This window comes from Hibiscus syriacus, unplaced genomic scaffold, assembly GCF_006381635.1.
Source record: "Hibiscus syriacus cultivar Baekdansim isolate YM2019G1 unplaced genomic scaffold, ASM638163v2 tig00007204_pilon, whole genome shotgun sequence".
Lineage (NCBI taxonomy): Eukaryota > Viridiplantae > Streptophyta > Magnoliopsida > Malvales > Malvaceae > Hibiscus > Hibiscus syriacus.
In genome coordinates, this window is record NW_024062129.1 from 812,147 (window position 1) to 882,701 (window position 70,555).

General features: G+C 33.2%; 2 protein-coding genes and 1 pseudogene across 3 annotated transcripts; 1 reads left to right on the top strand and 2 right to left on the bottom strand.

Moving 5' to 3' along the window:
• The first annotated feature begins 29,072 nt into the window (after positions 1–29,072).
• LOC120201446 (phosphatidylinositol 3,4,5-trisphosphate 3-phosphatase and protein-tyrosine-phosphatase PTEN2A-like) lies at positions 29,073–36,790 on the top strand. Of its 2 annotated transcripts, none has more exons than XM_039202058.1 (13): positions 29,073–29,179; positions 30,135–30,549; positions 30,697–30,798; positions 30,872–30,928; positions 31,588–31,653; positions 32,184–32,360; positions 32,479–32,565; positions 32,673–32,737; positions 32,810–32,886; positions 35,170–35,216; positions 35,713–35,843; positions 35,931–36,000; positions 36,094–36,790. In XM_039202058.1, exons 2-13 carry the CDS (start codon positions 30,136–30,138, stop codon positions 36,613–36,615), a joined length of 1,815 nt encoding a protein of 604 aa, XP_039057989.1. In that variant the 5' UTR covers positions 29,073–29,179; position 30,135; the 3' UTR covers positions 36,616–36,790. The 2 variants fall into 2 exon arrangements, with proteins under 2 accessions (XP_039057989.1, XP_039057990.1); XM_039202059.1 differs by having other exon boundaries at positions 29,086–29,179; positions 30,120–30,549.
• Positions 36,791–37,853: 1,063 nt separating this feature from the next.
• On the bottom strand, positions 37,854–56,588 carry LOC120201417 (annotated as a pseudogene).
• Positions 56,589–57,828: 1,240 nt separating this feature from the next.
• LOC120201447 (D-3-phosphoglycerate dehydrogenase 1, chloroplastic-like) lies at positions 57,829–60,742 on the bottom strand. Its single transcript, XM_039202060.1, has 4 exons — positions 60,124–60,742; positions 58,931–59,418; positions 58,748–58,843; positions 57,829–58,612 (listed from the first exon to the last, which is right to left on the bottom strand). The coding sequence occupies exons 1-4, from the start codon at positions 60,674–60,676 to the stop codon at positions 57,941–57,943; spliced, it is 1,809 nt and encodes a 602-aa protein (XP_039057991.1). The 5' UTR covers positions 60,677–60,742; the 3' UTR covers positions 57,829–57,940.
• Positions 60,743–70,555: the final 9,813 nt, after the last annotated feature.

The window sequence follows — 70,555 nt, forward strand, 5'->3', positions numbered from 1 at the left end:
ACATCTCTGTCCCTTTTTGATGGTGCAAACTCGATGATGCACTCGATCTTTTCGATGTCTGAGCTCGAGAATCTCGAACCTTCATTCTGAGCTCTTTCCAGAGCTTTAGCACGATTCACCACTTCTTGAAATGAAGATAATTCAACACAATTAACATCTCTTTCAGACGCAATCCCTATGCAACATTCGCAAGCATCCTTTCGTATGAATTAACTCAGTAGCGAAGCGACTTAACTTGCTGAATTCACATTCGTACTCATACACTGTACGGTTCTATTGCTTCAGGTTCATGAAATCTTGCTTCATTTGTCAAATGAACTGATCTCTGATGTATTTATTCTTGAAATCTTCTAAAAACAAGGACCAAATTACTTGATCACCAGACATTCTCAATGTAACGTTGGTCCACCAAATTCTTGCTTGCCCTCGAAGCAAGGAGACGACTCCATCCAGCTTGTCAGCATCGGAACAATAAAGTCCCTCAAGCATGATTTTCATGTCATTAAACCAAAGGTCCGCAGCAACAAGACATTCTTTTGGTTCACCTTTAAATTCTGGTGCTCCTAAGCCCTTCAACTCTTTTGCAAAATTCATTTTTGGAGTTGAAGTAGCTGAAGGTTAGAAACGCGTCAATACCGCATCTAACGTCCTAAAACACACATCTTGATCATTCATAGGCACTCCAGAGGGTGTATGTTCTTCACTCTGCCTGGCCAGGACAGGTGAATTACTGCTTTCAACGGGTCGATCATCTCCCGTTTCATTTCTAGAACTACCTTGTCCAGACATCTATTAAGACACAATCATATCATTCTATTAGCAAAACATCATACTTACTATTCAATCAGATCAGAAGTTTTCAATATTTTATTGGTATGTATACATTATTAGACACTCTAGACTTCGATTTATGCCGAGAATCGACTAAACCTTAGCTCTGATACCATTAAATGTAACACCCCTAACTCGTATCCGACCCGAATATGAGTCCGAGGTGTCACATTGACTTTTCAAACTTTGAAACTTAAAGAAATACAGGGAAATTTTAAACTTTCATTAAAACAAAATACGTTAATTTACATAAAAAGACCACAAAATACAAAATTGATCAGAACATTCGTAATTAACAACTTATGCCAACACTATATACACAGCCAAAATACCTACTTTGTCAATTACTTCTGATCTGATCTTTTAGTAGTGATGCTATCCTTGCCACTTCTATTACTGCTCTTCTGTTTCTTGGTACCTACGTGTAAATCATTTACATGCTAAGTCATAGACTTAGTGAGACAATAAATGAACATGTAATAATAGATTCATGAATATGCATTCTTACCATTTGATCATGACATTTCAATATGCATGTATATATTTCACTATAACATATATAATCATGTCATGCACATATGAAACTTACCTTCTTGTATTACTTTCACTTTAATTTATCTTTCAATTGCCCATGTATATTATGAGAATAGAGGTATGTGAGTACATTGAGGTTGTGCACTAATGTTGTCACCACAGCTTATAAATTCCCACTAGGGGCAGCAATATTTGTCCTGAAGGACCACTATGTCCCGAATGACCATGGATACATCCCAAGGACCACTGGATACGTTCTTAAGGACCACTGGATATGTCCCGAAGGACTACTAAAACCCTCGACTCTTGGCATGCCAACTATACCTACAGCTCTCATATCATATAACATGGGCTTAAATAGAATACATTTCTCATTCATATCTTTTCATCACTTTTCATATAAACACATATATCGTTTCCATTATTCCACATACCTGGGATTATTTCTCTTGTAATGGCATTCGTTCACACAATATCATATTAAAGCATAATAAATTATGCATGATATCACTATAACATAATATGTATGCATGTACATGAGTATAAAATCATGAATGCAACTATCAGAGATAGACTTATCACAAGTCTTATCTCTATACACTTTAACTATAAAATGCACTCACCTTAGCCTTGCTTGTTTTGACTCGATCCTAATCCTTCGTTTGTTCCGGAACGAAATTACTTTATATACATAGTAATACATTTTATATCAATAATCCAATTGTATACTTTAATCTTCTAATTCTTACATTAAAGGAAAGACCAATTTCATTTCTTGTATAAAGTAGGTATCAATACATCGCTAACTGAGGTATAGATACCCTGTCTATGGTATAGATACCCTGCCTATGTTATAGATACCTTGCTAACATTATGGAAATTTTCATCTTTAGGGGGGTATCGATACCCCCTATAGGGTATCGATACCATACTGACATTCTGTAACTTTTCGTTCAAGAGGAGGTATCGATACCCCTACATATGGTATCGATACCCTATGACCAGAAATTATATTTTGAGCACGAAAATCACCTCAGTTATGCTCAAACACTTCCTATTTCACTCCTTTACATATACTTAACTCATCTACTCATACTTGAACTCATTAATACTCATTCAATACATCCTTAACTTCAAAATCCACTTCTCTTCCTAGAATTCAAAAATCATACTAAAATTTCAATATGTTCTAAATCAAATTCTAATACTTCATATTCTTTAATTAGGTTGATGACAAGTCAAATTTAACTTCAAATTCAACTTGTCAATCTTTTCCATAATTTCATATAAAAACCCATTTTCATTAATCTCTTATACTTCTTCATCTTTTGATTATAAGACAACTTAAGCTTCCTTAAGCTAGTTATCATCTAATATAAAACCCAACCTTTAATTCAACAAATAATCAACAAAATAGAAAACTCACCTTTGATGTGGCTCTCTCTCGTATGGAAGAACAAAGGAGAAGAAGATAACTCTGGCTTTTTTTCATCCCTTACACGTGGCTTCCTTATATTATATGGAAATAAAAATCTTTCCTGTCAAATTACCAGTTTACCCTTTAATTCCTTTGATAATTACTAATAAATTTCAGGAAATACTTCGAATAAATCACTAAACTATTCAAATATCCTACTTTAATCACCACATTATGAAGTTTTACAATTTAGTCACTAACCCGTAGTTTGGGATGTTACAATAAATGCACTCACCTGGGTTGCCTCGCTATATATCCAAAATGCAAAGTTGATTACTCAGGTACTTTGCCTTTTCCTTCGTTTTGCTTTTCTCAGGAGCTTGATTTCGATCTACTAAAGCATCTAATAAAGACATGTAATATCAATTGTTAGTATATTTCCAAACAATTATACTTAAACATTACTCAAGAGTACATTATTATATTTTCTATAACAATCTTAGCTTATTTTAATATTTTTGGCTCAATAGTATCGACCCCTACCATGGTCGATACTAATATACTATGGTACCGATACCCTATTATGGTACTGATACCATTTCTACATTCTGTTAACAATGGTATTGATACCATCTTCGTAGTATCGATACATGCCTCTTGGTATCGATACCACTGAATCGGTATCGATACTACTCAGTGAATTCTACTGATTTAAGCCTACAGTATCGGCACTGTCTATCATACCGATACCATTACCCAGATTTACATTTTCAGCCCGAAACTTACCCAAATTGGTCAAATTTCCTTATGCTTACCCCCACAATACTATTAAACTCTTTCTACCTATTCATATTGACTTTATTTAACTTCTTAAAACATCTAAAATGTTCCAAGAACATTCAATATAGAATCACACCACTTTCCAACATGTTTTTAAACCCATCCATTGCCTCTATCTCTTATTTACATATTGACAAGTCAATATACTAACAAACATCATTAAAACTCATATTAACATAACACTCAAAAACTCATTTTTTCATATCTATTATCTCATCCATAACTTAGTTTTGATCCCATTTAATTCTTCCTTAAGCTTTATTTATACTCAATGCTTTAAAAACCAACCAAAAACAAAGGAATAAACTAGTAAATTGAAAACTCACCTTAAGTTATGGAAGAGACTTTTCCACGGGAAAAGAAAGAAGAGAAAATGATAACTTTTGGTAACCTATTTTCCCTTTCCCTCTTTATTAATATCTTATTAAAAATAAATTTTAAACTTATTTTCCCTTAAAGTACCAAAATTCCCTCATATCATCCATTGCTACAATTTAATCTAAATCACCATTTCAAACCATTCTCATCTTTATCAATTTGTTAAATAAATCCTCAAATTTTAAATTCTTTCAATAAAGTTCCTGATTCGATATTTGGGGTATTACACTCAACCCTCTAGAATGAACATTGTTAATGGTGTCAACTAATTCACCAAAAACAATTTGGGAAAAATTAATCCTTTTATTATGTTGAAAGCAGTGAAGCCACCAAATGTTAACACTGTGGAGAAAGAGTATTTACCTTCGGATGGGTCGAAATCCCAAGAGATATCAAATGCAAGAATCTCTCATGAAATCAAAGACACTAGCATTTTCCTACTTCTAAGGTGGAAGGGACATAGTCTTTCTCATTGTCTATACCGGTGTTATATGCCAGGGAAGAGGCAATGGTGTCGGAATCAATAGTGACGTATCGCCCCAAAAATAGGAGTGAATACTCACATTATGAGTTCTAGCTTTATTTGCATACAAATCGCATTGGAATAGAAAATGCGGATGAGTTGGTGATAAACAATTGGTTTTACTTTGAATGTAATATCAAGTTCCATGCTTTAAGAAGGTGGATGTATTTAAACTTAATGGTGTCCATAGCGAGAACGGAAGGGATACGCTCACCCCTAATGACAAAAAATGGGTAGTACCTATAAAGGTTTTGATTATTGGATTCATGAAGCAAGAATTCAATATGGTTAGCTTATTAGGATATGGTTAGGATTTGGAGGAGGATTTGGAGGTGGGGTTAGCTCGAGAGGAGGAGGACTAGGGACGTTTATGAGACATTTTAATGAGGTCGGGATAAGTGAACTTGCAAATGTAAAGCAATATACATGTATGCAACCAATCAATCCTAAACTCAATATGAGTCCACAATTCAAGGCATTTAATAGACAAACTAAAGTTAAAAATAATGGGCTTAATATATATATAAATTAGTATATGTAAAAATATATTTTACAAAAGGAAATATATATTTAGATATAAACAATGTTATATGCTATACTATATGTATTATAGACACATATTATATTTTAAATTTCCAATTTAAATTTTTTTGAAAGAATTTAGTGTGATTTAGTTAAAAAGTAGATTCTAGTGTAAAAATGCAATTTAAGTAAAGCATATCACTGATTTAATCAAAACCTAACTAAATTAAACCTAAATTTAAAAATAAAGAGTTAGGGTTTTTAGAAAATTTTACCTTGAAAAGTTGGATTGAGATGGAATAGATAATTAATGCACGAGTTTGATGATGATAGCATGTTGGAAGGAAGAAAAATGGTGCAAAAACGAATCCAAAATGAAGGATTGAACAAATTTTCAAAGGGATTAGGGAGTTCCGGTTGCTTTGTTGTGGGAGTAGAAAAGAAAAAAATGGGATATTTATTTTAACTCAAAACCATACCAGGAGTATCAATAATCCAACGAGAATATCGACACTTCAAAGAAAAAAATAATAGTATCGATACCCTATCAAGGCTGCATAAACAATATCATTACTTGAAGAACAATATCAGTTAAATGAATAGTACCAATACTAGATGCCAAAATGGTCCAAAAATGCAGCAGATAAGTCCAAAAATGTAATTTTTAATAATTAAGAACATACTACATATATGACCATATGAGATAACATTTTGACCAAGATACAAGCATTCATTTATTCATACAAGGTTAAACAAAAAAACACCTATGAATGCTAAGTTGCATAAAAGATCTAGTAAGAAGAACCAAAAGGTCAAAAGTCATAATGCATACTTTAGGACATTAATAGTGGTATAGGCAACTCTAAATAGACAAGGCAAATATGTTCAAATAAATAAATACACATTTAAGCGTAATTTGAACATTTTTTTAATTTTCATGAAAATCCTAAGCTCCCCCTAACTAATTGAATATAAGGAATCAAAGATGTCATGTTGCATGCATTTTTTTTATAAAACATAAAAGTGCATAAATTAGATAAACACAAAGTCAAGGTAGGTGGTTAGACCTAATTCTCTCATAAGTTCCCAAAATCATTCTTTTTATAAAGGTTTTGTAAAAATGTCAGCTACTTGATACAAACTATCTACATACTCTATAACTATATATTTCTTTAAGACATGATCTCTAATGAAATGAAGTCTAATCTCTATGTACTTAGTTCTAGAATATGGATGGGATTTTTAGTGAAACAAATATCAATAGTATTGTCACACTTGATAGGAATGGTACCCACATCAATTCCATAGTCTAAAAGTTGTTGTTTCATCCATAAAACTTGTGCACAACAACTATCAGTAGAAATATATTCCTCTTCACTGGTAGATAATGTGACACTATTTTGTTTCTTTGAAAACCATGAAATTAGCATATTTCCTAGGAATTGACATGTACCGGAGGTGCTTTTCCTATCTAATTTGCAACCTTTATAATCCACATCCGAGGCAACATGCAAGCTAAAGCTAGAGTCTCTAGGATACCAAAGTCTTATGCTAGGAGTATCCTTAAGGTTGTATCTAAAGATTCTCTTAATGGCTTGTAAATGTGACTCCTTAGGACATAATTGAAATCTAGCACATAAGCAAACACTAAACATAATTTATGGTCTACTTGCGGTAAGATAAAACAATAATCCAATCACAGACCTATAAAGTTTAACATCTACACACTTACCTTCTTCATCATTGTCAAGCTTTGTAGATAAGCTCATAGGAGTGACTTGGGGTTTCTTATTTTGTAATCCAAACTTTTTGTGCATATTCTTGATGTACTTTGCTTGGTTGATGAAGATGTCATATTTTCTTTGCTTGATTTAGAGCCCAAGAAAAATGAAAGCTCCCCCATCATGCTTATCTCAAATTCACCTTGCATTAGCTTAGCAAATTCTTAGCAAATAATATCATAGAACAAAAAATATTAACATCAATATAAATTTAAACTAATAATAAATATTTACTTTTACTTTTTATAAATAACGTAGTGTCAACCTTTTTCAATAAGAAAATTTGACAATATTTCATACCAAGCTCTAAGAGCTTGTTATAAACCATATAAAGTTTTTGTCAATTTAAAAACATGATTTGGAAATTTTGAACCCTCAAAACTGGGATGTTGCTCCACATACATTTATTCTTTTATAAACCCATTTAAAAATCCACTTTTAACATCCATTTGATATAAGGGAAGCCATGATAACATGCAAATGAAAATATCATTCTAATAGCCTTCATCCTAGCTACTGGAGCATAAATTTCATCAAAATATGTTGAAAACATTTTGATATTTCGATATAACAAATTAAGTTAAATGAATTTTAAGATTTTCTAAGTATATTCGATATAATTTTCGAATATCAAAATATTACTCCAAATCTTTCAAATGTCATTTTTAATCCTTACTCAAGTGTAAAATTAAGTTTTAAACTTAAAATAATTTCAAAATAATTTTACAAAATATTTCGAACCATTTCAAAGGCCAAAATTCCAAATTGCTCAGAGGGAACTGATTCCCCCCATGGGGTGCCGATTCCCCCTGAATGGTTTGGCTCCGAGAAAAACAGAATGCTCGGAGGGAACCGATTCCCCCCAAGGGGGTACCGATTCCCCTGATCAACGGTCAAAATATTTGAATTTTACACTTAGGGAACCGATTCCCCATGTGGGGGGTACCAATTCCCCCCACGCTCCAAGATGTTTTATTAATTGATTTCACACTAAAATGACTCTATTAACTCCACTAATCATCCCTAACGTTCAGAATAATTTGAAGGTGTTATAAACAAGCTTAGAAGCCATTGATCAATAGCAAGAAACAAAAATCAACAAGAATCAAGAGAGAATCAAAGAGAAAGCATCAAACCTCAAGTTTGAGCATTTTCAAGCCTATTTCATTCAATATTCATTTTTTCTTTCAAGAATACTTATTGTGCTCAATTGTATTATTCTTTAGTGTTCTTTCTTTGTTCTAGAATTGTGCAAACATCTTGCCTTGTGAGGATTTTCTTGTAAGTTTGCAAAATTTGTATTGTTCTCTTTGGGAGAGAGTGTTCTCAAGAATTTGGGGTATAATTATTGAGGGATTTGTAAGGTTACTCTTTATCCTCAAAAGAAAGACAAATTACTGAATTTGTGGAAAATCCTTAGTGTGGATAGATAAGATAGTGGACGTAGACTTTGGTTGAGAAAGTCGAACCACTCTAAATCGCTGTGCAAATCTTTTCAATTTTCTGCAAAAGCTTCCACCGAAATTTTTTAATTGCCAATTCACCCCCTCTTGGTCGATTCCATCGATCGATTAACTCAATAATTGGCATCAGAGCCTAACTCATTTGAAGGTTTAATCACCTCTTGAGTCGATTCGGGAAGAGTTACATCGATAATCAAAGTCATTAATGGCCTCCACTTCAAACGTATACTCCGGTCTCGATTCGATGCCCGTCAACAAGCCTCATTTCTTCAATGGAGCTAACTATTCCTATTGGAAGAATATGATGATATATTTTCATTCAAGCGACTGACATGGGAGCATGGAATGTTGTAGAAGACGGATATATCAAGCCTCTCACTGATCCAAGATTGTGGAGTAAGGAGAGACAAGAATGTTCCAGCTCAACTCCAAAGCCATCCATATCATATTTTGTACTCTTGGACCAGATGAATATGGAAGAGTTTCATCTTGTACAACCTCCAAAGAAATATGGGATAAACTACAAGTCACTCATGAAGGCACCGACAAGGTAAAAGAATATAAAATTAGTCTTCTAACACATAGCTATGAAAATTTCAGGATGAAACCAAATGAAGATATCAAAGCTATGACGGATAGATTCTCAACGATTGTCAATGGTCTCAAATCATATGGAGGGATCATTCCAAACGAAAAGCTTGTGAGGAAGTTAGTTTACTCACTTCCAAAATCATGGCAATCCAAGAAGACGGCAATCATCGAGGCTAAGAACCTAAAGTCCTTAACTCTTGAAGAGCTAATTGGTTTTCTCCTCACTAAGATGAGAGTGATTCGGATGAAGATGACGATGACGAGGAAATGGCATTGTTTGCCAAACAGTTCAGAAAAATGATGAGACCTTGCCGAGGAAGAAAATTCAAATGAAATGAAGGTTTCAAAAATGAACCAAAAGAGAAGGACCCGATCATTTGCTATGAATGCAAAAAACTGGGGCATGTTAAATATGATTGCCCACAATTGAAGAGAAAGGGTCAATCAAAGAATAAGCACAAGGCTCATGTGGCTACATGGAGCGATGAAGAAGGTTCCGATGAAGAGGAATAAGAAGTAGTAAACTTGTGCTTAATGGCATTCTGGGAAGATTCTAAGGTAACCTCTAATTCATCTGATTTTGATGATTTATCTTATGATGAGCTATTAGAGGAATATAATGGGTTGGCTTCGGATTATGAGAAATTGTTTTTAAAATATAAAAATGATAAAAAATGAAAATAAACTCTTATCCAAAACCAATAACGATCTTGAAAGTAAAATCAAAGATTTACAAATCAAACTAGAAGAGTTTGAAAAGAAAAATTTGGATTTGCAAAATTTACTTTCAAAGGTCAATGATGATCATCAAAAGAAAATTGATGATCTTAAAACTTCTTTTGATAAAGTTGGAACAAAAAGTTTTGAAAATGGAGAAAATTCAAAATCCAACTTTGCTAGAAAAAGTTTTAAAAACTACAATCATAGAGGCCCCCGAAGAACCTCTAATGGAAAAATCATTAGAAGTATATGGGTTCCTAAAGAGCTCATTACTACTAAAGATAAGGATATCCTACACAAATAGATACCTAAGGGGACTAGGATTTTGGAAACTAATGAATATGGACCCAAAAGAATTTGGGTACCAAAAATTATAAATTAATCTATGTTTGTAGGAAAATGAACATTGCTACAAGGCACGGGAAACAAATTCAAACTCATGGTACCTTGATAGTGGATGCTCAAGACACATGACCGGAGACAAAAGCCGGTTCATAGAGCTTAACGCCAAAAATGGAGGAGAAGTGACTTTTAGTGATAATTCAAAAGGTTAAATCGAAAGTATAGGTACAATAGGTAATACCTCTTCCATACAAATTAGAAATGTTTTATATGTGAATGGATTAATGCATAATCTTTTGAGCATTAGTTAATTTTGTGATAAAGGATTCAATTTCATATTTGAAACTAATGGTTGTAAAGTTATTGACATTGCATCTAATCGGATTATGCTTGTTGGTCATAGAATAGGAAACATATACATGGTGCATTTAGATTCTATAGATATGACTAATTTATACCTAGTTGCTAAGGATGAGCATGATAGTTGGTTATGACATAGGAGACTAGGACATGCTAGTATGAGTGTTTTACAACTGTTAATTCAAGGAGATTTGGTTCGAGGGCTGCCTTAACTAAAATTTGATAATGATAAAATATGTTATGCTTGTGCTAAAGGAAAACAAAAGCGATTTTCTTTTAAATCCATTAATCATGTATCAACTAGTAGAGTATTGCAATTGATCCATTTAGATCTTTTTGGGCCATCTAGAACTACTAGCTTGGGTGGAAAATAATATACATTTGTCTTGGTAGATGACTATTCTAGATATACTTGGGTTTTATTCTTAAGTACTAAAGATGAAGCATTAGAAAAAATCATCACGTTTTCAAAAGTAATCCAAAACGAAAAAGGTTACTCTATAACTAGTGTTAGGAGTGATCATGGAACTGAATTTGAAAATCTTGGATTTACTGAATTTTGTAATTCTAATGGTATTAGTCATAATTTTTCAGCACCTAGAACCCCTCAACAAAATGGAGTTGTTGAAAGGAAAAAATTGAACTTTATAACAAATGTCTAGCTTTGTGAAAACAATTTGCCAAAATATTTTTGGGCGGAAGCCACAAATACTGCTTGTTATGTTATTAATCGAGTAATGATTAGGCCTATTTTGAAGAAAACTCCATATGAACTTTTTAAAAATAAAAAGCCTAACATTAGCTATTTTCTTTCTTTTGGATGTAAATGTTTTGTTTTAAATAACGGTAAAGACAATCTTGGTAAATTTGATGCTAAAAGCGATGAAAGAATTTTTCTGGGTTATTCCTTAAGTTCTAAAGCTTATTGAGTATTTAATAAAAGAACTTTAGTTGAAGAAGAATTTATACATGTTATTTTCGATGATAATCTCCTTCCGATGTAGGATTCTTGTTTGAATGATGATGTAGGTATTATAAATACAAATGACGTTAGACATAACGTTGGAGAACCATCATCAAAGGAAGAAACGAAAGATGAGGAAACTCATGATCCTCTCAAGAATCCAACCATTGAAGAAAGGGAAGTATCTTACCCAAGAGAGTACAATTATGTCAAGGATGGTGAAATCATAGGTGATCCATCCAAAGGGGTAACAACTTGATCTTCTCTTAGAAATATTTGTAATTATGTTGTGTTTATCTCATGCATAGAGCCTAAGAATATTAAAAAAATTAAATGATGAACATTGGATTATGGCTATGCAAGAAGAGTTAAATCAATTTGAGAGAAGTAAAGTATAGACATTAGTTGAAAGGCCTAGTAATAAATCTACTGTAGGTACTAGATGGGTATTTAGGAATAAGCTTGATGAGAGTGGTAATATAGTGAGAAACAAGGCTAGTATTGTTGCTCAAGGGTATACTCAAGAAGAGGGCATAGACTATGATGAAACATACGCTCCAGTAGCTAGGATGGAAGCAATTAGAATGTTATTAGCATTTGCATGTTTCCATGAATTTAAATTATATCAAATGGATGTTAAAAGTGCATTTTAAATGGTTTTATTAAAGAAGAAGTGTATGTGGAACAACCTCCAGGTTTTGAAGATTCAAAATTTCTGGATCATGTTCTTAAATTGACAAAAGCACTTTATAGTTTAAAACAAGCTCCTAGAGCTTGGTATGAAAGATTGTCAAACTTTTTAATTGAAAAAGGTTTTTTAAAAGGGAAGGTTGACACTACATTGTTTTTAAAGCATAAAGGTAAAGATTTATTAGTAGTTCAAATTTATGTTGATGATATAATATTTGGTTCTACTAATGATGTTCTTTGCCAAGAATTTTCTAAGCTAATGCAAAGCGAATTCGAGATGAGCATGATGGGGGAGCTCTCATTTTTTTTGGGATTCCAAATCAAGCAAAGAAAAGATGGTATCTTCATCAATCAAGCTAAATACGTCAAAGATATGCTCAAAAAGTTTGGACTGGAAAATGGGAAACCTCATGATACTCCAATGAGCTCTTCTACAAAGCTTGACTTGGATGAAGGAGGTAAATGTGTGGATGTTAAATTATATAGGTCAATGATTGGTTCTTTGCTCTATCTAACTACAAGTAGACCGGAAATTATGTTTAGTGTTTGCTTATATGCTAGATTTCAATCATGCCCTAAGGAATCACATTTACTAGCTGTTAAGAGAATCTTTAGATACCTTAAGGACACTCTTAGTTTAGGACTTTGGTATCCTAGAGACTCTAGCTTTAGCTTGCATGCCTTCTCTGATGCGGATTATGGAGAATGCAAATTAGATAGGAAAAGCACCTCCGGTACTTGCCAATTCCATGGAAATATGTTGATTTCTTGGTTTTCAAAGAAACAAAATTGTGTTGCATTATCTACCACTGAAGCGGAATACATTTCAGCCGGTAGTTGTTGTACACAAGTTTTATGGATGAAACAACAACTTTTTGATTATGGAATTGAAGTAGGTATTATTCCTATCAAGTGTGACAATACTAGTGCTATTTGTCTCACTAAAAATCCCATCCAACACTCTAGAACTAATTGTATTAAAATTAGACATCACTTCATTAGAGACCATGTCGCTAAGGAAGATGTAGTTTTAGAATTTGTTGATACTTTGCACCAATTGGCGGATATTTTTACAAAGCCTTTAGACAAGGAAAGATTTTGGACACTTAGGAGAGAATTAGGTTTAACTGACCTATCTTCACTTAGTGTTTAAAATTTTTTTTGCACTTTTAAGAATAAATGAAAAATGCTTATAATAGTAATTTTTGATTGCATTCATTGCTATTAGTTAGGGGGAGTTTATGATTCTTAAAGAAAATTAATTTTATGTTCAAATGTACTTTAAAGATAAAATTGTTTGATTGAACATGATTAATTTTCAATATATGAGTTGCCAATACCACTAGAGCAAATTAATTTAGCATTTTGAGTATTTAAAAATCAGATTTTAGCATTTTAGTGCAGAGGGAATAGATACCCCCTTGAAGGGGAACTGATTCCCCCTTTGAAAGGGAACCGATTCCCCCCTGTAGGGGAATCGATACCCCCTGGAGGTTTTGTTTTTAACACGGGCAGAACCCCTATTTGCTCAAACTTTCTTTTTTTCTTTCATTGCCACCGTTCTCCTCTCTACTCTCTCCCTATCTCCATATTTCATCAAAAACATCGATTTCTAATCAGAATTACTTCAAATATCATCTCCTAAACCTGCTAGAATCATCAAAATCGTGCAAACTTCATTCAATCTCACTCAAATCCGAAATTCTTCAAGGTATTTTTCTAAAACTTTTATTTTATCAATTTTTGAACATAGAACTAGTTTTAATTAGTTCTAGATTGAAATAGTGATCGGGCATTGATTGTTTAAAAACTAGATTCTACAACTAATTTCATCAAAAACACAAGAATTTTTCAAAATTTTTCAAAATTTTTGAAATTAAAAAAATTATTTTCAAATTGTTGTGTTTTGATTTAATTATGTTGTTATTATGAGAACTTTGTGTATATTGATTTTCAAACCCTTATTTTTCAATAGTTTTCAACAACTTTGCCCATTAGGATTGGTTTAGAGAACCTTAAAATATTGAGGACTCAATTGAGTTTTGGGATTGATCATATTGCATACATGTGTTTTTAAAATTGCAGGTTATTCCTTCCATTCTGATTACCTTAAATCATGTCTCACAAACGTTCTAGACCTTCCTCTAGTCGTTCTAGCCAACCTCCAAACTCACCTCCAAATCCTCCACCTATCCAATAAATTTCTAATCTTAATCCCGATGATCCAAACATGACCATTCGTAATTCTTGCTTCAATGAACCCGGTCGTAGACAAAATCTCTACTTTAGGTTTTGTCAATACTTTGAGTCCTACAAAATCCGGGAAGAACGAATCCCATCTCTTCAAGCCATGTTAGACATCAATTTTCGACATCTTCCTACTCTTCAAGAGTGGAAATTTGATAAACTCTTCGAGCTTGAACCTATAGTTTACCACCAACTCGTTCGTATCTTCTACTCTAATGTCGTTTGCATTCAAAACCGAGATAAAACCTTAACCATAGGAATCCGATCCTATCTTCTAGGATGATTCCTTTATCTTGACTCGGAATACATTTCCACCACATTAGGATTAGATAAGGACGGGTTAGATAATGAAAAACTAACAGTAGGATCTCAGTATAAACGAAGGGATAGTGCGAGTGTTTTAGATCTTCACGACCGTTTTCTTCACCTTATGATCTCTTGGTGGTTTCGACCATCCGGAGGCCGTTACTCTACTCTTCGAGCCTTAGATTTATTTTTGGCTACATTGTGTCCAAAATAATCTCAAAATCAACCTTCCACATATTATCTTTTCTAAACTTGTCGAAATTGTAAATCTTGTTCCCAATAAAAAAATTTGTTCTTCTTTAGTTTACGGTTGTATTCTTAGTAATCTGTTTAAAAAGACTGGGCTTAGAGTTGGTCTTGATGCTTCCTTTCCCCTCAAAAATCAAATCAACCTATTTTCTTTAACCAAATCGGGATGGAAGATCAATGAAGAAACTGGTCTTTGGGTTCGTACTCATGAACAACCTCCGGAAGCCGACGACTCCGACGATGAGCAAGAACAACACGAGGAACAAGCACAACCAGAGGAACAAGTACAGCAAATGCCTCCATACTTCCGATCATTTATGGAGAACATTGATTTGAAGCTTGCATCCATCGATTCAAATCTGACTGCTACCACCAAAACGATGAACCGTCATTTCGACAGTTTGGATGAAAGGGTCGATGCACTTTCACGTGATGTGACCAACATTTTGTCACATTTATCTCCTCCTGATGTGCCAATGGACGATTAGGCACTATTCTTGCTTAGCTTTATTGGATCATAACTTCAAACTTATTGTTTTATACATTTTGAATAACTTTGGATTGTTTTACTTTACTTGTTGGATGTTTGAATTTGTTTATGGATGGTTTGAACTTATATTTCTATATATTTGGTTTGGTTAAATTTATTCATTATTGCATCATTTACATCAATTAGATATATGACCAATTTTTCCATGTCACATTGTTTATGAATATTGATTATGAAACTAATGGCTAACGTTTCTCTTAATTGTGATCTTAGCAGCTTAAGCTATATATATTTATAATCAATTGGCTAAATGATTTCAAAACCTTGTTTAAGATCTTTTAAAAGTCTTTTTGATTTAACAAAAAGGGGGAGAAATGTTAAAGTGTTTTAAAGGGGAGAAGTGTCAGAGTAAGGGGGAGTAATTTCAAAACTTGATTTCAAAATCTTAAAATTACTAAAATGTTTTGTTATATCAAAAAAAGGGAGATTGTAGAAAACATTTTGATATTTCGATATAACAAATTAAGTTAAATGAATTTTAAGATTTTCCAAAAGATTTTCTAAGTATATTCGATATAATTATTCGAATATCAAAATATTACTCCAAATCTTTCAAATGTCTTTATTAATCCTTACTCAAGTGTAAAATTAAGTTTTAAACTTAAAATAATTTTAAAGTAATTTTACAAAATATTTCGAACCATTTCAAAGCCAAAAATTCCATATTGCTCAAAGGGAACCGATTCCCCCCTCAAGGGGGTACCGATTCCCCCTGAATGGTTTGGCTCCAAGAAAAACAGAATGCTCAGAGGGAACCGGTTCCCCCTGATCAACGGTCTAAATATTTGAATTTTACACTTAGGGAACCGATTCCCCATGAGGGGTATCGATTCCCCCACGCTCCATGCTATTTTATTAATTGATTTCACACTAAAACGACTCTATTAACTCCACTAATCATCCCCAACATTCAGAATCATTTGAAGGTGTATTTAAACAAGCTTAGAAGCCATTGATCAATAACAAGAAACAAAAATCAACAAGAATCAAGAGAGAATCAAAGAGAATGCATCAAACCTCAAGTTTGAGCATTTTCAAGCCTATTTCATTCAATATTCATTTTTGCTTTCAAGAACACTTATTGTGCTCAATTGTATTATTCTTGAGTGTTCTTTCTTTGTTCTAGAATTATGCAAACATCTTGCCTTGTGAGGATTTTCTTGTAAGTTTGCAAAAGTTGTATTGTTCTCTTTGGGAGAGAGTGTTCTCAAGAATTTGTGGTATAATTCTTGAAGGATTTGTAAGGTTACTCTTTGTCCTCAAAAGAAAGACAAATTAGTGAATTTGTGGAAAATCCTTAGTGTGGATAGCTAAGGTGGTGGACGTAGACTTTAGTTGAGAAAGTCAAACCACTCTAAATCGCTGTGCAAATCTTTTCAATTTTCTGTAAAAGCTTCCACCGAAATTTTTTAATTGCCAATTCACCCCCTCTTGGCCGATTCCATCGATCGATTAACTCAACAAAAATATATTCCCTATTCTTAAGTGTACCCTTGAGAAACAAGTCTAGCCTTGTTCTTCACTATAGTACCACTTTTATCTAATTTATTCCTAAACATCCATTTAGTACATATAGTAGATTTGTCACTAGGACTTTAAATTAATGTCTACACTTGACTTCTCACAAATTGATTTAACTCTTCTTGCATAACCATAATCCAATGTTCATCATTTAATGCTTCTTTGATATTCTTAGGCTCTATGAATGAGATAAATGTAACATAATTACAAATATTTTAAAGAGAAGATCTAGTGGTTACCCCTTTGGATGGATCACCCAAAATTTCACCATCCTTGACATAGTTGTACTTCCTTGGGTATGTGACCTCCCTTTCCTCTAGAGTTAGATTCTTAAAGATATCTTGAGTTCCCTCATCCTTTACTTCTTTCAATGATGATTCACCAACTTCATTTGGATTTAAGATACCTACATCATCATCAATACAAGAATCCTTCATCAGAAGGGATTATCATGGAAAACAACATGAATTAACTCTTCTATAACTAGAGTTCTTTTATTAAAGACTCGATAAGCTTTAGAATTTAAAGAGTAATCAAGAAAATCCCTTCATCACTTTTTGCATCAAATTTTCCAAGATTGTTTTTTCCATTATTTAAAATAAAACACTTGCATCCAAAAGGATGAAAATAACTAATGTTAGGTTTTTTTATTTTTGAAAAGTTTATATGGAGTTTTCTTTAAAATAGGCCAAATTATTGCTTTATTAATCACATAACAAGTGGTATTTGTGGCTTCTGTCCAAAAAATACTTTGGCAAATTGTTTTCACAAAGCATGGTCCTAGCTATTTCTTCTAAAGTTTTATTTTTTGTCTCAACAACTCTATTTTGTTGAGGGGTTATAGGGGCTAAAAAATTATGGCTAATTCCATTAGAGTTACAAAAATATCAAAGCCAAGATTTTCAAATTTGGTTCCATGGTCACTTCTAACATTTGAAATTGAGTAACCTTTTTCATTTTGGTTTATTTTAGAGAAAGTGATGAAATTTTCTAAAGCTTTATCTTTTGTACTTAAGAAAAGAACCCAAGTAAACCTAGAATAGTCATCTAGTAATACAAATGCATATTATTTTCCACCCAAACTAGTAGTTCTAATAGGCCTAAAAAGTTATATATGGATCAATTGTAATACTCTACTAGATGATACATCATTAATAGGTTTAAAGGAAGTTCTTTTATGTTTGCCTTTAGCACATTCATCACAAATTTTACCTTAGTCAAGCCTCTTACTAGATTGTTTTGAACAGGTTTTTGTAAAGCACTTATGTTAGCATGTCCAAGTTTCCTATGCCATAACCAACAATGATACTCATCTTTAGTAATCAAACATACGTTATAAATGTCAATATTATCTAGATGCACCATATAATTCCTATACTATGACTAACAAGCATAATCATATTAGATGCAATGTCCAAAAATTTTGCAACCATTAGACTCAAATAAGACATTATATCCCTTTATCACACATTTGACTAATACTAAGAAGATTCTGCTTTAACCCATTCACATATAAAACATTTTCAATAAGAATGGAAGAGTTGTTACCAGTAGAACCAATTCCTTCAATGTGACCTTTTGAGTTGTCACCAAAGGTTACTCCTCCTCCACTTTTAGCTTTAAGCTCCAAGAACCATCTCTTATCACTGATCATATGTCTTGAGCATTCACTATCAAGGAACCATGAGTTTGAACTTTTTTGTGCCTTATAGCAATGTTCCTCCACCTACAAACATAGATCAAGTTTTGATTTTTTGTACCCAAATTCTTTTTGGTCCATAAGCATTAGCTCCCAATAATCTTATCCCATTTGGTATACATTTTTAATGATATTCTTACCATTAGTAGCAATAAGTCCTTTAGAAACCAATATGTTTTTAATGACATCTCTATTTGAGGTTCTTTAGGACCTCCATGTTTATAATATTTAAAGTTATTTTTAACATAATTAGGTTTTGAATGTTCACCTTTCTCAAATCTTTTTGTCCCAACATGTTTAAAAGATTCTTTAAGACCATCAAGCTTCTTTTGATGATCATCATGAACCCTTGAAAGTAAGTAGTGCAAATCTTGGTTTTTTTTTTCAATTTCCTCATGTTTGACTTGCATATCCTTAACTTAACTTTCATGTTCATGACTAGTCTTAGAAAAGAGAACATTTTCATCTTTCAATTTTGAAATATTTTTCTTATGCTTAGAAATCATATTTTCATAATTTAAAGTTAATTCATCATAAGCCTCTTGTTATTCATCAAAAGAATAATAATTTAAAATATATGATTTAGAGGTTACCTTAGGATCATCCTCTATGGCCATGAGACACAAGTTGGCTACTTCTTCCTCATTTTTATTGGATGACTCATCATCACTCCATGTAGCTACATGTGCCTCGTGTTTCTTCTTAGAGAATCTCTTCTTCTTCAATTGAAGGCATTCAAATTTGACATGCTCGAGCTTTTTGCACTCATAACAAATTATAGGATCATTCTCATTAGAGTAATTCTTGAAGCCCTCTTTTCTTTGGAATCTTCTACCTTTTTTGGACTTCATGAATCTCTTGAATCTTTTGACAAACATTGTCATTTCTTCATCTTCATCTTCATCTTTATTATTTTAGCCACTTTCTTCTTTAGTGGACTTGAGAACAACACCAATCTTTTTCTTCTTTTCCATTTATTTTTTTTCATATTTATTCTCTTGTTCTTCTTCTTCCTTCACCGTCTTCTCATGAGTAAGCAAAAACCCAATGAGATCATCTAAAGTAAGGGTCATTAGATTCTTTGCTTCAACTATGGTGATCTTCTTAGATTGTCATGACTTGGAAATACTATAAACCATCTTCCTAATGAGCTTCTCATTAGGAATAACTTTTATAAAGCCTTTGAGACCATTGATAATAACCAAAAATCGATCTATCATGGTTTTAACGTCTTCATCCGGTCTTATCTTGAACTTTTCATAGTTATCATTGAGAAAGCTAATTTTAGATTCTCTTACCTCATTTGTTCCATCATGAGTAACTTCAAGCTTGTCAAATATCTCCTTGGTATTGGAACAAGATGATACTCTCCCATATTCATCGAGGTCAAGTGCACAAAATAAAATGTATATTGCCTTTGCATTGAGTTGGAATAATTTCTTTTCTTCTTTACTCCACATTTCTATTTCTCTAGTTAGAGTAGAGTGACTTTTCATCTTGATACTCCATACTCCCAAATCGTTTGCTTGAATAAAGAGTTTCATTATATTCTTCCAATGGGAATAGTTGACTCTATTGAAGTATGGAGGCTTGTTGATGGGTTAAGAATCATTAACAATGCCAAAACTTGATGTAGAGGCCACAAATGACTTGAATGATAATTAAACTCTTATAGGATCTTTTCAAGAGGTTGTTAAACCTTCTGTTTAGTTAATCGATCGACGGAATTGGACAAGAGGGGGGTGAATTGCCAATTAAAATTTTGGTGGAAGCTTTTGCAGAAAATTGAAAAGATTTACACAGCGATTTAGAGTGGTTCGACTTTCTCAACCAAAGTCTACGTCCACTACCTTAGCTATCCACACTAAGAATTTTCCAACAAATTCACTTATTTGTTCTTTCTTTTGAGGCCAAAGAGATAACCTTACAACACCCTCAAGAATATACCCCAATTCTTGAGAACACTCTTTCTCAAAGAGAAGATTACAAATTTGCAAACTTACAAGGAAATCCTCACAAGGTAGATTGTTTGCACAATTCTAGAACAAAGAAAAGAACACTAAAAAATGAATACAATTGAGTACAAGTAGTGTTCTTGAAAGCAAAATGAATATTGAATGAAAAATAGGCTTGAAATGCTCAAACTTGAGGTTTGATGATTTCTCTTTGATTCTCTCTTGATTCTAGTTGGTTGTTGTTTCTTGTTGTTGATCAATGGATTCTAAGCTTGTTTAAATACACCTTCAGATGATTCTGAATGTTGGGGATGATTAGTGGAGTCAATAGAGTCGTTTAAGTGTGAAAACAATTAATTAAAGCAGTTGGGAGCGTCAGTGCATCAATGCATACCCTAGGTGCATCGGTGCATCAGTGTAAAATTTAAATATTTTGACCGTTGGACTCTCAGTGCATCGGTGCACTAAGAGTGCATCGATGCATGAAATGCATTCGATGTTTTGAAAAAGCCCGAGTGCATCGATGCATGGTTTTGTGCATCGATGCATTGAGTGCATCGATGCATGGTATGTGCATCGATGCATAAAATGCATTCGATGTTTGAAAAATTAATTGGTGCATCGATGCATGAATTGGTGCATCGGTGCATCACTTTGAAAAATTGATTTTAGGCTTGATTTCAATTCAAAATACTTTGTGAAAATTTGTTAAAAGTAGTTTAAGTATAAAACACAAATTTTACACATTTAGTAAGGTTTGAAATTGATCTTAAAAGACTTGGAGTAATGATTTGATATTCGATTAATTGAATCGAATATACTTAGAAAAATCATTTGTAAAATCTTAAAATTCATTTAAACTTAATTTGTTATATCGAAACACAAAAATGTTTTCAACACCTTCCAATAAGTCTAGCTTTATACCAATTGTTTGGTCAATCAAATAGATAAAATATCCAAGAGGGGGTGAATTAGCAAATAAAATTTTTGGTGAAAGCTTGAAGAGAAATTATAAAAATAGAACACGTGAATTTAGAGTTGGTTTGACTTTATTAACCAAAATTTACATCCACCACCTTAGCTATCCACACTAAGGATTTTCACAAATTCACTAATTTTAACTACCTTTGAGGATAAGGTTCTCCCTCAAGAATTACACCCCAAATTCTTGAGACATTCTATCAAATAGAAAATTACAAATTACAAACTTATAAAAACCTCACTAGGAATGTGTTTGCACAATTCAAGAACAAATAAGACACTTGAGAAATAAATACAAATGAGTATAAAAGTTTTATATGAAAGCAAAAGGAATTTTGAATAATGTTGACTTGATTTTGGCCCAAATTTGTTGCTTTTGGCTTTCTCTTTGATCTTTTGTCTTCACATATGACTTGAAATCTTATTTTTATACCCATTCTATTAATTCTAACTGTTTGGGTTGTTGTGGGAGTGAATAGAGCTGCTGGGAGGTAGTTACACGCAGTAAATGCTGTCCAGAAGTTTATAGTATCGATACTCGGATTGAGTATCTATACTTCTTGCATTAAATACAAAATATAGCCGTTAGGGAAAGATAGTATCGATGTTGATAAAAGGGGTATCGGTACTACTATAATAAGTAGTATTGATAATGTGACTAGTATTGGTACCAAATGAGTATACTGGAATTTGACAATTTCATAAACAAAAAGGTAATATCGGTACTACCATATGAAATATCGATACTAATATGAAAAGTAGTATCAGTACGGAGATAGTATCGATACCAAAATAGCATTTTGTTTTGTCAAACTTACAGATAGTATCAATACAACTGCGTAATTTTGGGCTTCAGCATCAATAGTTGTATCGATACTTCATGAACAATATCAATATTATTCCTATAATATCAGTACTATTATATTTAAAATGGATTTTTGACTCAATTAAAGTTCTAAACCCTTTGTAAAAATTATTTCAAAGATATTTTCAGTATAAGACTCAATTTTTCAATAGAGTGAGGAATAAAATAAAGTTTTTAACCTTAAAACCAATTTACATATTCGAATGAATGAACCAAATATAATCTTAAAAATTTTAAAACTATTTAACATTTTTGGTATATCAAAATATCAAAGTTTATTCAACAGATTCACACAAAGTATCTCTCACTTTTGAGAAATTTTTAGAATACTCGTCAGTATAGTTGAGGATAAGCGATATTGGCGTTCTTGTACTGTGAGATGTACAAGGCGTCATTAATCGTAAATAACATTAATATAGAGAAAATCGGTGAATGTATGATGTTGCTACAATCATGGGCTTGGCATAGACTTCCATTTTTAACACCGATTAGTCGAACTACGATTGACTTTTCTCATACTGGAAGGTAATATTTCTTTTATCTGTTTTAATTTAAAATCTGAATTAGAAAATATTTATTGTGATTAAAAATAATTAACAAATACTTTTTTATTGATATATAGATGAAGACATAAAATAGAAATAATAGGGCTAGTGCATAATAATATTAAAGAGTTTATGTTGAAGATCGACATTTATAGCAAAAATGAGGTATATATTATAATCTAATCTAATCTAATCTAATCTAATTATTTTATTTCTATTTATTTATTTATAATTATTATGTCTCCTAATTAATCTTTATAAATTTTAATTTTACAGTTTAATTAGAGGTCGTACATAAAGGAATAAATTATTATGTGTGTGTAAGAAAATGTTTTGGATGGTTGTCAATATTGGTGTGTTGCTACACCATTGATTCATTTTCCTTTTTTAGATGGAGTTTTTGGATAGAGTATTGAGGCAGTTCGACTTCCATTAGCCTATTCTGCAGATTCCATGGGATCATTACCACCTCCACAGGTTAGATGGATTGGGTAAACACAACTTGAATTAGGTTGCGAAGCATGAGAACTACATTAATGCTTGGAACAACATAACTTCATTAATGCTACATTAATGTAGCATGCGAACTACATTAATGCCACCTCTTGATCCCATTCAAGATGATGATTTTGATTCTCAGACTTCGGCTTACCTTAATTATTATTGGGATAATGGAAAAGAGTACGTGACAACGTTGGGAGAAAGGCGATAGTTTCTTAAATTGAAGAAAATTTTGATAAAGATGAAAATCTATACCGAGTGGGAGTGAGAGTTCATCTCAACAACATGAAGCAGAAGCAAAACTTGTGGATAATAGCTCCGTACAACCGTTATGCGATGCAAAATCGTTTCATCAAGCGTTTGATGATTCTTCTGTTCTGACATACATACCCGAGTTGATGCATCATTAGGTAGCCATCTACTTTCCCATGTTTGAACTAACGCATGAGTTTGAACAAATGACATCTATGATGTCAAATATGACTATTTGTCAGTCTACGTTTCTAGTAGAGACGGAAGAGCAAAGTGGCAGGATGGGAGAACATAGTGGTGGGCATATATTTACAACACCAGATCATATGCCCCCAATGGATGAGGAGGATGACTACTAGACTCTTGAGTAACCACAACGACCACACCAACTCGATGTTCGCCTCAACATTATTATTCCACAACTCCCCAATACCGACAATTATTATAAACTCCATTGTTATTTGTATAAAAATTAATATTAAATAAAATGTTATTATTCAAATTAGGTGGTTTAATTTCGTTTAATTTTTCACACTCATTCAAATCAAATATGGAAAACCATCACACTGATTCAAAAATAAATAAATAAGGGTAAACTACACGGGTGATCGCTAAACTATTACCAAATTTCATTTTGACCATTAATGTTTCAATTAAATCAATCAGACCACCCAACTATTTAAATGCCTCAATGCAACGACCTAAGGATAGGCATGAGTTGGGTCGGATTTTCAGTCAACTCGAACTGATCCAAAAATTATATATTCTCTAACCGAACCTGACCTGACCTGAAAAATATACACCCTCCACCTGACCTGACTTTTTGAGATAAAATCAGAATCTGGCCCAACCTGGACTGAAATAATATATTTATTATAAATATTATTTTTATTCAATAAAAATGGAGATTTAATTAAAAAATAATATATAGAGAGGCATTATTATAATTATCCATAAAAATAAAGGTAAAATTGTATGTTTTCTTGGGTGGGGTTGGGTATTTTTCACCCTAAAAACGAACCCGGTCCGATCCGGACACAACATCTAAAAAACTCAACTCGACCCGACCCTAACTTGAATTTTTTTTAAAAAAATCTGACCCCGTCGAGTCAGAACCTATCAGATTCGAGTTCTATGTCTATCCCTATTAGCCATATACTGTTAACATTTTAACGGTGCCAGTGATGTGGCAGATAAATCATTTGGTATAATTACACAATTGATCCTTGTACTTATATATTCTTTCAATTTGATCCTAATTTTAATTAATTAAAATAAATTTAACCTCGTATCAGGTGATGCATGTCATTAGTGACAAGTGTCATCATTTAATTTGAGGGCTAAATTTATTTTTAGTTAATAAATTTATTTTATTTCAATTAAAAGGTGACACGTGTCAAAGCTATTGTCACACCATTGAGCTAAAGCTATTATTTGATTTAGTTTTTACAACAAATAATATATATCTTTAATCTTATTTTTGTCTTAACTTGTTAAATATATTTTATTTTTATTTTAATATAAAAATATATTTTATTCTTATCTTAATTTTTATAATATATATATATTTAAATATCTTTAACTTAAAATATATTTCAATTTTATTCTTATTTTAATATAATTATATATATATATATATTATATTCTTATTATTATTATCTTCATTTAAAAATATATTTTATTCTAGCTTGTTTTAAATTAAAAATATATTTTATTATTATCTTAAGTTTTAAAATATTTTTTAAATATATTAATTTCAAAACATATTTAACATAAGAATAAAATATATTTCAAGTTAACATATTTTAAATTTTTTTAAAGGTTAAGATAAGAATCAAATATATTTTGTAAGTTAAGAAATAATAAAATATACTTTTAAGTGAAGATAAAATTAAAACATATATTTTTATATTAAAATGAAATGGATTTATAAGTTAACATAAAGTAGTCTCTTTCATCATACTCGCTATTAATTTAGAATAAAAAATACATGTACATACTATGGTCATAAATCGTAAAATAATATTATAAAACATAAAAATTTTATAAAAATAATATTAACATAACAACAATAAATCCAAAAAAGGTAAAATACAACTAAAAATATTTATAAAATAATATTAACATAATAATTAATCATAAAATACCTCAAATAAAATTTCTTCAAACTTACTTCACCGTTTCTTTCAAGAACTTGATTTAAAAAAATCTATCTCTTTTGTCTGCCAAAAAATTAACATATTAAATAAATAATTTGAATCAAAATAACAAAAAATTAGATAAATTTACCATATAATACATACTCAAATTAGAATAACGAAAGAAAAAAAAAAGTACCAAATTTTTTAAAATGCTCCTCAATTAATCTTCTTTGTTGTTGCTCCCTCTATTAATTGCAATCTCCTCCAATTGTTGCTTCTTCTTTAATTTTTAGATGGCCATCCCGAATTCCTACATATATAAATAGTTGAAAGATTTTTTTTTTATGTTCAACTTGTAATAATCATGGTATGGGTTATATGGGAAATACCAATATGGGTTAGGATATGAGGAATCAAATGGGCAGCTTCGTTTTTATTATTCGAATGCCAGCTATGTGATTAATACACGGGGCATGCAGTGGTGTCAGTCCTAAGACGCCATTTGCTCCATAGTCCATACGATTCTATGAAAAAAACACATGGAAAGACATGCGACTCACCGGGGAAACACGCATGGAACACTATGCGACTTACCTGGGTTTTGGCTGGGACGCAAAGAATTCAATAAGTCTCCTCTATATATTGTAACATTCTCAATATTCAAGCAATTAATCCACGGATATCATTATTTCAGAAATTATTTTTTTCAGATTCATTATTTCACAAATCGATTATTACCGTAGATAAAATTATTTTATTGAAGTTATTGAACTAATGAATTGCATGGAATGTTTAATATGTATTTTGCTAATCATGTATTTCTTTGTATTTGGTGTTTAAAATTTTAGTTATTTCACTGCTATATTTGAAGTTTATTTTGTTGTTTGATATTCGTGTAAATATAATTAAAAGATATGATGTTGATTGAAGATTCCATCACTGTAAAAAATATAATTTTTTTAATGTGTAGAGAAAGTAAAGCAAAGTGTTTAAGTTATGGCCCAATTTTTTTTTTTAAATCAGGCCATGAAATTATAATTAAAATATTGATAAAAAATATATTTTAAAATTCAAATGTTATTCTCTCTAAATCTGTATCATTTATTTAATTAAGTTTTCGAGTTGGATAGAGGTACCACAATTCTTTGGTTGTTCCTTTTGTCTATTTATTGATTTAGTGTATTTTTAGTATTGACTTGATTGATGTATTTATCCATTGATTAAAATCTTTTTTTAATTATAGTTAATATATTGAATTATTCTTTGATTTCATAAAAATATGTTGTTATATTTTTTCTCTAATATTTGTTTGAGTATTTTCTATAAAATATGAATTAAATACTTCTTTAAATAAAATTTGTCCTCCCATTTCCAAAGCTTCATATTGACTGACTCAAATCGACTAACGTCGCATACCTGGCTTTGGTAGATAAGTCTCGCAGTAGAGATTTTATACATACACAATGACTCGAACTCAATACCTTGCTTAAGCGATATCAAACTGTTTATCACTTGAACAAACTCCTGTTGGTAAATACTTCTTTATTATTATTATTTTTAATGGAAGCGATGAAATAAATATAAGGAGTGCTATCCTACATAACCTTGCATCTCAGCAGAGCTCACCTCAACCGAAATAACATAAACAATTTTCAGAGGAGCGAAAAAAGATATGTAAACCATTCGAGTATTGTCGAGCCATTTTCGCCTTAGTATCAGCTGCACTATTACACTCGCGAAGGGTGAAAATAAATTGTACCACCCACAAACGAGCTACTAAATCAGTAATATGGTGCACCATTGATGAACCACCACCCAAGCCAATGTTGGGACCAATAGCATTCAACACCTCTCGACTATCCGTTTCTACAATAAGTTGTTGTATTCTTAGAGACCATGCAAGAGAGAGACCTTCGAAAATCTCCCACCATTCCACATCAATTGTCGAGCAAATTCCAATTCTCTTAGCAAACCCGGATCCATCGTCCTTCATGGTCCCTCAAGACCCCTCCACATGTCGCTACACCCGTGTTTGGTTGTCGGCCACCATCCGAGTTGAGCTTAACCAACCAGCATGCGAGGGGCTCCAAGGAAACGATCTGCTGTCAAATATTTCTTATAACTTTAGTGTGTTTCTGCATGTGAGTTTGATTAACCTATGATACTGTATATGAAAATGTTTGTTAATGAAAACGAGTTTAAATATTTTCTTATAAATTTATTATTGAAATTAAATTATGAGTGTGACTCAATAAATATAGAGTCGATTAAACTTGAAATATGTTAACAAATATCATTGTTCATCTCTTTACTTTATGTAATTTTATTTCTTATGCTGGTGATATTAGTTACTACAAAAAAACATTCCATTTATGATCGTTTTATTTTTAAAAATTAATTATTAAAAGTATAATTAAATTGATAAAATTTATAAGTACAAAGGTTGAATTTATTAAATTATTTAGAATTAAGATTAATGAACTAATTAGTTCTTTTTGTTGTCAATTTAACCGTAGATGACTAAAACGGAAGCAATCAATAGTATTAATGATAAATTGATTTTTTTTAAGTTCAATAAAACAAATAGAAATATGCTAATAATTGGGAAGCTAATGTTGTATTTTACCCAAACAAACGATAAGTTTTAATAATTGAGTTTATCCTAATAAAACTATGGGTAAATTATAAATTTGGTAATTTAATTTTACTCTTTTTCCTATTTCATTCACTATATTTTAAATATTTTTATTTTTTTACTAAACTTAATACATTAACTTTTTTTGTCACTCAACCGTTTTTCACTAATGAGTTCTAAATGGGTTGCTGTATAGATAAAAAATAATTTCATTTTGGTGAAATTTTTATTTTTTTTAAAATGGAATTATTTTAATACCGTTAACTATTTAATGATACATTGGCTAAAAAAATTTAATGTATTAAATTTAGTGAGAAAATTAAAAAAAATTAAATTTTAGTGAGAAAAATATAAGAGAGTAAAATTAGTAAAGAAAATTTTAATTTACTAATATTATTTGTTTAAAAATATTTTAAAGTTGAGGGGTCGTATGGCCATAAAATATCTTGCAAAGATTGTTAGAACTAAGTACCGTACGCTACATAGATCGTGGAGTAATTGCAAAACTAATCATCCACCGTTAATTTCAAGCTTGAAAATAGTATTTGCTAATTCAACAGTCCACATTCGTTGACCATTCTGGGCGCGTGAACCGACGCAAAAGAAATCCTCAAAATACGATATTACCAGTCCTCAGTCCCCACCAATCCCTCTCTCTCTCTCTCTCTCTCTCCATCATCGTGTTAAATTTCGAAACCCTAAATATCTTTTCCCCAATTTTTAGCTTCCATTTTTGCAATCCCCTACTTCAGGTGATTACGTAATCTGGATACAAGGTAAGATAGTTTCCGTAGATCTTAATCTCTCAAATAACTTTTCTTCGAATAGATCGATGATTTAGTTTCATTTCATTATTAGCTTTTTTAAGTGTGTGAAGTTCGATTTATACTCTCTTTTATTTGTTTTGAGTTTTGATAATATTTTCTAATTTGGAAGCTAATATTGGGATTTGATTTTGATTATATACTGGAGACATAAATTTACTTTAAGATACCCATCTAAATATATTCTTTTGATCCTTGGAGTGAATAATCAGCGACTATTACTTGTTTATTAGCTATAAATCAGAGTTCAAGCAGATAATTTGCTAATCCCATATCTGAAATAGTTATAATTTTTTTTCTTTTACATTATATTTTAATAGCTGCACTTTTTTGCTGATTTGTAGACTAGTGGAATTAACCCTTTGCATATTTAATTTTCCATGCTAAGTTGATTAATTTGATGTGGGGTGTGACATAATTTGCGTAAATATGAATTGTTGCTTGCCTAGCATGCTTCTACTCTCAACCCTTTCTTGTTAGTATTGGACAGTTGGAATTTCTACTGTAAATAGATGCATAGATTAAAAATGCCTAGAGTGACTTGGGCTATACCTTGCCTTAATGCAATTATGGTTTTTGGCACTTCCTTTGATAAGTGATTGGGAAGAATGTAAACTACAGAAAGCTAGAAGAATCACCTGACTATTTGCTGTAGACTGTATGTCTGTTATTTCTTTCTCATTTTGTACTTGCTTTTGGGCATTAGGTCAAATCCATTTGGATTTAGTGATTTTTGTTTACTTAATACTGGAAGATAAGAAGTCCATGTTTCTTATAACATTTACCATTTATTTTCTGAAACTATGCATTATGCTTGCAGTTGCAATTCTAACTACTATAAACTAGTGTCACATATGCTATGTTTTCGAACTCTTGATGTTCAATTATTGAGACCTCTGGAATGCAGAATGGATAATGTACATGCTGACTTGCCAAGTTCGCCTCCTGCTAAAGCTTCTGATGCACAAACTCCTGCTGGCACAGATTCACGATCAACTAATTCTAATCAAGATGCACCATCAAAGCTGTCATCATGGGCTAAAAATCTAAAAGTTCCTCAGCCATTTGCTACCTCACAAGAGAACTCACCTACAGGAAATGCTGGAAAATCAACTTTTTCACGGTTTACTAGTGGGCTAGGACTGCGATTGTCTCCAAAATCTCCTCCTGCTAATGATGGTTTTGATGGTGAATCAACAACCACACAGCCTGGTTTGCTTGGAACAATTACAAAAGGCATAGTGGACTCATCTAAAAATGCAGTGAAAGCTGTACAGGTCAAGGCTCGTCATGTTGTTTCACAGAACAAACGGAGATTCCAGGTGGGCTGTGTGATCTTCTTTCCCATATAAGTGTTTCTCCAATGTTTTTTTAGTCAGAATAATTTCATTGTGATTTTGTTGTAGTTGTTGTTTTTCTATAATTTGAATCTGAATAATTGTGTATTTACATGTGCATCTCTACTTCAGGAAGGAGGATTTGACTTAGATATGACATATATCACAGAGAACATAATTGCTATGGGGTTCCCTGCTGGTGACATGAGCTCTGGGTTTTTTGGATATGTTGAGGTAGTTACATAATCAATAGCTGAATTTGACTATCCTCTCATGTTTGGCCTAAATTTCCATGATTGTGATACAGGGTTTCTATCGAAATCACATGGAAGAAGTGATTAAGTTTTTTGAAACATATCACAAGGTAATGGAATGTCTATAGGTATATGATTAGCCGCTCCCTGCATCATTTTCTTTCCTTTCTTTTCTGGCTTTTTCCCTGTGTTTTCCCCTTTTTGCCTTATGATGGCTGCATGTAGTAATTTACTGAAACAATTTGATTTTTGTGATGCCATTTCTTTGTTGGGGGCTTGGGGCGTTACCGTTTATTTCCTAAATAGATAAGAAGAACCTTGTTCTGACATCATAAGTTGAATGGAAACATTTTTTAAAAATAAAATTTGTTAGGTTGTTCAGTATTTGTGAAATATTAAAAAGCTTATTGGACAGTGTGCAATGATTATAAGCTGTCTTTGCTGCAGAGTAACTCACTGAAATACTGGTTTATTAATTTATTATTGACTGGGAGAGATTATTTTTTCTGCTTCTTTTAATATGTTTTCTTCTCTTTGAACATAATAACTTCCTCAGCTTTTACACTGTTATGTACTATGCCTTCTTTGGCAGTGGCCTTTCCTTAAATAAAAATCACAAACTACAAGATTTTGGTAAACATTCTGGCCTTTACCTTTTTAAAAAATTTACATCCACCTCTCTTCAATGTGAACCTTTTGCTTGAGGTTTCTGGAGCAGTTAATGTTGAGGCCATTTTTTTCACTAATTCATGTGTATATTTGTGTGCAGGACAAATACAAAGTGTATAACCTTTGCTCTGAAAGATTATATGATGCTTCGCTACTTGAAGGAAAGGTATGCTATGATTTGTTCTGGGAACTCACTTGAGAATTTGTTTACTTCTAATTCTTCAACTGGAATTTATCCTTAAATTATTATGGTTTGCTGGTGGCGCTGTGCTCCGTGCTATTTGTTTAGCTTTGATAAAAGAACCTTTTTAATCTCTTAACTGTGCAGGGCAACCATATCAGCCTATTTTTTCATCTGAAGAATTGGTTGAACTCATAGAACTAATCAGAAACAAAAATAAGCTAAACAATGAAATCAACTGCCAATTTTGTTATTAAACTATTTTCCAATGGAATCCATTAGGAGAGGACGGGGGAGAGTATTTCACTCAATGATGCAAATTAGTCATTGGCAAGGGTAATTCCTGGGGCAAGTCAATTCCTCCTAAACTTTGATGTAAATCACTACCTTTTGTTTCCCACTCAATTCATGTATAAATGACAAATACAGCCTGTTAAAACTTACTGTAGGAGGAGCAATGTGTGGATTGGTGTCATCTTATTTGTTATGTTATTTATACCGAACTTTTTCTTCAGGTGGCTAGTTTCCCATTTGATGATCATAATTGCCCCCCAATTCAATTGATAATATCTTTTTGTCAAAGTGCTTACTCATGGCTGAAGGAGGATATTGAGAATGTTGTGGTTGTGCATTGTAAAGCTGGGATGGCAAGGACAGGATTGATGATCTCCAGCCTTCTTCTATACTTGAAGGTTTGGTTCAGTGAACATATTGAAGAAATGCCAACAGATTTGGTGTAGCTTCGAATTTCTTGGTCACAATGGATGATTTTGTTCTTATAACTTATTTGTTATTTGCTATTTTCTGCAGTTCTTCCCCACTGCTGAAGAGTCCATTGACTACTACAACCAGAAAAGATGTGTGGATGGGAAGGGGCTTGTTCTTCCAAGTCAAATTGTGAGCATCTGATTTCCAGTGATATAGAAGTTGTACTTTCAATATTTGTTTGCGGCTAGCTGTTTATTTCTTATCTTTTCCATTTCTTTTTTTGTTATGTTTTGAAGAGATATGTCAAATATTTTGAACGCACGTTAACATACTTTAATGGCGAAAACCAGCCTGGGCGCAGGTATTATCCGGCTATAGAATCTTAGTTTGAATATTTGGTCTTCATTTAGTGCTGATTCCACTTTTTACTCAGGTGCATGCTTCGAGGATTCCGGCTTCATCGCTGCCCATATTGGATTAGGCCCTCCATCACCATCTCTGATCATAATGGTATGACATTTTTGTCTGCAAACAGTTTCCTTTGTTTGATTGGTGGTATGTTTTTATCGTTGTTTATGCTGAACCTCTTGTTGGATTCGGGTGTTTTATTGGTACAGATGTTCTCAACACATAGACAAATTCCTTATAGGTTTGAATATAAGATATTTGGTTCAACATTTAGGGTGCAGGCAGTCACTAGCAGGGATTTAAATAGCACAGATCAATAGTGGTATAGGGGCTGCTCTTTAGTGGTAGCGAGCTGCTGCCACGCTATTGGAACAAAAGTTTTTGTGAAGCCATTCCTAATTTCAGGCTAATTCCAACCTTTTTTACATGTATGTTTCCATGGATTTGGGGATTCAAAAAATTGAGGAATCTGTTGCAAAGGAAAGAAACAGATCACAAATGGAGACATTTGTGTGGCAAGTGATTCTACAGAAGCTGGCAGTGAAGACAGTTCTGGTTAAAAGAGGTGTGAAGGGTATCGATGACTGTTATTTCCTTCTTGCAAGCAGTTTGATGAGTCTCCCTCACATTTATTTTTTACTTGTTCGGTGGCTTGGTCTATATGGAATAAATTCATGAGGTTCTGGAAGATACAGTCTGTTTTTCAGGCTGTTGCAAAAAGATTTCTCCTAGCATGGGCTGATTTGAGAACTAACTCACTCATATGGTCATTTATTCCAGGGGTCGTCCTATGGACCATTTGGAAACTCAGGAATTCTATTGTGTTTGAAGGAGGGAAGCTAGATCAAGCTGAATTTTTCTTTTTAGCTAGGTTCAGGCTTGCTTCATGGTATTTAGCAAAGTATAAACAGGATTTGATCTCCAAGGATTCTCTTATTTCTGATCTTCTTTAGGGGATTCTTGTTCTCCTTACTCTAACCCGATCATAACTACTATTTCTTGGTCCCCTTCTCCAAAGGGCTTCATCAAATTAAATGTCGATGTTGCCACTACTAGTGATTGGAAGAGAAGTGGGTTAGGTGGTGTTTTAAAAGATGACTCTGGGTCGATCCTAGGATCTTTTAAGGAGTCTGCTGGTCCGGGGCCTCTACTTTGATGGAATTGAAAGTTATCCTTAAGGGCTTATCTTTCTTTCACTCTATTCGACATAGGTTCAAGGATCGCTTAATCATTGAGAGTGACTGCAGGGTAGCAGTTGACTGGGTTAAGGATATTGTTTCATGTCCTGATGTTTATGCATACATTGTTAAAGATATTATTGAAAAGCTTAAGAGTTTATGAAGGTGTTATTAGATGGGTTAATAGGACAGCTAATCTAGAGGCAGATGCCCTAGCTAAGGCTGGAATTGGTTGATTCTTATGTTGTATTTAAGGGATGTAATTATTTTGGTTGTCTATCTCCTTAAGGGAGTTATAGGGTGTTGTATTCCTATGTTCTAATCTTAATATTAATGAAATCCTAAGGCACTCTTTTCCTCCTTCCGTTGATTAAGGAATTGATTTCGAGTTCCATTAATCATGAAGGGGGTTTTTTAATGAGGCCGACTATTCTTATAAAAAAAACAGATCACAAGGGTCAATAGAACTTAGAAGAGAGGGATGTGTGTGTGTTTTTTGGGGGGTGGGGGTAGTAGAGTAGATGGAGAGAGAGAATTGCAATTAGAGAGTGAAAATGGAAAAAATGACAGAGAAGATGTACAAAAAAGACAAGAAGGGGATAGAAACAGAGAAAAGTTGAAAAAATAATTAAAAAAAAATAGGACTTTGAATATCATAAAACGCTCTAAAATCATTAATATTATAATGATTAATAAACTTTACAATAAGTTGTGTAAAAATGAAGAAAAAAAAATATGACTGTAATGATCACGATAGGCGATAGCCTCAGTTAAGCCTGTGATTGCGATAAACATGAACTCGACTGCTTATGCTATTTAAATTCCTGGTCACTAGTATTTCAGAATCTTGTTTACCATTTATTACTAGTGTTTTATGGTATAATGCTGGCATAACTGTGTTTAAATGTAGTGTGAAATTCTTATTCTGTATTTGAATCGTCCTAATAACAACTAAGTGAGTAATCTCATTGTTAAGTTTTGCTTCCTCATGTTTAGGGTTCAAATCTAACCCTGGATGCTATTTATCTTTGGTTACGATTACAGTACACTGGTATTTCTGTTTGAATTTTGCTAATCCTAGAGAGAGAAAACTTGTAAATTAACGGATGAAAGTGACATGCAGTCATTTTTATTGTCATTTTAATTCATCTTAGCATTCAGCCTAGACTGAGTTGTGATGAACTTTCAATGCCCTCCCTGTGTACAGGTATTCTCTTCTCAACAAAGAAACATCAACGCACCAAGGATCTATCGGTATGTCTGATTGTTTAGTGTAATTATTATAATCATGATTGGAAAAACTGAATTGAGTTCAAACCGGTTTGAGTTTTGGTTACCAGTTCAATCGGGTGATTCAATCATCTAAAAAAATCTAAAAATGTGAATTAATAATTAAGAATTTTTTTTATAAAATCAATAAAGGAGAAAATAAAAAATTATTTTAAAAAATAATATTTACAAAACCCAATAATGGAAATGAACCAACTCATGATGAAAAAACCCATAATTTTTGTTAACCAGTTTTTAACTGTTTTTTGTGGTTCCTGGTTTTGGCCTATTTTTTAACTTTTCGGTTCAACTTATATGGTTGGCTGCTGGACCAACCGGTGCTTGGTTCAACCATGCAGGTGTGGTCCAATTTTTACAACCATGATTATAATCACCATTCATATGTTAAAAAAATGCCATTCAAAGCTCTGAGCATCTGTATTCCAAATTGAAATAATATGCAAGTATATTTTCTTCACAGCCAGAAGATTTCTGGTTTAGCGCACCCAAGAAAGGTGTTATGGTCTTTGCTTTGCCTGGGGAGCCTGGTCTAACTGAATTGGCTGGGGACTTCAAAATTCATTTTCATGATCGCCAGGGAGATTTTTACTGGTATGTTAGGGGATAAAATTATCTTCCAACTACTATTTATGATTTGTAACCAATTGTTTAATGATTCTTCCTCTTTTGATTCATCAGTTGGTTAAACACGACAATGATTGAAAACAGAAAAGTTCTGAATACTGGCGAGCTCGATTGGTTCGACAAGGTAAAACACAAAATGTGTTATGATGTTGTAAAATTGTAAATATGAATGTTGAATAGGGATCTTCATTTCTTTCTTTCTGGACCAAATGTGCAGAGGAAGTTGCCATCCCCTGGTTTCCAGGTTGAGGTCGTGCTAGTAGATTGTAACGGATCTGTTCCAACAATGACTGATACTACTCCCAGTAAGCCAGATGAAAGCTCGGGGACTGGTGCTGCATCAATTGACAGCTCTGCGGCCCCGGCTAATGAAAATAAGGACCCAGGACATAACGACAAAGATGATGTGTTCTCGGACGGCGAGGCAGAACAATCTGATTCATCAAAGAGTGGGCAGAATAAGGCAGCATCTGCAGAGGGAATAGCTGCCCCTTCAGCAACCTCCAAATCGGAAACAAATACCAAATCAGATCAAGTAGCAAGTTTAGTGCATTCTACCAAACAAGTTTCTTTAGGAAGTGGAAACTCCCAACCGATGCATGCCACCGGCGAACCAAGTAAAGCTGCTGCTGCTGCTGGTGGCACTCAAGTTTCAAGCTCAGAAAGTGAATTCAGAGCAATGGCCGCCGATGCATCTGTTTTCAGCTTCGGAGACGACGAAGACTACGAAAGTGAGTAAAGTGGCGCAGAACGTAATAGATGCCAAACTTCTGTACATAAAACTGGCTTGCAAGTTTCATTCGCTTCATTTGTATTTTGTATCATCAGAATTTGGTTCTGCCTTAAGGGTTGCATATTGACAAAATCTAGTGCAATGGTCGTTTGAATAAACGTTGCATTAAATTATGGGTAAACTTCATAAATGGTCCTTGCATTTTTAGGATATTTGTAATTTCGTCACCCAACTTTTAAAATTTATATTAATTATTAAACTTTTAATTTACTTTCATTTCAGCCATCATTGGCAACGAATGTGGTATGTTTATATGCTATTTTTTTAATAAATTAAGGAAATGTGTTGTGAAATGAAAAACAATATGTATGGCTTCTATGGGATCAAATTTGACTCTTGAAAGGGATTCAACACTATCAAAAATCAAGATTGTTATAATATTTAAAAATAATAATATTTATGATGAATTATAATTTAAAATTAATTTTATAAAAATATATTAATTATAGATAAATTATTAATTAACATAAAAATATATTTTTAACATCAGTTATAATTATATTGATTTTTTAGGTTATTTATAATTTATATTATAAAATAAAAAGAGTAAATAATAAAATGTCAATTATAAGATGCTATAATAATTACTTACAACATAAATTATGCCATCAATTAATATATATATATATATATATATATATATATTTGAGTATGATATATTATAAAATAAAATATAAAATAAATAAGTAATATTTTGATTAAATTGCGATCAAATTAATTTTATTTATTTTACCAGAATATATTAATCATAATGAAAATTATAAATAATTTGTGTGAATATATTTATAACATCAACTAAAATATATTAGCTGTATAAAAATTATTTATTATTTATGTTACAATTTTATATGTTTTCATAAAATAAATATAATTAATTTCAATCATAATATAATCTGAAATATTATTATTTTATAATACATTAAAGTCAAATACTAACATATATTAATTACTATTGTTATAGCATTTTATAATTCATTACATTGAAAAAAATGACTGTCCCTTTTTCCCATATGTATGGGGTAAGGGGAGGTAAGATAGTAGGCTACCCCCAACACCAGGTTGAGAGCAGCTTCCGTAAGAGACCTCCGAATTATGAAATGCCCTCGTGGGACTCAATCTCATTACATTGAAACAATGATGTAAATAGAATTTGTATTGAATGCCAAGGAAGAGATGCAGTACAGATTCTGCAATACTCAAGAAGGTTTTATTTCATACTCCAAACCGTTCATTTTTAGAAGCTCAATAGGCCATGTCTGCCCTTTTCTCCTGCAGTAAATTCAAGGTATATTATATAATTCTCACACAAACTTAGGAAGTTACGTTAAAAATTTTAGGGGCATGAAGTTATAAAATTTTAGGGGTGCGAAATTAGATAATCAATAGAAAATATAAAGAAAAACTCTAAAATAAAAGGGAATTTAAAATTTCTAAAGATGCGATCGCACCCTGCACCCTCTCGGTCCAACCTGGGTCTTAAAGGTGAAACAATCTTACTTGGAGAAAGGTTTCATGCAGTGAGAATGCATCTGGTTGGGCATCCATCTGCACCCACCATCCTCGTTGGTAAGCAATGGACAGTGTATTTCCCTGGCTTTATGCCATCAAGGTTTAGACCTTCAACTAGAACAATTTCCTGAACAAAATGGAGCACTTTCAGTAAAAACATTCTCTTACAGAATCCACTCAACTCATTTCTGGTTTCTTACCCTATTTCTTAGAAATATATGATGAGTTGGGGCAGCATCATCATATGCAGAAACTGATAGGTAATCAAGTCCTGCCATAAATACAATAATAGGTAATCATAAGCAGGTTCTTCTTGTTAACATGGAAAAATCTAGTATCTTACCTACAAGTTTGATGTCTGTGTTATCAACCAACCACTGTGCCCATCTTTCTTCAATCCTGTGAAGTCTGAAGCAAACTTCTTTCTATGCATCAGCCTCCTGAAAAATGAAAGTTTTGACATATTTTACTATCAGGAAACCTTTCTGTGAGTTTCAGCATTATATCTGTGGCAAGTTCCAAGCAATTATGGTTCAATAATATCTGATTTTTGGTGCTTTAATTGTAAACATGAAACATTTCACTTCAGCTGGAGAGTGCATGTAGATTTTACCTGTCAGTGTTGAGCGTTTTGAAAAGCACACGATGAACTCCCCTGGGAATTTTCAAGGACTTCATAACTTCAGCTGTAGGAAGCATATTATTTATTTCTACGGTACTTACTAGTGAACAACACCAATGAAATGTTAATAAGGATTAAAGATTATTAATCAGTGATTATAACTTGTAATGGGTGTAGACACCCGTTTTTGTCCGGGCAAAAAATATTAATTATTAATTATTATTATTATTATTATTTATTATTAATATTAATTGATATTATTTTACATGTTTACAGGCCTTTATCTAAACCCAAGCAGACTACAAATCGAAATACTCCCATCTTCGTTTTGATTGGTAAACTTGAGACTGATATTGAGATTAAGGCTTCTCCTGAGCAGTTTCACGACATGCTGGCCAACAAATTGCACCATGTGCCCATACCGAAAAAGACAAGGTTTGACAATGCGATTTACATGAAGGTGAATAAGGGAAAGTTGGTACCATTTTCAATTTTCATTACATTCATGATGGAAAGAATAAAATGTCAAAGGAGGTGGTTGAAGTAGTAGGCCCCGAAAAGAACTTGGTGAGATTCACATTGACCAAAGGCCCCTCAAACAATGAAAATAAAACAATCAGTTTACCTAAACTTCACCTAAGCTCGTCATTTTCATACCAAACACAAATAAATTTTAGATTCAGCCATGGGGATTTGGTGAAGAGATCAATGATAAATCAAAGGATATTCGAACAGGAGCAGGAAGGAGATTATTCAGGGGGTTTCGAACAGAAAAAAGAAAGGAAAATGAGGGGAAGAAAATCTTACTTTGGCTCGGATTTCACCGGGAAGACGAGTCTCAACGTTTTTCGAAAGATTTCCTCAATTTCCACCAATTCAATTCACTATTTCTGTCCCTCAACAGAGTTTCTGTTGTTCAAGAGAGTTAAGCTTCCTTCGTGGGATCAACACCCGGGGCCATTTCTTTGAATTCAAGAACTGAACAACGTTTCTCAGGAAATGAAGGCCAGGCGGCTAACGACCCTAGTGGCTTCTGACAATTTAGTTCACAAAGCGCCGGACCTTGCTGCACTCCCTAATGATGTCGTAAAGAAAATGTCCAAGAGTTTCACCGAAGTTCTTTTGTTAAATGAAAATGAGAAAACAGGCAGAGCAATTAAAGATGGGCTCTTTGCTGCCTGTGGAGGCCATGGTAGATAGCTGGAACCACAAATTCGGCCAACAACGAAACGATTATTATCGGTATGGAATTACTACGGTTTATATGCATTATCTCGATTTATTTACTATGTCCTAGTGCTCTTTATTTTGTCATTTTGTCACTCTTTAGCAGAAGCCATGCAGTTGCCGAATTAATTTCTCGATAGTTGCTCTATTGGAAAGTTATATTAAATTTATGCATATTTAAATTTCAATGTCAGATGTCATAGAATTTCTCTAATAAGAATCTTGGCTTGTTCTGGGAGTTTAACTTGCTATACTTGGGGTATTTGAAATATGAATTAGAAATTATAATAATAAGTAACAATTCTTCACACCTAACCACGTAATAGATATTTTACATAATTTATTATGATATTATTATGATAATATTAAGTATACGGTTATTTTAGAAAAGTTTTCTTCGAACATTTTTAAGAATACATATTTGTAGAACAGGGTGGAAAGTATCACTTGATCGAAATGGTACAATCTTATATGGCGTTCGAATGAAATGAGACTTGAAATAAATCTCGTTTATTTTACTAATTAAATAATTTGAGGCGAATTAATTAAATTGTAATAAATTGATCATATTTTAACTTGATATTTGATTCAGGATTTCTACCATTACGACAACGTGTAAGCAGAATAGTACCAATTTTGGGCGCTGTGGGAATGTTAATCCTTCCTCACGCGTAACCAACTCTCGAACCCTTTAAAATGAACCTCTGGTAACGCAGACCAATTTTATCTTTAAAAATGATTTTTCTTAACTCAAAGGTTGATGGCGACTCCTTTTCAATTTAATTCCAATTAATCCAAAATCACTCAATGTAACACCCCCAACCCGTATCCAACCCGGATACGAGTCGAAGTGTCACATTGACTTTTCAAACATTTATTCGTATAAAATAGTGAGTAATTTTAAAAACTTTTATAACATTTAACTTATTCAAAACATTTACAAAACTATTCAGAGCTTATACAATATATTCTTTTGATTACATGCCAACTAGAACTTTATATACACAATTACATATTATTCATCTCTCTTCTGATCTGACATTCGGTAAGGAGAATTGACTTGTCTTGTTCCTCTTTACTTCTCTTTTCGCTTTCCAAACCTACGTGTGAAACAATCACACGCGTCGATGACTTAGTGAGGCATATAAAACATATAATATTTCATATAACATAAAGCATACATAAACATATACCATCATTATCATAATCTCTATCATTATCATTAAGAAACACATATAACATCATATGGTTCATGTAACACATTTCAAACCACTTACTTTTGATAACCATTTATAAAAACCCATCGTATACATATCACATTCAGTATGTTTGTTTAATCTCTTTATTAGCCCATGTACACTAGTGAGAACTTAAGGTATATGAGTACATTGAGGTTGTGCACACATATGCTGTCACCACAGCTCGATCAATGTCCCGAAGGACCTATCCAGAGGTCATAAAGATCATCGGTAACTATCCAGAGGTCATAAAGATCCTCGGCAACTGTCCATAGGTTTCGAAGAACCTAGGTAAATTGTCCATATGTTCCTTAGAACATAGGTATACTGTCCATATGTCTCGAAAGACATAGGTAATTCTGTCCATATGTTCCGTAGAACATAGGTATACCCTCGACTCTTGGCATGCCAACTATACCCCTAGCTCTCATATCACATAACATGGCCATTATCATTTATAACATTTCATATCACTTGTTATTTCTCTTCTGTCAAACACCACATGTATGTGTAACCATGTATTTCATATCATATATCTTATAATAGATTCTTATATCATCATTTGTTTCCTTCCTACCTATTCACAATCACACTAACATGTAATGCAAGCAAGATGTATTAATACATACATGTAATCACATAACTTATATCATATCATTTCTCTTATAAACACATATCTCTTCTTTTCTGTCACGTATCACATATACGTGTAATCATTGATCTTATAATCTCATGTTCCTTCTCTTCTGTCACATACCCTATGTATGTGTAAACATATATCTCATAAACATATATTTATAAATCTCATATCGTATCACATATTCACATAAACATGTAATCCACTTTCACATATCACTTAACATATTTTCTAATATGATCACATAACTCATATTATCTATCTCATGTCATATTCTCATGTATTTACTTAATTCAGTTTCACATAGCTTGTCACATAGGCATGTATTCTCATATATTATAATTTCATATAGTTCAATATCACATATCACATATACATGTAATCATGTACTCATACACACATATAAATCATAACAAACACACACCTCTATGAATTCATGCATTTTACTATTGGAAATAGACTTATCATAAGTCTTATTTTCCATTTAACATCATATACTAAATAATGTGCACTCACCTTAGCTTTGCTTTGATTCGATTCTAATCCTTCAATTGATTCATAACGGGATCATGTTCTATATCTACATAATCATACATACATCTATATTAGTATTATAACTAATATACTCTAATGGTTCACTCTTTAGATTAAGAGAAAAGTCAATTTCATCTTTTAATGAAGGTATGCATCGATGCACTACTGATGCATCAGTGCATAAAAGGTATTCGATGTTGTATTATTACTGGGATGCATCGATGCATGCCTTATGCATCGATGCACGAATTGCATTCGATGTTTCATTATTAAAAGAGTGCATCGATTCACTACCAATGCATCGATACACCTTCAAACAATTTCTGGGTTTTAACCTTGATGCATCGATGCACTATGAATATGCATCGATGCACTCTACCCAGAATCCTCTTTTTGAACCCAAAAATCATTCATTTTGGATTAAATCCTTCATGTTTCATCCCCTTTTTCATTCTTAACTCTAGTACACATACTTAAACCAATCTATATTCCTTTATTTCATCTTAAACCTCAAAATCATATCTTCCATATATAATTCAATAATTACATCAATTTTGCAACATGTTTCAAATCCAATTATATTACTTCATATCTCTTACTTAGATTGATGACAAGTCAAATCCAACTTTCAATTCTTATTATAAACTCTATTTCAAGATTTCATTCAAGAACCACTAATCTTTAATCTTCTCTATCTCCTTTATCTTTTGATTTTAGGACAACCTAAGCTTTCCATAATCTTAAGTATTACCTAAGGATCAAAACCCACTCTTAAAATCAACAAATTATCAGCTAACAAGGAATATTACCTTTGCCTTGGAGCTTTCACGGGAGGAAGAAGAAAATGAAGAAGAAAAGAGAGAAGAGATTTCTGGAAAATCTCTCATCCTTATCCATATATATATATATCATTATTTAATTCATCTCTTTGTCAAATGACCCTTTTGCCCTTTAATACCTTTTATAATTACTAATATCTTTTAGGATTTATTTACAGATAAATCATTGAACTAATCCATTCTTCTACTTTAATCACCAAATTCTGAAAGTTTACCATTTAGTCACTAACCCATAGTTTGGGATGTTACACTCAAATTTTCAAATAAAAGTCGTAACTATTTTTTAAAACAATAAACAATTGTTCCACCCTAAAAATGGTTATCACAGCTTGGCGACTCCACTGGGGATTTTTTTTAGAGAGTCAAGTTGTAAGTTGTTTACACATTGTCATTGTGGTGGAAATTATGAGTTCAAGTCTTTAGTTAACTTATGATTTATTTATTGAAGTTTTTTTTAACTGTTTCATTTTTTATTGTTATACTAACATTTGAATCTTTGCTTTTAGATCTGTCTAAGTTTTTGTCGAGTTGTTTCATTTTCCTTTGTAGTCAAAGGGTTGAATTTCCTCCTCACACACATCACGTGCATTGGCATAACATGAGCTCTAAACCCGATCTTCGTTCTAAATTAGTCGGGGTGAATGCTTTACTCTCGTAAGAATTTATTCTTCGTATGAGTTTTAGCAAATAACCCATGGGATACATACTTTATACCTTCGTAGGGATTTATTCCTCGTATGGGTATAAGGTAGTGAATCCTCTCGAATTGAACTCGCTCCACTTGAAACCTATAATGGGTGAGGATCGAGGGTTTGGCAGCCCAAGGGGGCACCGAAATCAAGGACAATTCGAGTACCTTTTTCTCAATAGAGCTGAAACCATGCATATAGTGAATCGTAGAACGGTCATCATATGTATAGACATACCGAACCTCTGTCTGTCAATAGGTACCTAAAATAAATTTACACAAAAGATGAGTATTTTTGAACCTTTATCTTTTTGCTTTATGTTCGTAGAATATATTTTTCTTTTCGAATAAAAGCATGCGAACTAGATACCATGCGGTTAGGATTATTTTCTTGAAATTAATCATTTGGGTAGAAAACATGTCTGAGTAGGATTACTATTTAATTAAAGCATGTTCGGGTAGGTATCATGACGGGGTAGGTGTTTTATTCATCTTTGAATAACATTTTTATCTGTATTGATTATCTTACTTGTAATAACTAATTTCTTTTCTTTTGTTTGTGTACACTAACTTATTTCTTTTGTTTGTGTCATCTTTCTTTGCATTGCATTGCATCAACATAACATAATGCAAAAGTGTTGATTCGTAAGGGGATACTCAAGTGGAAATTTTGCATAGAAGATATAAAAAATTTCAATCAAGCAGTCGCATACACAGGCAATCACTGAGGGCTAAGAGAAGTCCAGAGTACCAGAATAAGACTTGTTAGAAAATTGTGCAACATTTGAGATTGGAAAGTTGATTCTTTGATCCAAGAAGTAATCCAACAGTAAATTCTTATCTATGATCATCTCATAACTAGTCATTAAGGAGCAACATATTGGCTTCAACATCGTCGAAGCATTAATGGAGTTAGTTTACATAGCATTGAAGGGCATTAGTTCCAAATACGAAGATCTAAGACAAAGCAGTGAGCTCAAAGATTGTGTAGCATTTGAGATTGAAATGACGATCCACTAATCCAAGGAGTAATCTAGCAATAGATTCTTATATATGATCATTTCATCAAGGAGTAATTCACTTTAGTACCGCCTGGGTATTAACGGAGTTAGGCTATAAAATACTTTATGGGCATTTTCAAGAACGAAGATTTAAGATGGCAATCCATTTTAGGCTCAACATCTAAGCGAAGGCATGTCTGTAAAGTGCACTGTGTTAGAATGTGAAAGTTTTTATTTCTGGTGAAAATTATTCTACAATATCCATCGTTGAGATCAACATTTTTGCATCTGCATTTGCATCTTTGTATTTGCATTTGAATTCACATCTTTGCATAATTGTATTTATAGTTTTAATCTTACATCATGCATTTGCATTTTGTTTCAAACTATTTTACATGCATTAAATTATGAAAATATGAGAATAATTCGTAGAGGATTTCATGATAGAATTTTCGAATTCAAATTGGAGTTAACTTGGTCTTTCTAGAGAAGGATAAGAACCTGAGATTTTAGCAAGGGTTGGTAGAATTGAGAAACTTCAAGAGAAACTTATCAAGATTCAACAAGAAATGAATGATCAAGCAAAGAAGTTTCAAGATGAGTCAATGGAGTAGATGATCAAATTAATGGACATGGTGAATATTGTGATTCATGGAGAAAAGCCCTTAAAGAATCCAGTTACGAATGAATTGAATGAAAATATGAACGTTGGTGTTGTAACCAAGACAAGAATGAAAATAACCAGGAACTTGTAGAAGAACGTGGGAATCAAATGCAACTCCAAAAATCGGTTGAGTTGGCATCAAAGAAAATAAGCATGGAAGAGGACCAAGTTCCATTGAAAAACGATAAAAAGAGCAAGAAGGAAAAGAAGATGACATATCTCATTCCAATTCCAATCTCATATTCAGACTTATTACCCTTTCTCTTTGAAAGTGGTCTTGTAACACTCATTCCTCCTATTACTGATCTGTATCCAGATTGGCAAGATGTCAAAGATTTATGCAATTATCATGCTGGAGATTTCAGTCACTCTACAGAAAATTGCATAATTCTGAGATTAAAAGTCCAAGATCTTATAATAGAAGGGTTGCTATGTTTTGAAGATGGGAATCCTAAGCTCCTCAAAAACTCAAAACTGGTCGAGAAAGAGAAATTTTGAATCACTGTCTTTCTTATGATGTTGGTCAAGAACCAAACATTCAAAGCAATCATTTTGGTCATCAGTCACAAGGTCTTCAAGAAAGCAAAGTAAACAATTGTAAGGAGACAGTGATGTCAAAGGAAATTCTACCTAAGTTTCCTTCAATTTCATGCAGCAAGTTATATCCTGAGTTACTAAAAGCCCAACTTATTACCCCATGTCGGGCTAAGCCTTTATTGCCTCCTTACCCAAGATGGTATAATGAGAATGTCTTTTGTGAATATCATGTTGGAATCCAATGGACACTCCATCGAGAATTACGACAACTTCAAACGACGAGTTCAAGACCTTTTTGTTCATAAAATCATAGAAGTGGATGTTAACAATCAATCCATGTTGATCAGAAAATTGAGATTCAACCCCCAAAATGAAGTTAATAGTGTCAAAACAAGTGAAGTTCATACAGCAGAGGATATTAAAAGGGAAAAGGGCAAAACTAATGAATGTGAAGTATGTATGGCAGATTTAACTCTCGATACTTCTCTGATGCTAAAGAACGAGAAGGAAATGAGAAATAAAGAAATGAAAGGAAAGGTAATTCGAGATTGGCCCATAGGTCTAAGAAGGAATGGGGCAAATGTAACCCAGAAGACACCTCAGACACCTATATCAGATTTTCTGAAAACAAGTGAGGCAGGGGGCAATTTAAGGAGTATGGTGAATATTATCCCAATCGTAGCTGCAATGAGCATTCAGAACCAAGACAAAATTGTCATCACCAAGGAAAGTTGTTCTGGATCTAAAATTGAGCCCAATTTCCTGTCAGAGAAGAAAAAATGATGATGGAAATTGCTCATGAGGAAAGAGAGATTTGTGCATCTGAAAGTTTATCCAAAGAAGTTGACACAAAAGATGATCAAGAAATGGGGGGCAAATGAGGACAATGACTTTGGGCCGATTATATACCCAACATTATAGGAGTAATGGGGCATGATAGATAAATAAGTGGAAGTTGTTATCTACCACTATAATACTTTTCATTTTCAGCATCTTGTTTAAACTTGTTTTTGTTCCTTTTTTTGCCTTTCGTGTAATAAAATTCTTTTTGTTGCTTTTAAGGTTATGAGCATTGAATCAATTTTGCAATCTTGCAGTTCTTTGAATATCAACAGGATTAAAAACTCTTTATGATTAGAGTTACACATCTTTGACAAATTATCAAGATTGAAAACTGCTAAAACAAGGACCTTGACCTGACTTCAAATGAAATATGCCCAAACATTATACCCTTCTACAAATATGAGATAGCCTTCTCTAGTGCAAGGAATTAGATAAAAGGCTTGGTATTTACATATAGGAGTGTACAACATGGGGCATCTTTTGTGTGACTTTGCGAAATTGTCTAGATTACTTTCTATTGATGACGTTCGATGATGAAATCTTCACAATTAGGTAAAGTCAGTTTCTAGGGAATTAAACTCTAACGATGAGATTTTCTGATTTCCACCAAACCACCTAGGCTATAACAGGTTTTTCTTAAGATTTATATATCCATGTTATATTATTATATATACAATAAAGCTTGAGTTGTCCCTCTAGAGCAATTGGTTAATAGCCCCAGCTTTATGGATAATATTCAGCTAGCTTATTATATTATATGTATACAATAAAGCTGAGCTATTCCGCTAAGGCAATTGGTTATAGAGGAAACTCGAAAGCCCTGGCTTTATGAATAGATTATATTCAAACCATTACCTTGATCGGGTACTTGGCAATTCGGTGTATGTTCCACTGCGATTGTCAAGTCGAAGACTTTGTGATGAGATGAACTCTTCAGCTAGCCCGATAAAGGCAAATTACAATAAAGATGATATCAGCTAGCCAGACCATGGCAAATTTTATAAATAAAGAGTTTTGGTAAAGATGGACTAAGGGAGTTAAGGAACACCTGTTATAGTCAACTACACACGAGCACACAGAAATTTCATTTAATAGATCGATATTTTCGCATTGCTTTGGTTAAAGGGAAGATTTCAGAGAAGTGAAATAGAGGTATTCTAGATGGTCTAGTAATTGGCTAAGCTAGTTGCGTCATTTTGTCCGCATCCGGTTAAAATGCCAAGTCATAAAAGTGAGGCATGTGGCAATGTTCACAAAGAATGAGAGAGGGGTGACATCTTCAATAGATGTAACCATAGAAAATAGGAAAGCCAACCTGAAATTTACCTCTAAATCCTGATACTTGTCAAAGAACTATAACTTTAAAACATTAAAGAGTTGTTGATTCTTTTGATATTCTTTAAACTCATGCTTATGATTTGATTCTATTGTGAACCTGTAAGAAACAATATTTTACAAAATTCTTTTATTCTTTGATAAAGAAATGAGGAAAACATTTTCAAACAGGACAGTCTCAAATGAGAAAGGTTCTTGAATTAAGTTGAGGAATGTTATGCCTCTACTTGAGAAAAATAGTGAGCGATGAAGCACTTTACATTCTTGAAAGCAAGTGGTTCGGAAGATCAGGAGGGCTGGAGGAGAAAACTTGTAACACTCTCTCGTGACATTATCAGCAACCTGATAAGAAGAGGATGATTATCTCGTTCGAAAAAAGAGATCACATATCCAGTGCATAGCAAAAAAGGCAAAAATGTAACCAGTCAAGCAGAAGATGACCACCATACTCAGAAGAAGCACATCTCTCAGTCATTTCTGTTAGAAAGATTGATCACTTCTTAAGTTTGTGATACATGAAGATAATCCCTCAAAGTTACTTGACAACAATGTTGTTTAGTAACACCAAAATGAGAGTATTCAAGATAAACACATTTGAGCACGAATAAAGCCACAATGATCCAAAAATGGGGCATTATCAAAGTTGACTTGAAGGTTGGAGGTTCATATTATCCATGTGGGGCATCATGAAGGTTCACATCAGCATGAAAAAGACAGAAATGATCTATGTAGGGCATTTTGAAGGCCCATTTTAGACAGAAATGATCCATGTGGAGCAAATTGAAGGCTCACACTAGCATGAAAAGGTTTGGATATTTTGAAGGTCCATTTCAACCAGAAATAGAATGTTGGGGCATTTTGAAGGCCCATCTCAGATAAAAAATGATTCATGTGGGGGTATTTTGAAAGTTCATTTTGAAGGTTCATATCAGCAAGAAACAATTTTGAATACATTTTGAACATTCATATCAGCAAATGTTGGGGCATGCTGAAGGCCCATATCATCATGTGTCAAGATCATTGATTTGAGAAAATATTTCCAATGAGATAAAAAGATATGAAGAATGAAAATAATAAATCAGTGACAGTGGAGCTAACTATACATAATTGCTTTGTTTATCAGGAAGTTGTATTATTCTGGTGATTTGATGCTGGAAGTTAAAATATCTCACTTGTGGTCTCACTGAGTTTTGTTCTTAAGTGACGTCCTACAAATTCTCCAAACACTATGCAAAGAGCATCACTGATTGAGAAATCTTAGTAGAAGCTACTGGAAATGATGAATGTGTGTCAAATGCTTTACGAACCAGTGATTATGGTGCTCAACGAATGTTGCGATCATATTGTGTTTCTACTTATGAAGTTTTTCTTCTTCAACCCCAAGGTTAGAAGTGAGATATGATGAAGATTTTTTTCCACAGAATGGGAGCTGAAATTTTAACAACAAGAAACTAATGGAGCCAACTAAGGTTGAACGATAGGTTTTGTTAAACATCTCGACATAATATGGTATGAATGGCTTGTTCGAGATCCGATTAGACGTGAAGACATGAAAAGAATTATGATAAATTTTCCTTGTAATGTGTTTCAAAAGTCAAATCAAACAGACATAGCTCTCTTAATTAATCTCTGCTGAGTTTAGCATATCTACATCTACATTTTTCAAAGATGATAGATTTTCTTTCAAAGATGAAAGCTTTATTGGATTTATGCACAAGTCCAAGCAAAGAAAGCTGGTGTTATCTAGGACAAAATGGGGCATCAAGATCATAATTTTGACTACGAAAGAGTTCCACAAATGAAACATTTCTTTTGAGGCTTTAATGAAACAAAGAAAACACAAAGATGCAAGTGGATCAGATGGTTCATCAGAAATGCCAGCTTGAAATGACTTTTTACTAAGTGAAGGAAGACCGAGTTCACCACTTTGAAGTCAAATAAATATTGCATTAACATTTTTGCATTCATAAGAACATCATTTGCATATAAGAAAATCATACATCATCATTTGATACATATCCATTGCATTCATAGCATCGCATATGTGTATAATTTTGCAGATTCATGCTAAGAGTCAAGTTTCAACTTCAAGACGAAAGATACTCGATTCAAAAGTAACTTCAAAAGATATTGATGGTTGTTGCTTAACTCAATAGAAAGTAGTTACAATTCAACCAATTTGACCAATTGAAAGATTGAAAGATCTTAGAATCAACTTCAAATGGGTTCGAAAGCCAATTCAGAATGAATCTAGTTCAGCTTAACTCAATGATGAGCGGCTATTTTGCAGTTAAAAGCTAGATTTCAACTCAATGACGGATGATATTCGACTGAGGATATACCACATGGTTTTCCTGTAAAGGGGAGTCATCTAAAGATTATCTCACTTGGTTCAGACCCACTAAGGGGAACCACCCGAGGAATATACCACATGGTTTTCCTATGAAGTGGAGTCATCCAAAATTCATCTTACTCGGTTCAGACCCGCTAATCACCTGAGGAATATACTACATGGTTTTCTCGTGAATGGGAGTTATCCAAATATAATTTCACTTGGTTCAGACTCGTTAAGGGAACCACTTGAAGAATTATGACCTGCCTAGACCCGTGAAGGGGAGTCATTTTTTTCACTTAAAGGAACTATTAGTAGAAAAACTCAAGACGAGAAGAGTTATCTGTCATCCAAGACCTTCGAGTTCGATTACACTCAGCTCAAAGGCACATCAAATTTACAGCATAACTCAAGGCGAGAAAAGTTATCTGTCAGCAAGAGACCTTTGAGTTCGATTCCATTTAGCTCAAGGACAACCAAATGCACAGCATAGCTTAAGGCAAGAAGGGTCATCTGTCAACACAAACCTTCGAGTTTGATTACATTCAGTTCCAGGACATGTCAAGTTTATAGCATAACTCAAGGCGAGAAGGGTTATCTGTCAACAAACACCTTCAAGTTTGATTCCATTCAACTCGATGACATATCAACTACATGGTAGCAATGAGGAACTACTTTCAGGTTGAAGCCGAGGTCTTCAAGTTAAGAAGAAGATTTGGGGCAACCTCTCAGCTCATTGCAACATAGCTTAAGTCGAGAAAATCTATTTGTCAACGAAAACTTTCGAGTTCAATTACATTCAGCTCGATGACATATCAACGCATGTGGCAACGAAGAATTGCTTTTAGTTGAACATTAAACCAAGAAAAAGACCAAGGTTGACTATGTCAAACTAGATTTCAACTTCACAGCAAAGAATATCATGCTCGATAAAACACAAGATTGGATTTCAACTTTACAACGAAGGATATCCAACTCAAAGCTCAACTTCACGATGAATGAGCTACCCATGATGTCAACTTCACGAAGAAGAATATTGTGCCCAATGGATCGACTTAGTGTCATAACAATTTGTTATCCACCGACCTGATCTCCTCATCACGTAGGAGCCGTGTCAACTCTGGATAACCAAGATTCAGCAAAATATTATGAGCAATGACGACCATATGTCCTCATTGCGTAGGAACTATGTTACTTTAGATAACCAGCCTTCCTCATCACGTAGGAACCGTGTTATCACCTTTAGATGGCCAGAACTCTTAATCACGTATGAGCCGTGTCATCACCCGACCTGATCTCCTCATCACGTAGGAGTTGTGTCAACCTTTGAGAACCAGCCGTCCTCATCACATAGGAACCGTGTTATCACCTTTAGATGGCCAGAACTCTTCATTACATATGAGTCGTGTATGTGTCAATCCTTGATAACCAGAACTCTTCATCACGTATGAGTCGTGTTATCACCTTTAGATGGCCATAACTCTTCATCACGTATGAGTCGTGTCATCACCTGACTTGATCTCCTCATCACGTAGGAGCCGTGTTAAACTCAGATAACCAACCGTCCTCATCATGTAGGAACTGTGTTATCACCCTTAGATGGCCTGCCGTCCTCAACACGTAGGAACCGTGTCATTTCCCGACCTGATTTCCTCATCACGTAGGAACTGTGTCAATCCCTGACCAGATCTCCTCATCATGTAGGAGTTGTGTCACCCTTAGACGACCAGAACTCTTCAGTACCTATGAGCAGTGTCGTCTCCCAAATCAAACATTATTAAGTTTCCAAAACCAAAAAAAAGAGAATCAGACAAAAACTGGTTGTCTTTTTCGTCTTTGCCCTATTCTTGTTAACACAAGAATGTGCAAAGAGGGACAGCTGTAGACACCCGTTTTTATCCGAGAAAAAATATTAATTATTAATTATTAATTATTATTATTATTATTATTTATTGTTAATATTAATTGATATTATTTTACATGTTTACAGGCCTTTATCTAAACCCAAGCAGACTACAAATCGAAATACTCCCATCTTCGTTTCTGATTAGTAAACTTGAGGCTGATATTGAGATTAAGGCTTCTCCTGAGCAGTTTCACGACATGTTGGCCAACAAATTGCACCATGTGCCCATACCGAAAAAGACAAGGTTTGACAATGCGATTTACATGAAGGTGAATAAGGGAAAGTTGGTACCATTTTCAATTTTCATTACATTCATGATGGAAAGAATAAAATGTCAAAGGAGGTGGTTGAAGTAGTAGGCCCCGAAAAGAACTTGGTGAGATTCACAGTGACCAAAGGCCCCTCAAACAATGAAAATAAAACAATCAGTTTACCTAAACTTCACCTAAGCTCGTCATTTTCATACCAAACACAGAAATTTTAGATGCATCCATGGGGATTTGGTGAAGAGATCAATGATAAATCAAAGGATATTCGAACAGGAGCAGGAAGGAGATTATTCAGGGGGTTTCGAACAGAAAAAAGAAAGGAAAAGGAGGGGAAGAAAATCTTACTTTGGCTCGGATTTCACCGGGAAGACGAGTCTCAACGTTTTTCGAAAGATTTCCTCAATTTCCACCAATTCAATTCACTATTTCTGTCCCTCAACAGAGTTTCTGTTGTTCAAGAGAGTTAAGCTTCCTTCGTGGGATCAACACCCGAGGTCCATTTCTTTGAATTCAAGAACTGAACAACGTTTCTTAGGAAAGGAAGGCCAGGCGGCTAACGACCCTAGTGGCTTCTGACAATTTAGTTCACAAAGCGTCGGACCTTGCTGCACTCCCTAATGATGTCGTAAAGAAAATGTCCAAGAGCTTCACCGAAGTTCTTTTGTTAAATGAAAATGGGAAAGCAGGCGAGCAATTAAAGATGGGCTCTTTGCTGCCTGTGGAGGCCATGGTAGATAGCTGGAACCACAAATTCGACCAACAACGAAACGAATATTATCGGTATGGAATTACTACGGTTTATATGCATTATCTCGATTTATTTACTATTCCTAGTGCTCTTTATTTTGTCATTTTGTCACTCTTTAGCAGAAGCCATGCAGTTGCCGAATTAATTTCTCGATAGTTGCTCTATTGGAAAGTTATATTAAATTTATGCATATTTAAATTTCAATGTCAGATGTCATAGAATTTCTCTAATAAGAATCTTGGCTTGTTCTGGGAGTTTAACTTGCTATACTTGGGGTATTTGAAATATGAATTAGAAATTATAATAATAAGTAACAATTCTTCACACCTAACCACGTAATAGATATTTTACATAATTTATTATGATATTATTATGATAATATTAAGTATAAGGTTATTTTAGAAATGTTTTATTCGAACATTTTTAAGAATACATATTTGTAGAACAGGGTGGAAAGTATCACTTGATCGAAGTGGTACAATCTTCTATGGCGTTCGAATGAAATGATACTTGAAATAAATCTCGTTTATTTTACTAATTAAATAATTTGAGGCGAATTAATTAAATTGTAATAAATTGATCATATTTTAATTTGATATTTGATTCAAGATTTCTATCATTACGACAACGTGTAAGCATAATAGTATCAATTTTGGGCGTTGTGGGGTGCTAATCTTTTCCCACGCGTAACCGACTCCCGAACCTTTAAAATGAACCTCTGGTAACGCATACCAATTTTGTCTTTAAAAAATGATTTTTCTTAAAATTGTTTTAAAAGACATTTTTAGGTATTCGACCTATCTAACTCAAAGGTTGATGACGATTCCTTTTCAATTTAATTCCAATTAATCAAAATTACTCAAATTTTCAAATAAAAGTCGTAACTGTTTTTTAAAACAATAAACAATTGTTCCACTTAAAAATGGTTATGACAATGGGAAAATTAGAGCTAATTTCTGTTACAGTCATCTAACATCGGTTTTGTGATGCCATGAGATATGTTTTTATGATAAAATTTAGTCAAATGCCAATTAAACGGTTAACGGTCTAAAACTGAGGTTTTTTTTTATATTAAAACAAAATGTAGAGGGTAAAAAATACTCTAAAAAAATAAATACTAAAGTGACTATTTAGTTAAACGATAATGTCTTTTGCCCTAAAATAAATACCAAAATGTTCCGAAAGAAATGAATATGGCCAAAATTAAGGTTTTTTGTATTAAAATAAAACGTTGAGGTCAAAATTGTTCTAAAAATAAATGTTAAAGTGAGCATTGAGTCAAGTGCTAAGATCTTTTGCCTTCAAATTAATCGATGGGACCAAAATGTTCCGGAAAAAAAATATGAGTAAAAATAATTATTTAGCCAAACTTTTACCTTACGCCTATTAGAACCTACATGTATTTGCAGTATATGAATCCCACAGAAACAAATCACATTCTAACTGAGCTGGAGACATTTAGAGACAAAAAAGTAGAGTAGAAACTAGAAAATATTGTAAACAGATTTCTGAATACATACCAGTAATGTTCTTATTTCTTGGAACATCAACTACAAGAGCAGGACCTACACATAAACAAAGCTCACAAATGATTTCCAAATCAAAACCTGCTTGAAATGAAGAAATTGAAAGCGTTACCATTAAGGGTTTGCAGGCTAAGAGATGTAACATCAAAGCCCTGCTCATAATACTCTTGAAAGAAGTGGCTAGGAGCCTCAACGTGAGTCCCAGTGTGGGTTCCCAACTTGAACTCTGAAACATTTGCTGTTGAACCATTTTTAATGCCGGTAACAAGCCACATGAACTGACCGAGCCCGGTCGTCGATCCGAAAGTCGGCAACCGGGAAGTGATTTTGTGAGTGATGTCGAAGATTTTGCCATTACCATAATCCAGAGCAGCACTGGAGAGGATGCCGAAAGCAAAAATCCCAGCACAGAGTTGCAGAAGGAATTGTTTGTGTTCATGGTGGAGAGAGTTGGAAGTTGCAGATAAAGATGGATGTATGCCGCTGTTGAGTATTTATTGCCAATATATGCATCGAAGTCAATAGGAAATTAAAGTAAGCAATCACATATATTTAATAGTGTTATCCACAAGTCCCCATTAAGAGTTTTTTTTCGGTTGTACTCCTTGTTTCAAAGTTTCGCTTTGATTAATCCGAATCGATCTAAGTCACATATCTGATCTTCATGTTTAAGTCTCTCAGTAGAAATTTTCTACATACATAATGACTCAGACTCGGGACATTAATTAAGTGATATCAAACTACTTAACACTTGAACTAATCCATGTTGGTTTAATTAAGAGTTGCTTTGATTAGTATTAAAATTAAACATGTATCACATTGGGAGGAAACATTGAAAGCTGAAAGTTAGCTTCTACCTTGTGCAGTCTCCATGAAATGTGCCTGCAAACTCGCAAGACTTCAAGTCAAATTGCAAAACTATGATGATCTAGACCCTGGATATCACTAATAAAAGAAATATTATACTTGATGAAATTAAATTAGATTGAATTTTTTTGTATAAGTAAACAGTTTTATTAGAAAGAGAAAATATTTAAATTATAATGAATGTTTACAATCATAATCGTAAATTAAATATATAATTAGGATATTTTTGTATAACCATTGACACAAAAACTAATCACTTAAAATCACACAAGAGCCATACAAGACTAAAAATCTAAGGCTTAATATAAAAATAATTACCCAATTATACCATTTCTCTTAAATATGTGTCTAAACTTTTTTCGATCAATCTAGGTGACTAAGGTTACAAACATTACCATTTTAGGTGTCTATGCCGTAACCACCCTTAAAAAATTTCGTTACATGACACCTGTCACGTTCTGGTATTTTTGAGAATTTTTATTTAAAATAAAAAACATAAAATATATTTTTTTTAAAACCTAATTTTTCTCAAAACTTTAAAACCTAATTTTAATCCCTATACCCACGTCGATCGCCGACCTTTACCGTCGTTGTCATTGACCGAACCTAACCTCAATCGCGCCTTCATCCTACGGTCAGTCACTTGCGAACCTTAAATTGCGATTTAAACCTAACGACGACAAGGAAAAAAGCAACCTTTGCGCAACTCCACGACGTCCGACGTTGCGGTCGATGACAAGGAAGACGACAGTCAAGAAGAGAGATGGAAATGGCGATGCCGAGATTGGTGGTCGTCGATTGTAAGGGAGAACTAAGGGTTAGGGTTAGAGATTTGGGGATGATTAGAGATTTGGTTTTTATTGTAATTTTAGATAAATTAGGATTTTTAATAAATATAATAATTTTTAAGTTTTTTTTAAATAAAATTTTCTAAAATTATCTGAATGTGACACGTCACTTAACGGAATTTTTTAACGATGGTTACAACTTGGGCATCTAAAATGATAATGTTTGTAACGTTAAGCACCTAAATTAATAAAAAAAAGTTTAGGCACCTATTTTGAAAAAGTGGTATAGTTGATCACGTATTTTTGTATTAAGTCAAAATCTAACAAAAAACTCAAACAAAAGATTGATACGAAGATATTTAACTACATCGGTAAACGAACCACAAAAGGAGATCAAACTACTAAAAGATTATTGACAAACTGCAAACAAAGTCAAGTGAGGTGAGAAAACTATCAAAGAATACAAATCGTATATCCAAATCCAATATGAGGGTCCAAAGCATGAATGATTAGCACGATAATAAATGGTCATCTTAATCGTAACGACGTCAAATCTAACTATGAAAAAAAAGATAAACGAAAACAATGAATAAAAACCGAGAATGTGTTAAAAAGGAGGAAAACATGTTCTAAAGGTAAATTTGTTAAAAACTAAAAAAAACAAAGGAAAAATAAACGTATGATATATATAAAAGAAATATACGTAACGATTGATACGTCGTCTATCAGCCAAAAGTTAAGTAGATATAATGAAGAAAAAGGACTATTTTAGATTTTTTTTTTCTTTGACAGCTGTAGGTTAAGAAAACTCTTTATAACAAAGTTATACTCGTCTAAGGTTTTTTTTCTATTAAATTAGATTGACTTTAATACCACTAAAAGTAGAAAGAAACTATTGATTTAAGTTCATCCAACTTATTCCAGCTTATCCTAAATTTTCAAAAAGGCCGGCCTTGTATCGTAACCCAAAATAAATCAGAATCTTCATAAAAAATATATATATATTAATGACGATCCAAATCATTTAAGTTCATCCAACTTATTCCAGCTTATCCGAGTCGCAACACACTCCATAACAACGTTCAAAATTCTGTGAGCTACATAGTAGTAAAAATGATCGCCCAACCAGATAAAACGACATTATAATGATACAATCCTAGCCTACAACTTGAGGAAAACAAACTCTTCAATGGCAGGGACTTCGCCAATCCTCTGCAGAGATTGTTTGCTCGGTTGGTCATCGACTCCTATGGCCATCACCGCTTGCTTCCTTGGTGCGATCCTCCCGACACTCATGAAGCTCACGTTCACATTCTCCTCGCCCAAAATACTTCCCACCTTACCTATCATGCCTGGCTGATCGACCTGTCTGCAAAGGATGATGCTACCCTCCAAGCTTACATCCACTTCGAACGACCCTACCTTTGTCAAATGCGGAATTCCATCCTTCACCTTTCCTTCAACCTTAATCTCACCTGAATCTGATATGGCGCTCGCGAATTTTGATTCCACATTGGCAATCTGAACTTGGATGGACTCTAGTGGGGTCTCTGATGAACCATCTATAATGATGCGTTCCTCCGTAATCCGCAGTCCTCTTTGTTTAGCAGTGTAATCGGAGTTAACTAGGTTCACATAAACACTGGAAATAGGCTCAATTAGGCCCTTGGTGATCATCGCACGGAGCAACCTTGTGTCAAGATCATCAGGGGCCCTAGAGGAAGCATATGACACTTTAACGTTTTTAACACCGCTTACACCTGCGACCAATTGGACAGCCAACCTCCCGAGTTTCTCAGCGAGTTCGACATACGGCTTCAACTCTGTTAGAACCTGCAGGAGAAGTGAACAAATAAGTGAAACATCAATCCTGTGTTACTAGAACGTAAACAAGGGGAAGTAAAGCCACATAAACAATAAAGTAATGAAGAAAAATTGATGGAAAAACCAACTGAACTCATCGCGTACCTCAGCAGGAACCATTGGTGCATTGACAGCAGTCGCAGCAAGTTCCCCTTTCAAAGCTCCAACAACAGCTTCAGCTATTTCAATTGCCACTCCTTCCTACAAAACGTAACGATGCTTCATTAGATAATATCATTCAGCACCAAGTAGATATGGACAGACGCATTGGTTAAACAATCAACTCACTTGAGCTTCCATTGTACTGGCACCGAGATGTGGAGTCACTGTAACTCTCTCGTGCTGCACTAACTTGCTGTCCTGTTTCGGTGGCTCCTCAGTGAAGACATCAAGAGCAGCCTGAGCGACAATTCCAGCATCCAATGCTCTCACAAGAGCCTCTTCGTCAATCACTCCCCCACGAGCAACATTGACGATACGAACACCTTTCTTCATCTTAGCAAATGTCTCATCATTGAGGATTTTATTAGTAGCAAGGGTGAGAGGCATGTGCAGAGAAATAAAGTCTGCGGTAGCTATGGCTTCCTCAAAGCTCACTAGGTCCACACCTATAGCACGAGCACGATCAGCTGAGGCATAAGGATCATGAGCAATAACATGCATACCGAGCCCCTTGGCTCGACGAGCTACTTCTGATCCAACCTTTCCGAAACCCAGGACAGCAATTGTCTTTCCAACGAGGGATACACCCACATATTTGTTCCGCTGCCACTTCCCTGCATCATCAAAATTACATAAATATCTTAAATCTACTTGTTAACAACTGAAAATGATGATTCAAAAAGCTAGTTCAGATCGACTGGTCGAACCGAGTGAACCAGGGTCGAAGGTCCATTTCGATATCAACCCAATGAAATCTTGAACCAAAAAAAGGGGTTTTGTTTCTTGTATACTTTTTATTTTTCTTGCAAAATTTTGTTTGTAATTGAGTGGATTTGAATCTTTAACTTGTTGATTTATTTTAAAAGATATTGTTATTAATTATATATTAGATTCAATACATTTTTAGTATTAAAAGTAGTCTTTAAATATTAAAAAAGTGTTTGATCAAATCATAAGTTCAAGTAATTGAATCATAAATCATGTTAGCCCAATATCAAAAGAGTTCTGCAAAATATAGTGTTTAAGGAAGTTCTTGAGATTAATTAATATAATGAGTTATACTTTGTGATCATTTTTTTTCCATAAATTCAATCAAATCCTAGAAAGAATGTATTATTATTAACTATACGCTTAAGATCATGTCAGCAAAATCTTTAAAATAAATCCATAATTATCATCCAATAATATGTCTTATATATTTAACGAAAAAACTGAGTACTAGCTTCGTAAATTTACAGTTAGACTTCAGATCTCAGCAATCAACGAAGATTATAAGCATTGCCAAACAGAGCAAATCAAAACAGAGAGATCATTCTCACCAGCCTTCACGGAAGCATCGGCTTGAGCTATGTTTCTAGCCATGGCAGCCAAGAGCGCGACCCCGTGCTCAGCCGCCGCGACAGTGTTAGCAGTAGGCGCATTAACGACCAAACAACCGTGCTCGGTGGCGGCGGCCAGATCAACATTGTCGATCCCAACACCAGCTCTCCCAACGACTTTTAATCTCCCGCCAGAAGATTCAAAGACCTCGCGGCTGACTTTGGTTCCGCTGCGGACAATTAAGGCATCACAGAGCGAGATCTTGGTGCAGAGCTCTTCGGGGGAGAGGTTGTAAGAACAGTCCACGTTAGCGAACTGATTGAGCAGCGTCAGACCCGCTTCGCCCAGTTTCTCGGCGACGAGTACGGTAGGTTTGCCGGTTATAGATGCAGAGGAAGCGGTTACGATCAAGAAACGGCGTTGTAGACGGGAGGAGGAGCGCGAAAACCGCAGGTTGTCACGTAAGGTGACGGAAAATGCTGACGGAAGGCGCGATTTAGAGGAAAGGGAAAGCGAATGGTCATTGAGAGCAGGGATTTTGAAAGAAGCCATTGCTGCTGTGCGTTAAGGTGAAGCGTAGAGATGATTCCTGGAAGTGGGGAGCAGCGAGTAAAGGCCAAAGAGAGTGGGGAATTTATATTTTGGTAGGTTTGGTGAGATACAGTGAAGAGAGGGACAGGGGTAGGAGCGTGTAAATACGCAAATAAGATGAGAGTGGGGGAGTTGTTTTCTTTTCCATTGAAATGGTGTAAATCCATATTAAATTTTTCAGGAAAAGTCATTTCTAAAAGAAAGAAAGTTGGTTTTGATATTTCTCTTGCAAACACATTCCAAGTCGGAAGGAATCAATAGTACTATAAAAAATATAAAATAGATCGCGAGCTATTCGAGATTAATAAAAAAATTTATTGAAACATAAAATGAATATGGAAAACTGAATATTATTGATTTCATCGTTTTACAAGCAACATCACCTTCCTTTATATACAAGTGAAGTTTTGTGTAACAGCTATAACAGAAAGTTGTTATACTCTTAACTACAAGCTAACTAATTTGCTAAACATTGCTAAGGTGGTGCATGCTCATGCTAAGCTGATACATCATGTTGTAATCCATCCAATATGCTCATTGCTTCTTCCACTTTCAACTTCTTTCAATGACACAACACATAATCTTTGTCTAAACATATGAAAATAATCTTTTGACAACGCCTTAGTGAAGCCATCAACTACCTGATGCGAAGAAGGTACATAGTTAACCTTCAATCTATTTGCTGCCACATTTTCTCTAACAAAATGCACATCTAACTCCACATGTTTAGTTTTTGAATGGTAAATTAGATTGACACTCATAGATATGATGCTAGAATTATCACTCCATATGACAAGTGTACCTTGTAGCTTAACTCTCATACTATCAAGTAATGCACCTATCCATGTAGCATCAGAAGATGCATCAGTCAAGCTCATATACTCGACTTCTATTGTGGACCTGGAAACAGTTTTCTGCTTCTTGGAGTTCTATATGACTAAGTTACCAGTAAGATACAGACAACTACCTGAGATTGATCATTGATCATCCATATTACCTTCCAGTCACCATCTGCAAAAGCAACCAGCTAAAATGTCATGTCATTTCCAGACAGAACCAGTCCATAATCCAGAGTTTCATTCAAGTATCTGAGAACACGTTTCACAGCAGAAAAATGCTACTCACATGGTGTATGCATGAACTTGGCCAATTTATTGACACTATACATAATGTATGGTCTTGTGTGACATGCAAATAACAATGATCCAACAAGACTCCTATATTTCTTTGGATCAATCAAAGCACGGCTAGCTTCTCTGGTCAACTTGAGGAACGAGATCATTAGTGTAGGCATTGGTGAGGCATTATTCATCTGTGCTTTGACTAAAAACTCGATAATGTATATCCTTTGACTTAGAAATATGATATCGCCCACATATTTGACTTCAATTCCAAGAAAGAAACTGAGTTGCCCCAAGTCTTTAAGAGAAAATTTCTCACCAAGTAAGCTAACAACTTCTTCAATTTACAAACTATACTTCCAGTAACAATTATGCCATCCACATATACTAGAACATAAACAATATATCATTCCCTTCTCATTACAAACAATGAACAATCAACAAGTGACACTTCAAAACCAATGTGTAGCAAGTGTTCCTTCAACTTAACATATCAGTTACAAAGAGCTTGCCTTAGGCCATACAAAGCCCGATTTAGTTTGCACACTAGAAGTCCCATCTGAATCAACCTCTTCAAACCCTTGAGGCTGGTGCATATAAACATCTTCCTGTAAATCACCATTTAAGAATGCATTATTTATATCCACATGTCTTAAACACCACTCCTTTTGTATAGCTACAACAAGAATCACGTTAATTGTGGATGACTTAGCTACTGACTAAAGGTGTCTTAAAAATCTTGTCTAGGAATTTGGGGAAAACCCTTAGCCACTAATCTGGCTTTGTATCGTTGTAATAAACCATCAACATTTCTTTTTATCCTAAACAACCACTTGCAGCCGACTGGAGATCTGCCCTCAGGGAGTTTAACCAGTGTCCATGTATTGTTTCTTACTAAAGCATCATATTATTCTTGAACAACTGTCTTCCACTTAACAGATTGAAGTGCAACATAAATTGAATGTGGTTATTCTTCTTCATCACTTTGTGTACTAAGATACTGTTGAACTATGTTTTGATATAACAATTTAAGGCAAAATGGTTTTTGGACTTAAATTGAATTTACAAAATGTATTTGGACTTAATTGAATTTATTCAAAATTTACAAAAATAATTCAAAGTTCTTTTAATTTAAAATTGAGCACAAAAATGTTTTTATGAATAGTAATTTACTATTTGAACAGTATATTACTATTTGACCAGTAAATCACTGTTTGAACAGTAACCGAGGCTCAAAAATTCCAGTTTGTAAAAGGGGAACCGATTCCCCCCAAGGGGGTACCGATTCCCTCACTGTTCATCAGCCCAACGGTCATAATATTTGAATATTATGAAGGGGTATTGATTCCCTATGAAGGGGTACCGATTCCCCCCATTCTGGGCAACCTTTTTGAGTAGAAAAATCATTCCTAAACGGCTCCAAAACATCCCCAACAGCTAGATATGACTTCAAACACATTTCAAGCTATAAATACAAGCTAAGGACACTTGAAGAAGTAAAAGAGAACAACTATCTAAGCAATCAAACACAAGAGAAGAGGTTTTTCAATCTTATTTCATCTTTCTCTTGTAAATATTTTGTTCTTGTGAGCTCAATCTTGTAAACACCTACCTTAGAGAGGTTTTCTTGTTTACATTTATTATCCTTTTGTAAAGGGGAAAGGTTCTAGCTTAGCCCATGTAAAAGATAGGGAAAGGTTCTAGTTTAGCCCGGAAAAACTAGGGAGTTTGTAAGGTTACTCTTTATCCTCAAAAGAAAGAACAAATTAGTGAATTTGTTGGAAAATCCTTAGTGAGGAGCTAAGGTAGTGGACGTAGACTTTGATTGAGAAAGTCGAACCATTATAAATCACTGTGCAATTCTCTATCTTTCAATCTCCTTACTCCCTAAACACAAAACCGTTCCGACCCTTCTTTGCAAATCGTTCCGGTTGTCGTTTCGAGCTTCCGAAAATCCCAACAGATACACCTTTGGTTTGAAAATTCCTCTCTTGCTTCGAGTTATCATATGATGACTAGATACAGTCTTGGAGTTTGACGCAGCATCTAAGTCTGGTTTGATTGACCTGTGTCATCTCTTGCTGCTCAACCACAACATCATTTTCAGTTATGACACGTTGACCAGAATCAGCACATTCAACATAATTCTCAGCAATGACATGTTGACTAGAACCATCACCTTTCTCTTCAGCAGACTGATTCATCGATCCAGAATTAATATCTTGAACTGGGCTACTTATAGGTAGTTGAGCATTGATATGTGAACTTTGACATGCATTCATGCAATCATCAACCCGAGCATATACTCTATGAGCACCATTGATGACTGCTAGCTTTCGAGAAGACATATGACCTATATCAACCATTTTTTCACTGCTTCCTGCAAAAGGAAAACAACTTTCATCAAAGAACAATTGCCTTGAGATATATATTTTTCCATTTGGTTCCAAGTATTGATAGCTTTTATGATAAACACTATAACCAAGGAACGTGCATGGTTGAGACCTAAAGTCCAACTTAGGTTGCTGAGAAACTTGAAGATGCGGAAAACATTTGCACCCAAAAGCACAAATAAAACTATAATCAAGTAGTTTGCTATAAAGTGCTTCAAAAGGTGATTTATCATATAGAACCTTAGTGGGCAATCGATTTATAAGACACACGGCTGTGCTTATATCATAGGACCAGAAACACAATGGTAATGATGTCTGTGCCATTAAAACTAATGTTGACTCAATAATATGTCGATGCTTACGCTCAACAACACCGTTTTGTTTTGAGGTATGAGGGCATGTCAATCGATGATGAACACCCATATTAGTCAGCATCACTGATAATGGTCCAGAATAATCAGATCCATTTTAGTAACATAAAGAACATGCAACAGCTTGTTAATAAAAAGAGCTTGAGACTTAGTTTGAAAAAGAGATGAACCCGTTTTAGATATACCAAGACTTTCCCATTACTCACAATTAATTTACCTGGTCCAGAATAATCAGATCTGTTATTCAGCTTGAAACTATCTGAAGTGACATGGTGAGTCACTCATGAGTCAATAACCCATTTATCCGAGCTTGAAGATGAAGAAGAACTTTGTACTAGAGCACAACCATTATTGGTGCAGGTATAACATTCATTATTAAAATCTGCTACTTGAGCATTGAAAGACTCATGTTTATCTGCCAAGACTCCAGAAAATGATTGATCAAATTGATGCCAACATCGATCCACCGAGTGACCAATTTTTCCACACAATTGACATTGCACCCTTGCTCTTCCACGACCTCGAGTACCAGATCTGCCACGAAAATACTGTTGTGGAGTTCTTTTACTTCCAGAGTATTGTTGATCAGTGGATCGATCATAATACTTCTTTTGGTTATTGTTCTGAACATGCATAACAATGGCACTAAGAAGCGATTTGAGATTGAACTTTAAAGCTTTTAAGATGGGCTTCTGCATCAATTAATACTACCTGAACTCCATCCAATGTAAAGGCATATTTGCCTGTTGTAATAACAATAAAAAAGGGTTGGAACTCAAATGGAAGTCCATTCAAGATCGTGGCAATCTTATCAATGTCAGATATAACACTGCCATAAGCTGATAATGCATCGCAAACTTCCTTTATCTATGTGAGATACGAACGCATACTCTCATCACCTTTCTTGATCGATCACAATTTGCAATGTAAACTCATTATACTAGTAGTAGAGCGATTGGAAAAGAACTTGAGGACTATGGCTCATACCTCAGTAGCAGTTTTAGCACCAACAAATTGTGGAAGGAGATGATCACTGATGGTGGACAGTAGCCAAAAAGCCAAGGCACTATCTTATGCCACAAACACATCAAATTCTTCATTGATCACAAGATTTCCATCAGCATCAAGAATTTTCTCAGGTGGAGAACTAAGATCACTAGTGAGAAATCTTTCAAGTCGGTGACTCCAAACAGTTAAAAGAACCTGCTGCTTTCATCGAAGGAAATTCATCTCATCAAGCATAATGTTTATGTGTTTATTAGTAAACATCTTCTCAAACCTCAATGAATCTGAAAAACCAAGAATGTTTCCAGAACCACCAAACGCCATGACACCAGTTCTCGCAAGACTGTTTCAAGAATGTTACCAAGAAGCAACGCACAGCAGAAAAATGAACTATCCCAGAACCAATTAAGCGAATGATACCATAATAGAAAACCTTATTGAAACTTAAAATGAATATGGAAAACTGAATATTATTGATTTCATCGTTTTACAAGCAACATCACCTTCCTTTATATACAAGTGAAGTTTTGTGTAACAACTATAATAGAAAGTTGTTATACTCTTAACAAGCTAACTAATTTGCTAAATATTCCTAAGCTGGTGCATGCTCATGCTAAGCTGATACATCATGTTGTAATCCATCCAATAGAGATCGACTCGATAAAATTTCAATCAACACTCAAATCAAATGAACTCGACTTGAGCTCAAACTCGACTCGAATTCTTAACGAGCTACTTAATACTCGACTTAAAAAGCTCACGAGCTACTCGAAAAAAATGTTATATTATAATTTTATATTTTTTAAAATTACATTATTAAAAATATATTAAAAATACATTATTGATAATTATAAATTTTTAAAAATATATTTTTAAATGTAATATAAGATTTTTGTATGTTCAAATTCGAGTTTGAGTTCGAGCTTGAATTGAACTCAAAATCGAGCTTCAATCGACCTCGAGTCTCGAGCTTCAATCGAGCTCCTAAATTTTTTTGAATTCGAGCCTTTTCGAGTTCGAGTCGAGTTTCAATATTATATTTCACGTTCGAGCTGAGTTTGATAATTTTAGCTCACGAGTTTTCGAGTTGAGTCTTGCCAATTTAAACTTTTCGAATTCGAGTCGAGCTGAACAATATGCAAGTTCGACTCGACTCGACTCGTTTACAGCCCTAGGAATGAAGCACAAGAAAGCCTTTTTTAAGTAATTTTCTTACCCTCCAAACACATTAACATCGTCAGGTTCACATAGATGAAAAGTAAATGGTGAAAATAAAATAATATTTTGTACTTTTCAAGAAAATCAAAATTGAAATATTTATAATAATCCAAGCCAACAACATAATATGACAGTTGATTATAAGGTAATATATATTCAGAGATTTTAAATCTATTTTAACAATAAAGGCTTATACCTCTGCATATGAAGTGTTCGAACTCAAAACTCAAGAGATAACAATAAATCTTTTAATCATCGATGTCATTTGATTCGTGTAATTTATTTTTTTAAAATACATTATTAGGGTATCCTTCAACCATAAATATTGGATTACATTAATATTTTCATCAAAATATTAAAATAAAATTTATAGAAATAATCAAAATTTTATTTTAAGAGGGGATTTCAATAGTTTAAATCTCTCACAAAAATAAAGCTTTTTAAAATTCATCCTATCTTATTTTATTTAATGCATTTGATCTAGATATAAAATAAAATATAAATGTTAATATGTCATTTTATTTAATTATAACGTACTATTAAAATTATTTAAATTTTTAACGAATTCAATAGTATTTATATTGTATATTTTTGTATAATTTATTTTTAGTACCATTAATTTTATATTATGTTTTTAAATTCGTGACATTTTAATAAATGATTTTTTAAAACAATTATTTTTTCCAACCAAACTAATCATAATACTAATATTTTGAAATAAATTACTTTAAAATATTAATATTATGAAAACTCTCTAAATTAAAAAAATGTTCCGAGCAAACTCTTAACATTAAAATTAAATTTAAGGTAAAACATACAAATGATAATCGGCTATATGATATTATTATTTTATGAAGTCCTCTATCAATAAAAGTTATAAAAAGTCTACAATTATAGGATGATATTTTATTGAATCTCTCGATTATTAAAAGTTACAAAATGATCACTTGACTATTCATATATTATAAAATCGTCATTTTCTGTTAAAAATAATGTTCATCTGAGTTGGACGTTAACATGCTGACTTAGATATGATAAAATCATATTTTAATTATGTCTACTAGCACCACCATTGCTTTGAAGCGCTAACTATACGGTATAATGTAAACATAGAGTCAATCCACAAAATATAGTTCAAACAGTTTTGGGATCAGATTTTATAATATCTCAGTCAACGAGTTAACATCTAGTTTAGTCAACCGTCAATTTTTTAACAAAAAATGACGAGTTTAGAAAATATGAATAGTCGAGTAACCATTTTGTAACTGACTAAAAATGTCTTATAATTTGGAGATCATTTTATAACTTTTAATAATATGAGGATTTAAAGTAGCAGTGTCTTATACTCAGGGACCATATGTGTACTTTGCCCTTAAATTTAATCATTTGCAATATTTTTTACCGTCTAAAATGATCAAACCTAGATTAAAGCAACCATATGATTGAGATGGGATTAAAATCAGTAAATTAATACATGGTATGAGGTGGTGGGGTTTAGGGGGGGGATTGGTGAAGAATAATTGAGGAGCCAACAAAAGTGAAGAAAGCGAAAGCAAAGGAGGGGTGACCACGCGCATCAAAGTTGCGAGTGGAGTGTCTGGAAACGTGCAAAAGTTAAATAGTGGGTAGAATATTCGCTGATGATGCCATTGCTAGAAGGAATTAGAATTCGATTTTATTACTTTTTCATATTTGGTTCAAGTTTTTCAAGGTAATTAAAATCTCTCATGGCTTCAACTTTCCATCAAATGAAGGAAAGTGAATTCAATCCAAGAATGGATGTAATTCAATTCCCTTGTTGGAGTGAATTGAAATTTGATCATACTACCCTCATCAATATTTTGGTAACTTATTTATATATTGAATAAAAATATTTTTTATTATTTCAAGTCGGGTCGGGTGAAACTTTATTTTAGTCGGGTCGGATCAATTTTTTTAAGTGTGATATTCGGGTCGGGTCGGATCGGGTTTTTTTAAGTGTGATATTCAGGTTGGGTTGGATTCGGGTTTAGGGTGAAAAAATCGGACCCGACCCGAAAAAAATATATAATTTTACCTTATATATTTAGGAATAATTACAATAATACTCCTATATATATATAATTTTTTTCAATTAAGTCAATGTTTTTATTGAATAAAAATGATTTTTATAATTTATTGAAATGAATAATCAATCAATAAAACGAAAATTTAATATTTTTTAATTTTTTATAATATATTACTACATTTAAGTTGTAAAAAAAACTAAAATAAAGAAAAAAAACAAGGAGGGCAATTCTGTCATTTTATATTACTGAAATCAAATTCATCTGACATGTCTGCGAACCAAACAGAATATGAAATTGGATTCTAATTCCATTTCTTGCCAACCAAACAGAATATGAAATTGGATTCCAATTTCTGACAGTTTCCAATTTCTTCACAAATTCTAATTCCCTCATAACATTCCAACGAACCAAACGCCACCTTAGATTTTCATACGCCGCATCGTATAAGTTTTACCTACTATTTTAATAAAAGTGTAAGGTAAACTACATATTTAGTATCTAAACTATTAGTTTTGATTCATTTAAGTAATTAAACTTTTAATTTTTTAAAATTATACCTAATTTTAGTTTTTATTTCATTTTAGTATTATACCGTTAAAAACTAAACACATTAAATACCTAAACTTTCATTTTTTGGTCCGTTTTAATACCTAAATTTTTAATTTTTTTTCAAAACTTAATATTAGGTTTTTAAAGGAGTACTAAAATGAAATAAAAACTAAATATAGGCATGGTTTTGGAAAATTTAACACTTTAGATATTAAAACGGATTAAAATTGATAATTTAGGTGCTAAACTTATAATTTAGCCAAAATTTTAATAATTATATTTCTGGATTTTTTTCTGCACTGAATAATGCTCTCTCTCTCTACAGTATTTTTATCTTTTCAAATCTAGTTAGATCCGAATTATAAATCTCAGACTTTATTAATTCTACTCGTATCTATAAATAATTAATCAGAATCTATTTCGTTAATTTTAATTTTAAATCTTTTAGGAAATATTTATTCTATTTTTAATTTAATATTTAATAATTTTATAGTGACTCTTTGTATATTTATTTTTATTCTTTTACACGTAAACATCCTAATTTTTAATGATTATTTATAATTATTATAAAATTAATTATGTGATATAATATGTAATATATTATAAATTAAAAAAATAAATAGGTTAAGTTTGAGTTAAAATGTTGAAACGTAAATTTAGATCAAAATTTATATTTAAACTCATTTTTTTTGATATTATTTTTTATCCAAATTCTAATCTTAGATTCAAAGTGTGACAAACTAATTAATTCATATCATATAACAATAGATACATTCATGGCATACTCTCATTTACACATTGTATCACTATTTAAGATAAAGTAGTATAGAAATATTTACTCTCAAAATTTAAAAATAAATTTAAGTTAATCTAAGCCTCATTTGATGCTAAGAATCAAGCATTTAATGCAAACATTTTAAAAGGTTTAATATAAAAATAAGTGTCCAAACTATACCTCTTTTTCTATTTAGGTGCTTTTTTTTGGTTAATTTAGGTGTTTTTTTTTGTCAATTTAGATGTCTAACGTTTCCAATGTTATCATTTAGGAGTCTACGCCATAATGGCCGTTAAAAAATCTGTTAAAAATAAGTCAACCAATCAATATTGACATGTGACTTGAATTTTTTATTTTCTT

Bases quoted from the DNA above. Each gene is read 5' to 3' on its own strand.
- LOC120201446 (XM_039202058.1), top strand. From the start codon at position 30,136: ATGGATAATGTACATGCTGACTTGCCAAGTTCGCCTCCTGCTAAAGCT. The intron at 30,550-30,696 runs GTGGGCTGTGTG...TCTCTACTTCAG, and splicing joins AGAACAAACGGAGATTCCAG to GAAGGAGGATTTGACTTAGA. The intron at 32,887-35,169 runs GTATGACATTTT...CCCTGTGTACAG, and splicing joins CACCATCTCTGATCATAATG to GTATTCTCTTCTCAACAAAG.
- LOC120201447 (XM_039202060.1), bottom strand. From the start codon at position 60,676: ATGGCTTCTTTCAAAATCCCTGCTCTCAATGACCATTCGCTTTCCCTT. The intron at 58,844-58,930 runs GTGAGTTGATTG...TACGTTTTGTAG, and splicing joins CCAGTACAATGGAAGCTCAA to GAAGGAGTGGCAATTGAAAT. The intron at 58,613-58,747 runs GTACGCGATGAG...CTTCTCCTGCAG, and splicing joins CACCAATGGTTCCTGCTGAG to GTTCTAACAGAGTTGAAGCC.